The sequence below is a fragment of the Vigna radiata genome, unplaced genomic scaffold, assembly GCF_000741045.1.
Source record: "Vigna radiata var. radiata cultivar VC1973A unplaced genomic scaffold, Vradiata_ver6 scaffold_228, whole genome shotgun sequence".
NCBI lineage: Eukaryota > Viridiplantae > Streptophyta > Magnoliopsida > Fabales > Fabaceae > Vigna > Vigna radiata.
Genome location: NW_014543255.1, coordinates 171502 through 243590, shown reverse-complemented (window position 1 = coordinate 243590; position 72089 = coordinate 171502). Strand labels below are relative to the sequence as shown.

General features: G+C 31.0%; 3 protein-coding genes and 1 pseudogene across 3 annotated transcripts; 3 read left to right on the top strand and 1 right to left on the bottom strand.

Annotated features, from left to right (window-relative positions):
- Positions 1-7875: 7875 nt before the first annotated feature.
- LOC106753408 (cytochrome b5) lies at positions 7876-11115 on the bottom strand. The gene is made up of 3 exons (XM_014635208.2): positions 10977-11115; positions 8421-8487; positions 7876-8294 (listed from the first exon to the last, which is right to left on the bottom strand). The coding sequence occupies exons 1-3, from the start codon at positions 11061-11063 to the stop codon at positions 8080-8082; spliced, it is 369 nt and encodes a 122-aa protein (XP_014490694.1). The 5' UTR covers positions 11064-11115; the 3' UTR covers positions 7876-8079.
- Positions 11116-26922: 15807 nt separating this feature from the next.
- Positions 26923-32424, top strand: LOC106753400 (cytochrome P450 85A1-like). The gene is made up of 8 exons (XM_014635201.2): positions 26923-27098; positions 29542-29860; positions 30066-30461; positions 30664-30750; positions 30850-30928; positions 31109-31215; positions 31305-31429; positions 32325-32424. Exons 1-8 carry the CDS (start codon positions 26923-26925, stop codon positions 32413-32415), a joined length of 1380 nt encoding a protein of 459 aa, XP_014490687.1. The 3' UTR covers positions 32416-32424.
- A 17269-nt stretch (positions 32425-49693) lies between these two features.
- On the top strand, positions 49694-53909 carry LOC106753393 (receptor-like protein kinase 2). The gene is made up of 2 exons (XM_014635195.2): positions 49694-52923; positions 53126-53909. The coding sequence occupies exons 1-2, from the start codon at positions 50034-50036 to the stop codon at positions 53638-53640; spliced, it is 3405 nt and encodes a 1134-aa protein (XP_014490681.1). The 5' UTR covers positions 49694-50033; the 3' UTR covers positions 53641-53909.
- A 4519-nt stretch (positions 53910-58428) lies between these two features.
- On the top strand, positions 58429-62917 carry LOC106753399 (annotated as a pseudogene).
- The last annotated feature ends 9172 nt before the right edge of the window (positions 62918-72089 follow it).

The window sequence follows — 72089 nt, the reverse complement described above, 5'->3', positions numbered from 1 at the left end:
GTATTTTTGGAATAAAGAAAATAGTGAGGAGGTGTATAATATTTTTGAAATAAATTAAATTAATGGGGAGGTAGAGGTTCCACTTGGGGAGGTGTAGGGAGCAACACCCCTGAAGCAATGTGTGGTGTTGTTTGGGCCTATGAAGCTTGAAATGGGCTGAAGTATATTTTGGGTTGTGGTTTAATGAAACACAACGTTTCATGTTGCGTTGATGGCAAAGTTGAGGGGTTCAGAGTCGCGCTTCATTTGTGCAGAGAGGCAAGAGCAATTGAAAGTCTTTTTCCCAAATTTCACTCTCGAGTTAGGGTTCCAACGAAGTGAAGCAACAAACCAGAGACGTGAACTCCATGGCTCGTGATGGTTGAAGCGGTTATTTGGCACGTGGTTGGAGCTCAAATTGGCAAAAAGAGATGTTGATGCAAGGAGGTCCAGCAACGAAGTTGTTGCATCAAGAAGTTAGTTGGAAAGTTGACTCGAGAAGCTTCTAAGGTTCGTTTGTAGTTCTTCCCCCTTTGCCTCTTTCTTTCTTTTTCTGTTTTGGATTTTCCCCTATAAAAAGGGAGTCTTGTAATATAGAACATACGTGCACTAGGTGACAAACAATGTACTTAGATTAGATATTCAATTCTCGCTTTAGTTTAGATTTCTTCAAGCTTTGTAGATAGAATCACTGCTCTGGGTTACTGGATTTCGTAGAGGGTTCTCACGTGGGTGACAGGCCGTGAGATTCCTTTGTGATTTTTGGTACATTTCTTGTATTTCAGTTCTTCAATTGCAAATATAATTTTATTCTTTTATGTTTCTTGCTCTTTTAATTTTGATTTTTGCACATTACTTTTACGATTAATGCAAATTAGGTTCTTGCTCTAGTGTTAATTGCTTGTTTAGATATTTTAGTTTTATCCAATTTGAGGTTAATTGCTTAATCTGTTTGAGAGTATGAATGAGAACCTGCATTATTCAGCATCTATATTAGAGTCTGGAAGACCCCAAAGTGGGCTTGTCTAACCAAGATGTCTTCTTGAGACAGGTTGGGATTCACACTCATCAAATAGATCAAGTAATCAATTCTGGGTTATTTTGTTTTGCTTTGAAATGTTGATTTTAAATGTTTTTCCTTAGCTGTCCAGATTTTTTCAAATTGAATGTGTGCATATAGTTTTGATTTCAACTTTGACCCATTGTTCTATAGTCACTTTTCTTCCAATTTTAGTGTATCAGTTCTGTTTTGATTCTTTACGTAGTTGTATACTAATAGGAGCCTGATTCTCTTGTTGTATTGATCTTTGCATTTCCAAATCATATGCATCAATTCATCCTTGGTTTTCATGCATTTAACCTTTAGTTTCTTAGATTTTTAGGTTCTTTTAATACGTCATTTTAGTTTAGGAATTCCATTATTCTTCCTTTAGCATAAATTATAGTTTTATTTTTTTCTCCTTTGCATCATTCTATATTAGGTATCATGCATTCATAAATACAAACATTCATTCGTATTAGCATTTAGTTTCTTTCTTTAGATTTCATTTTTTCTTTTCCCCACCTAGTTTGTAGTAAATAGTAATTAGGTTAAATTCTACAATTTCTAAACTTAATAAGAACCAAGTCCTTGGATTAGACCCTAGGTTGCCCATATACTACATTAGTGAGGAATTTAGGTTTGTTAAGCTTTGATGCGACTAAAAGTTTTTCAACACTTAGCTTACATGTGTTTTAGTAGTAGTTGTTATAGGTTTGGTTTACATTGCTTTTTGCATTTTGGTGCACATCATATGATTACACTGTTCATTCGAGGATTACTATTTTTCTTGCATTCGTTAGGATCAAAGAGTGATTTTGAATTTTAAGTGCACGTGACCTGTTTTGAATGCATTGCTTCATTTTTCTCAAGAATTCAGATTTGTCTCTTACTTTTTATCATGCATTAGTTTGACTTTATTAGTGGATTTGAGAGTTTACAATGCTTTTAAATCATTCATTGCGTTTGAATTTTCATTTCAACATTGTAGTTATACATTAGGTATTGTAATTACATTCTAAACTCGTTTCTCGTGAGGTTTTCTATTGTTGAGGGAGAGTGCATGGTTGTAGCAGAGTTCATTAAGGGATTATTGCTGCCGAAGGTCTATGCTTGTTGCATCTTCTTCGAGGGAGAGTTCATGGTTGTCTAAAAGCCCTAAACTGTTAGCTGCCTCACGGATCATTGAGGTAAGTGATGAGTCCTCCTTTGCCTGTATATGAATTTGTTTGTGTGTCAATGTTTATGGAATTAGATATGCATAATTTCATTTGAGTCCTTCTATTTAAGTGTCAAGGTCTAGGTTTGTATTTAACTAATGACCTGAACTTTTAGCTATTGGGATAGTAGATAGAAATTGAGCAATATCTATTCATAAATATTGGGCTAGTATAGAGAAATGGAGCTTCACATTTTAGTAGAGCGACCTGATGAGCGCAAGCGAGCGACTCGATGACCTGCACATTTTAGTGCAGTTTCACAACCAATTTTATCCCATTGGTCAGCTTTTGTGTCACCAACAAGCAAGGTTCCTAAACGTATGACAAACAAGAGTGGGAGACTGCAATGTTTGATGTTTTATAGGAATGGTGAATGGTGTGACCTTCCTAAGGATGTTGTTGACTTGGTTAAGAAGGATCTTGAAGTCAAAAAGATAATTGTAGAGATAAAGTTAAATGTGCAAGGTGTATCTCACAACAAACATTACAATACTAGGAAATAGGAAAGTGGAAAAAGTCTTGACTCATATACGTCTAACGATATAATACTACATTTAGAAGTTGAAATCAAATGAGTGGATCTGTCCAAATTGAGTGAAGGTAATGAGGAAGTATTGTGAATATGATGTAGAAGTTGAAGATAACATTAAGAAACACTATTTTGTCTTGGTTGTTGAACATATTCAGCACAATTTAGACATAAGTTTATATGCTTATACTGAACCAATAACTGGAAAATTAGATTTGAATTATGTACAAAAGATGTATCTCAATATATTTCTAATTGTCTGGATATGGATAGTTTATTGTTTTCTACAGGTCGGATGATTATGTGAATGTGGGGTAGAAAAAATACAAATTGCATTGATCTCAGCCTGACACCAACTGACGGATATACTAACGGATATATCTTTCGATAATTACCGACGATCTATATCCACCAGTAATGGTTACTGACAACAAAATTACCGACGGATTTGTGACCATTGGTAAACCATAAAAAATTATCCATTATCGACGGATATTGGTTGTTTCTGACGAATTGTGTCTGTCAGTTTTTTTGTAGTTTTTGTAGTGTAGGAAAGGGTTTTGGCACTGGTTATTTTGGACATTGGGTTTCAGTTCTACAGCTAAAGCATATCTAAACGAGGTAAAAAATGGTGGCTTTTTAGTTTTAGTTGTAAACCGAAGCATAAAGGTCCTTATTATGCTTCAATTCCCTCATAATCGAATCACAAAACCATAAATAAATAATAAGAAATATTATAAAAATGTGGATTTTGCAAAATAGGGTATTTGGCTCCTATTTTTAGAATAATCAAGGCTAAATATCCTCAAAAGTAAATAATATTTTAAATCAGGAAGGGAATACATTAGGTTTCGGTTCTTAGAAGAATCAAGGCAAAATACAAAATTTGGCCCCAGTTCTTAGAATAACTAAGGCCAAATACCCTTAAAATTGAAAACATATTTATAAAAAAATAATTTTTTCATGAATCTTGGAGCACAAAATATAGCTGGAACTAGAAGTCTCGTAAATCTTCAGACTACCATACGACAAATTGTGTCTAGTGTGAAGAACTTGAATAAAAATTAGTTGCATTAGGCTTTCAAATAAAAAAAAATCTTGAGTGAACCCTTCTTGCGATTTCAAAATGGAAGGAAAGTGGAGGTTATGGAGTTGTGTACATGGAATGGAAGGAAAGAAAGGAGAATGGAGAACTGGTAGCAACACTAAAGCTACGTTTGACAACAAAATTAGTGGAGGATGGTGGCAAAATGGCATTTTAAGAGAACCAGAACAATGGAGGAAGATAAAAAACAATGACGCCTCCGGACAAATTTCTTTTAAAATAATCCTAGATAACAATTTATGCTTCAGTTGTAACTAAAATTGAAGTCAAATATTCTTGATCAGATAAAATACTTAAAAAAATGGAAACTTTTGAAAAATTAATATTTATCACAAAAATTCATATTTATCACACTTAAAATTAATATTTTTTAAACCTGCAAAAAATACCACAAACAATACATTATATTTATCACACTCAGAATAATCTAGAACGTGCTAAATACCTATGCAACAAATATCAAACATAAAAAAAATATGCATTAAACATAAAAAAATACTTTAACATAAATATACAAAAAAAAACAATTAAAAACCTATTTATAAAAAATTAAAATTTTTCATGAATCTGGGAGCACAAAACTATTGGAATTGGAAGCCTCGTGAATATTTGGAGAACCAAGTGACCAATTACGTCTAGCGTGATGAACTAGAACAAAAGATAGGTTGTATTAGCCTTTCAAATGAAATATAAAAAGCTTGAGCGAACCTCTCTCGCAATTTCAAAATGGAAGCAAAGTTGAGGTTGTGGAGTTGGGGACGTGGGAGGGAGGGAAAGAGAGGAGAATGGAAAAGTGATAGTAGTGTCGAAGTGAAATTTAACAACAAAAATAATGGAGAATGGTGGGGCAAAACGGTGTTTGTAGAGAACCAGAACAATGGAGAAAAATAAAAAAACAACGACCTCTTCATAAAAATTTATTTTAAAATTACCCTAAGCAACACCTTATGCTTCAATTATAATAAAAATCAAAGCGAAATCCTCTCTTTCAGATAAAATAATTAAAACAAATTTTGAAAACTTTTTATGCACCTTTCAACCTTGGTTTTTTAACAACCAAAGCAGAAAATTATGTGTATCTTTGTTCTTACAAAAATCAAGAAAAAATAGGTTATTTGAAGAACTGATGCCAAATGTCCTTAAAATTTTGAAAATTTTCATGCATATTTTGGCCTAGGTTCTTTAGCAATCGAATCAGAAAAGGGTGTATGGCTTCGATTCTTACAATAACCAAGGCTAAATAGGGTATTTGGTTAGGGCTTTTAGAAGAATCGAGGCCAAATAACCAAAGTAGAAAATGATTTATGGCTTCAATTCTTATATAAGATTCGAGGCTAAATAGGATATTTGACCTTAGTATTTATATAAACTTAAACCAAATAACCTTAAAATAAAATGACATCTTAAATAAAAAAAGGTTATTAGACTTCAGTTCTTAAAAGAATCGAGGCAAAATACAACAAAATAGGAATACCAAGTGACAAATTGCGTCTAGTGTGAAGAACCTGAACAAAAGATAGTTGCATTAGCCTTTCAAATAATAATAATAAAAAAAAAACACTTGAACGAACCTCTCTCACAATTTCATAATGGAAGCAAAGCGAAGGCTATGAAGTTAGGGATATGGAATGGAAAGAAAGAACGAAGAGTGGAGGATTGGTAGCAGTGGCAAATCGATGTTTGACAACAAAAATAATGGAGGATGGTGACAAGAAAATGTTTGTAGAGAAATGAACAATGGAGGAAAATAGAAAATTGTGACACATTCGTAAAAGTTTCTTTTAAAATAACCCTAGACATCACTTTATTTCTTAATTATAATAAAAATCGAAACAAAATCCTCTCGTTCAAATAGAATAATTACAAAAAATCAAAAATTGTGAAATTTTTAAAAAAATTTGTGCACCTTTTGACATTCTTTCTTTAACAATTGAAGTAGAAAATGATGTATTGCTTCAATTCTTAAAAGAACTTAGACAAAATATGGTATTTGAAGAATTAAGACCAAATACTCTTAAAATTTAAAAAAATTTAGTGTACCTTTTAGTCACATTCTTTAACAATTAAAGCAAAAAGATGTATGACTTTGATTCTTAGAAGAATCAAGACAACTTAATGTATTTGGCATCAGTTATTAGAAGAATTGAGATCAAACATCCTTGAAATTTTGAAAAACTTTGAAAATTTTCATGCACCTTTCTACTCTTGAGAACTGAAGTCAAATTTTTCTCTCGGACAAAATAATTAAAAAAATAGTGATAACTTTGAAAGCTTTTGAAAGTTTCATTCACTTTCATTCATGATTACTGGACCAAAACTGAAAGAGATGTATGACTTCATTTTGTTTGAGAACAAAATTCAAATCTCTTCCATCTTATAAAATAATAAAAAAAAAAGCGGTTTTTTAATAAGCGAAATTAAAATAGATATGACTTTGATTACATAGGAATCAAAAGAAAAAGAACTGGTAAAATTTTCAAAATTATCATTACGTTTTTATATGTTTAGTTTTCTTGCATATAAAACGAATTAAAAAGACAAAGCTACACTAATGCAATAAGGTGAATTCGGTACCAATTCCTCCCCTTGCCCTCAAGATTCGATTGTCAATCTTACTTTTTAAGAAAGTTCTACTAAAAATACTCGTGGAGGTTTTTCTAACACTAAGTATTGTGACCATTGTCACAAGACCAACCACACTTCTGATAACTGTTGGATTAAACATGGTTATCAACAAAATCCTAAAGCTAAATTTGCTTCATCCAAACCTTCTGTCAGTATGACTGAGATTGATCCCTCTGCTGTTGATCTTCCTGCCATCAAGAACGAGAAAGCTTATGCTTAATTTGGTTTTTCTCTAGAGCAGTATGAAGCTCTTCTAGCCTTACTCAAGCAATCAGAGTGCTCCCTCTCCCACTGCTATTGTCCATCAATGCACCACTACACTCTCAAGTTCTATCCTTCCTTTTTCCTCTTGAATATTAGATAGTGGTGCAACTAACCATATCTGCCCTTTTCAGTCTTTTTTTCAACACCTAAATCCTATTTCTCGAATTTCTATACAATTGCCTAACAATCACTCTGTCACTGCTAATTTTTAGGGAACTATTGTCTTGGGCAACTTAATTCTGCATAATACACTTTTTGTTCCTGAATTTTTTGTCAGTTAATATCCATTCCTAAATTGCTCACTTCTAACAATTGCATTGTAATTTTTTCTCAGAATACCTGTGTTATTATGCAGGCACCTTCCAGATGATTGGAGCAGCTAAGAAGTGTCAAGGCCTATTTTACCTTTCCAAAAATTGTGACTTGAGTCTATCAAAATCAAATTTTACTTTACCATGTTCTGTTCTTACAAATAACAGTACTCCTACTTTGTGGCATATGAAACTTGGTCAACCATCCAATAAAATTTTACAAATTCTCATATCTCAATATACTGATATTTTTCTCCTTCTATTCTTGCATGTGATGCTTGTGCCTTTGCTAAACAAAAATGGTTGAAATATTCTTCTAGCACCACTAAATCCACTCATTTTTTCCAACTCATTCATGTTGATATATGGGGTCCAATTTCTGTTTCTTCCATTGATGGATACAAGTACTTCTTAACTATAGTTAATTACTATAGTAGATTTACTGGGTTCTTTTTTTTAAAAACAAAACTGATGTCAAACCCTTTTTCCAAAGTTTTATTATTTTAACGGAAAACCAATTTTCTTACAGTTTAAAGCAAATAAGATCAGATAATGGAAGACTTTAATAAGATAATGACTTTTATAACACCAAAGGTATTTTTCATGTCACTTCTTGTGTTGCCACTCCTCAACAAAATGGAATTGTTGAGAGAAAGCATCGAGATCTTCTCAATGTCTGTCGTATCCTCCTTAAAATGTACTATAGTAATCAACTATAGTTAAGAAGTACTTGTATCCATCAATGGAAGAACAAAAGGTTTTGTTTTGCATGACCTTCACTCAGAAAAATAAGACTCCGCAAATTAATCAATAAATCTGAAAATGCGTATGTTTCATCATCTTCTTTGACCAATCGTTTAATGTACTATTATGCATATAATCAATTGTTACCATATTGAAATAAGCCAGTCTTTTCTAATGACATCTATCTTTCAAATGAATACAACAAAATTTGTTGCAATGATTTGCAACATTAATATAAATTGAATTGCAGACTTTGTGTAATGTTACTTCTTACGTAAGTATAAGAAACCAACTACCACTGAGATACCAACAACGGTCACAGGAACAGCCCAATATTGCTTTGTCAGCTGCATGAACTTTTCAGAATAGGTGGAAACTGGAGATGATGGGTCGAGCTCACCAATGCAATACTGCTCCATAAGTTCTCTTGCACTTTTGCTGTGGCCAGCATCTTCAAATTCTTCTGTTGCATCTTTCCCTTCATTAAAGTATAGAATAAAAGGTGCATTTAGATTTGAATACTGACATTGGATGAATTTTTCCATACTAAGATTTGCATGCAGTCCAAAGGGTAATGAAGAATATAGGAAGCTGAGGAAGGTACCTGTTGCAGCAAGGATTACATCGTCTCCACCAGGATGATCATCCAAATATTGTGTCACGTCGTATACCTGCATTGGCAAATGACAAAACAGGTCAACAAATAGAATAACAATTGAGAACATTTGGAAAAGACATTTGTGAAGAGCATTTGGAAGCTTCAAGCAGCTAGAGCAATTATAAGGTTGGATTTTGGATTCAAAAAACTTAACAGAAAAGTATGGATTGAGAATAACAGAGGCTGGTTTCCAAAGAAGCTTGAATAAGTTGGGTCAACAGCTTGTGGCTGGAAAAGAATGTAGCAAACCAGTGGGGACAGATTTAAACTAAAGGAAAAATATATTACGAACCACACTCACTCAAGAATAATGTAAAGATTAGCCATAGGTAAGTTTTCACAATTGTATCCAAATAATTACAAATACATAAATACACAATAAGCTCCATTGGAAGACCGGATAGCAACAAAGCATATAACATTGTGATTATACAACCATAGGATAGAGTTCATTAAAGAGCGGAAAAGACTAAAATGGGAATCTGATATCACACCAACCATTAAATGGGTGTGCAGTAGGAGAAACAGAAATTGTAGTAGGGTTGGTAGTTATTGGCTAGGTTCTTGAAAGCTGTAATTATTGGTGATGTTTTTAACCAGGCTATGAGGTTTGCAAGGTGTAAGGTGGGGTTTAGAAGTGATTGGTTCTTGGTTGCTATAGGTTAAGAGTGGTTTGATCAAGCAAGCTTCAAAGAAGAGAAGAAGAAATAATAGAAATCAATGATGGAAAAGGAAGGGAAACATACATGTAAGTTCAATTTGAACTCTGATCTTGGAGTTCTTAGACATGGAATAGTTGCACACTCTTCCTACTCCGATATGCTCGCCAAGATTAGGCAAACAGACAGGAGTGTAGCCACTTAGGATATAATATGATATACGTAAGATAGAGCTTTTAAGTAGAAGAAGATTCACACACTTCTCAAACCAACATCAATGTCATTTTTTTCCAAGTTGTGAAGATCACTTGATTCCTATTTATAGAATTGTGGTTGAGAGCTTTAGCCTAATTGTAAAGCATATGGCACACATATCAATCCTATTCTAACTTAGGTTTTGTTAATCTAAAACCAAACAAGTTGCCTAGAATATAACCTATAAAGAATTAACCCCAAATGATACTATGAGATGAACACAGGGTAGGATTAACTCTTTCTAAACTATCTTTTTTATTTCTAATAGTCCTTATTAATTTGTTGGTGTTAGAATCATTACATATAAGTATCATCATTTAGGCTAGTCTGCAAAATATTTAATGAGTTGCACCTAGTTCTGTACCTAATTCTGTACTTAGTAGTCTAGTGCAGACTCTTAGTGTTCCATGTACTCTTGTGATTTCCATTATAAATAGAAGATAATGAGAGGGATCATTAAGCCCTCAAGAATATATTTCTATCAGTCTTAAATCTTAAGTTGGTATCAGGTTCATCCTCCTCTGGTTTCGTCCTGAGTTGTCTACCAGCCCTGTCACTGTAAAGCTTCATGTTATCACGAAGCTCGTGAAAATCTGTGTGAAAAGTAGGTAGATTATTTTCTTTCAGTTCAAAATACCCTCTTTGAGAAGAGACACTTTTAGCATAATGTTTTAATACAGAGAAAAAATAATTTCCAAGAGATACAGTTGCCAGCAAGAAGCCTCTGAAACTACATAAACATAAGAATGACGTAACACATCAAGGAAGAATAGGATGACCACGTTAGTATCTGGCAAACCCATGGTCTGGTAGTTATATCAGGCTCTCAATCAGAAGATTCAGGAACAAAATTTCAATCATTTATTTCCAGTTGAATCATGCAAGATAAAAATTGAAAGCAAACAATGCCTTATACAAGAACAATAAAGATTAAAAGTATGAGAAATATTGCCTAATATATGAAAAAATAGTAAGCTAAAAAGCTTATCTGAGTTTTAGTGTGTCACGAATTAATATCAAAGTTCATTACAAGCCAACCACAGCTTTTAATCCTTTCTTTCTTCAAACAAAAAGGGTAACAGATTTAGTCATTTGTCACAGTAATGGACACTCCTACGCTGTTTTAGCTTATAAAATGTTTGGCAAATAGCATACTAAAGTAGTAGAATTAACAAAATGTCACAGATTTCAAAAGTGTGGGAGAAAAACTAAAACATAAGATATACGAGGTATTCCACAACCAAAGCTATGTAAAGTTCCACTAAGAACAAGATGATAGAGAAGTATCTTAGTTAGTTAGTTAGTTAGGAGATCATGCATTTACTAGTTCAGTTATGTAGGAAAAACAACGAAAATGTTCAAAACCTTAAACTACATATTCCAAACAACATCATAGAAAATAAATCAAATCAAGAGCAACAAAAAATCCGAGAGGGCAAGCAATACTAAAGAAAATAGAACAGAAATTATCAGAGGGATAAGCACAAATACAGAGATTTAATACAAAATAAAAGGTATGAAAGCAAGAAGAGAAAACCCACATAGGGAATTGGAGAGAAAAGGGTGTTAATAGTTGAAAAGGTGATACCTTTCCACCGACGAGAATCCAGCAATCGTCTTTTGTTTTGTGGTGGGATAAATCTTGAATGGCGTAGAAATTGGTGAGGGTTGGCATGTTAAATTTTGTTGGGAGGGAATCCAGGATGTTAGGAAATGGGGAGAAAGAGAGAGCGATTGAGCATATAAAAGGGAAGACTAGCGTACCCAACACGACAAAAGTAAACCTTCCAATTTTAGCCTTCAGTAACTACTTTACATTTAAACAATTACTCGTTACTATTTTCCAATTTTCTAATGTAAAAAAGTTTTACAATAAAAAAAAAAGTGAACATATAATTATTTTAATTTGAATATGCTACTAATATATAAAAAAAATCATATACATGTTTACACTATTATTATCTATACTATTTAATATTCTATATGTAAGATTTATTTTCAATTTTATTTTTTAACTATTTTTTTAATTGATTTAATTATTTTATCAATTTTCTCTGTTAAGTGACTCATTTTCTTTAAATTTAATCAATTTTTTTTAAAAAAAAAAATTAATAGTAATGTATACACCGAAACCGAACACTTATGAAAACCAATTTCCTTTAAATAGTTATACACATTCTTATAGATATAAGGTTTAATACCTATTTTGGTCTTTCTTTTCGGGGGATTTGTTCAAAGTAGTTCTTTCTTATTTGAAAAGTTCACTAAAGTCCTACTTTTTGCTAAAACTGTGCAAGTTAGTCCTTTTTGCTAACAGCTAAGGATGGCAACGGGTCGGGTCGGACACGGATAGTGTCTACCCGCAACCCGACCCGCCGGATAAAAGTGTACCCGCCACCCGACCCGCTACCCGCCGGGTACCCGCTTAAAAAATACTCGCGGGTATTTTAGAAATTCGCGGGTATCCGCGGGTACCCACGGATATTTGCAAAAAATAAAAAAATATATATGTTTTATATTTTTTAAAATAAAATTTAAATAAAATAACAAAAATTTATATATAATATAATATAAATTAAATTAAATATAAATTAAAATTTAATTTTAATTAATTTTAATCTAATAAAATATAATTTTATTTTATTTTTAATTAAATTTAATTAAAAAATATATAAATTAATTTTTTTATTTATTTTTTGTGGGTAGCGGGTACCCGCGGGTCGGATAGTATACTACCCGTACCCTACCCGTTTAGAAGCGGGTATTAAAATACCTGCTACCCGTTACCCGCGGGTAGTAAACATCCGCGGTAGTAACTACCCGCCGCGGGTTTTACCCGCGGATACCCGTGCCCGCGGATTTTTTTGTCATCCCTACTAACGGCGTTAATTCTGCTAACGGCAAAACTGCCAGCTGGCAAATATTTGATGACTTGTACAAATAAAATTCGTTGTAGTCTTCATATTGGTTTAAAAATGTTTATTGTGGTCCTCGTGTTGGTTTTAAAATGTTTATTGTAGTCCCCCTTTAAAAATGTTTATTATGGGTGTTTTAGCAGCATGCAGCCATGCTGGAATGCTCGATCAAGCCCTCAACTACTTAGAGACAGGAAGCGGCTTCACAAATTTATCAATGAAAAATGATCTTGTGGAAATTTTTGTGGTTTTCTCTAAAAGCAGTAGCTAAAATTTCATGTGTTGCAATCCAAAACTGATGTGTTCTTTTTTCAAATCTCCACACTTACTAATATAACACGTGAAACTACACTGATAAACTTCAAATTATTGTGATTATAGTTTCCGAAAAGGTTAGCGCATGGATTACTGGATCACACATGAAATCTTTAACATGTATTAAATAATGTACAAATGGCTTACCCTTCTAAGATGACATGATGATCTTGGCTCTGCATAACATGTGAGACATCAAATTTCTTTAGTTTACTGACACATTTTTTTTAGTAAAAGGGGACCACAATAAACATTTTTAAACCAACACAAGGACCACAATAAACATTTTTAAACCAATACGAAGACTACAACGAATTTTATTTGTACAAGTCATCAAATATTTCCCAGCTAGCAGTTTTGCCATTAGTAAAATTAACGCCGTTAGCAAAAAGGACTAACTTGCACAGTTTTTGCAAAAAGTAAAACTTTAGTAGTGAACTTTTTTAAAAAGGAATGACCACTTTGAACAAACCCCCTGAAAAGAGGGACCAAAATAGGTATTAAACTTATATATAACTTCTTACCACTTTATTATATAGATAATTGTCATTTCAAACTCAATTAACTATTCACAGTAGAAACCTAAACAATGAAATAAATATCTATAATAAAATTATTAAATTGTTTTCAAAATATATTTTTTATTTTAATAATTATTTTATTTTTATTAATCATAAAAAAATAGACATACATAAACTTATCTATATGTGTCTCTTCGGTTATAAATAGTTTTTATTCATCTAAAAATTTGTTTGATATCAAAATGATGTGGCATGCAGAAGTAGTTAAATCAGTTTACTTAGTTATAAATATGGAATAAACTATGTGTTTAAGAGATTGACATATATAAAGTAGAATATGTTTAAATATTATTTCTGTATTTATTTTAATTTAATTATATTTTGTGATTTTATTATTTATTTTTGGATTAATTTGATCTTTTGGAATTTTCATTTATACATGACACTTTTTATTATTATTTTTAATTTAGTTACTATATTTTTTCATATCATGTATTCTATTATATATATTTTTAATTTAATTATAATTACTGAATAAAAAAAATTTAGAAATATAAGATAAAGTTTAACATATAGAGGAAAACGAATAATAATGGGTTGAACTTGATCTTTAACATCCTTGATCAAACATATTGTTGAAATAAATGTTAGGTCTTTTTTATTGTTATATTTAGTGCGTTTAAAAAATTTGGAGAATACTAATGAAACATATTTAATACATTAACAAAATGTTAACGTCATTAAATTAAAAGTATATTTATTTTTAAAAATTTAAGAATCAAATATACCAAAGTTTTAAATATAAATAAATTCTAATTTTATTTACGGAATATACCAAAGTTTTAAATACAAATAAATTCTAATTTTGTTTAAGGTTAAAAAATTAAAAACATATTTAACATTTTTTTTATATTAATAATTTGAAGCATGAAGTATTATATATCAATCATTTGATATAAAAATGGGAATGAGAAATATTTTCATACATAAATGCTTATAAGAATGGTAGATAGAGAAATAATTTCTTAATCCCAAATAACATTATATACCTTTTATTGATAAATTTAGATAATATGTAACAAGAGAACTCATAAATATACAACATTCAATTTTAATAGCAAGAAACTACTAAAAGAAATATCATATATTTAATATATATATATATATATATATATATAATATGGTTTGAAAGATAATATTATACTTATCAAAATTATAATAAATTTTTTTTTTAAAAATAAAACTTATACAAACAAAATCATCTTAACACCACTATATTGTATCTCCACCATCATCCTGAACTAGATTAACAACTGTTTTATCATCTATTCACGTAATTAAAGTGATCATGGTAAACAGAAAAAAAAAGCACAAACAAAAACAACACAAAAGAATGGGTAAGCTAATGTGCAAAAAGAGTAATAAGAAAACCTGTATATATTATCACATATATTATTCATAACCATAACCATATCACATACAAAGACTCATATTAGACTCAATTATCTAGATACATGTATTGATGCTAGACTCTAGTGAGTTATGCACTTGAAGTGGTGGAACAGCTCACCCATCCAAGTTGTCACACACAAGGTTAGTCCATCAATCATCTTTGGCTAAGGTAAAACCCCTAAACTAGGACCTCCTGCAACTCTCAACACATACCCCACCATTCTCTACTTCAGATTGAATAGTTATTAGAGTGATCGGATAACTCCCGATACTGAATCATTATATCAATACATACACTAGTGCAATCACCACTAGGAATTTCTCCTTGAAATTCCTTTAACAACACTTACCACACATGTTCACAACAATATTGTTACTTAATAGCACACCACAATACTCTTAAACATATGTAAAAACCATGAATATTCTATCTCAAACAAGTCAAAGGAGAAGAAAATTCCAACATACACATTGGCACTCAATGCCAAAACTTTTGCAAAGGGTGGCATTCAACCCCACTCTTCTTACAAATCATCAACATCTTAATCAAGCTAGAGGTTGGAGTAGATACCATAAGTGGAGTTTGAAGAGTAAAGAGATGTGAAAAGGAGAGTGCAAATAGGTTGTAGGAGAATGAGAGAAAAGAGCTTGAAAGATCTTAGTTTGGGCAGAGTTTGGGTGCAAATTTGGGTTTTAATCGATTAATGGGTAGTATTTATAGAGGAAAAGGGGAACTAGCCGTTTTGGACAATTACAACGACTAATATTTAAAATGTCATGTGATAATTGATTATTGATAATCGATTATCATTTTAAAAATTTTCTAGAAAAGTGCAGATAATCGATTATTGTTGTAAATAATTGATCAACAATAATCGATTATCACCGTATGAAAACCCAATTACGCAAAAAGTCTTGAGATAATCGATTATTTGCGAATCAAAAGAATATTCTTAGTGTAGAGATAATCGATTATGACCTGTAAATAATTGATTATTGAGCGGTGATTTACGAAAAATACAAAATTAACTCAAATTTCAATCCTAAGACCAATCTAATTCTCCTAAATTTCTTTTAATGTCATAAAATCTATCTTTGGGTAATGCCTTAGTGAAAATATCAGCCAATTGATGCATAGTGTCAATGTATTATATGATGTAATCACCTTTTTGTATGTGATCGCTTAAGAAGTTATGTCTAATTTCAATATGTTTGTATCTAGAATGCATTATGGGGTTCTTAGTTAAGTTTATGGCACTAGTGTTGTCACATTTTAAAGGAATGTGATCAAGGAAGATATCAAAATCTTCAAGTTGTTATTCCATCCAAAGTATTTGGGTAGAACAATTCTCAGCAGCTATGTATTTTGCTTCTATGGTAGACAAAACTACACAAACTTATTTCTTTCAGTGTCAGGAAACTAAGGAACAACCTAGAAAATGGCAGGTTCCACTAATGCTTTTCCTATCAATTTTACAACCCCCATAATCCGCATCTGAATAACCTATTAAACTAGGTGTTGCATCTGAAGGATACCATAACCTACATGCGGTAGTGCCTTTAAGATATATTTCAGAATTCTCTTAACAACTACAAGGTGAGATTCTTTTATATTGGCTTGATATCTAACACATACACAAACACTTTGCATTATGTCTGGTCTACTAGCTGTAAGATAAAGCAAAGATCCTATCATACCTCTAAACATAGTTTGATTTACCTCTACCCCAGATTCATCTTTGTCTAAATAGCAAGCGGTGCCCATGAGAGTGTTTTCTTCTTTGGAAGTATCCATTCCAAATTTCTTAAGGACTTCTCTACAATATTTTGTTTGGGAAATAAAGGTTCTCCCATCATATACAGTTCAAACTCTCCTTGCATTATACTAGCAAAACCTTCACACAGGGAATTATCAGTTGACCCAAAGATTATATCATCTACATAGACCTATACAAGCAAGATATTACTTCCTAATTTCTTTATGAATAAGGTTGAATCAACCTTTCCTCTAAAAAAGTCACTTTCAATCAAAAAGTTACTAAGTCTTTCATACCATGACCTAGGTGCCTGTTGAAGACCATACAAATGTTTCTTTAATTTGTAAACATGATTTGGAAATTTAAAATCTTCAAAATCAGGAGGTTGATCAACATGCACTTTCTCCTTAATGAAACCATTAAAAAATGCCCTTTTCACATCCATTTGATACAAATTGAATTTCATCAATGAAGCATAAGCAAGTAATAATTTAATTACTTCTACCCTGGCTACCGGTGCATAAGTTCATCGTAGTCAATACCTTCTTCTTGACAGTAGCCTTCAGCAACTAACCTTGCTTTGTTCTTTGTGATATGTCCTTCTTCATCCAATTTATTTCTGAACACCCATTTGGTACCAATTACTTGGTAGTGTTCTTCTCTAGGAATGAGTTTCCAAACTTCATTCCTTTCAAATTGATTCAGCTCTTCTTGTATAGTTATACACCATTTGTCATCTTGAAGAGCTTCACCAATGTTCTTGGGTTTATGGTTGTTGATAGATTCTATGGTCATCTTCTTGTTGCACATGGGGAACTTTAGAGGGAGTATTTTCATTTAAATACATTTCTTCATGAGCTTCCCTTAGATAATCTTCATCACCTGCAATTGGTTTATTTGACTCAAGAGGGTTCACCTCAAGGTCCATTATCTCATCCTAAACAACATGCATGGATTCTTGAATTATCAAGTTCTTCTATTGATTACCCTATATGCACTGCTAGTTAATGAGTAGATTAAAAAAATTGCTTCATCAAATTTAGCATCAAATTTTCTTAAGTTATCTTTACCATTATTCAATACAAAGCATTTACATCCAAAGATTTTTAAATGGGATACATTTGGCTTTCTACCTTTAAACAACTCATAGGGTGTTATCTTTAAGATTGGCCTAATTAGCATCCTATTTAAAACATAACAAGCAATACTAACTGATCAACCCAAAAGTATTTTGGTACATTTGAATCATTTAATAAGGTTCTACCTAACTCTTCCAAAGATCTGTTTTTCCTTTCAACAACCCCATTTTGTTGGGGAGTTCTAGGAGCAGAAAAGTTACGAGTTATTCCATGTTCATCATAGAACTTTTCAAAAGACTCATTTTGAAATTCTCCACCATGATCACTTCTCAAAATCTTAATTTTCATTTTTTTTTTCATTTTGGACTCTTTTTGCAAAGGTTTTAAAAGCTTTAAAAGCTTCACTTTTCAAAGTTAAAAAGAATGTCCAAGTATACCTAGTGTAATCATCCACAATCATAAGTGCATAGTAGTTCCCACCAAAACTTTTGATTCTAGAAGGACCAAACAAGTCCATGTGTATTAATTCTAAAGGTTTTAAGGTAGAAATCATGCTTTTGGATAAAAAACAAGATTTTGTTTGCTTTTCTTTTTAACAACCTGAACATAGTTTATCTTTTTCAAATGTCAATTTAGGCAAACCAATCACAAGATCTTTTAAAATCAATTTATTAAACTGTTGCATATGCATGTGTGCAGCTTTTTTATGCCATAACCAAGGATTTTCTTCCTTTGCAAATAAATATGTTATACTATGACTAGATGCACTTTCAATGTCAATAAAATAGAAATTATTATGCCTAACACCTTGTAATTCAATGTCAGAAGAATCCTTATAATAAACTATGCATTTATCACTTTCAAAAGTTACCTTGAGACCTTTGTTGCATAATTGACTTATGCTTAGGAGGTTGTTCTTTAGTCCTTCAACATATAGCACATCTTTGATTGTCAAGGTACTTCCTCCTCCAATGTCTCTGGTTCCAATGATTATTCCTTTGTTGTTATCCCCATAAGTAACAAACCCTTACTTCTTTTTCTCAAAGTTTATGAATCTTCTCTTGTCACCTGTCATGTGTCTTGAGCATCCACTATCAAGATACCACAATGACTTCTTTGACGTTGAAAGTTCCTACAAAATAAGTTAAGCAAGAATTTAGGTCCCCAATCTCATTGTGGGTCATTGAGGTTAATATAATTAAAGAAAGATCATTTCACAAGTTTGACCCAAGCATATTTTCCATTTGGTACACCAAATTGCTTAATATTACACTTATTAGAAGTGTGACCATGTTTCATACAATAGAAGCAACAAACATTATGTTGTTTGGTTTTCACAGTTGTACATTTTTCAACCCAAACTCTACATGTTCTACAATTTTGGTTCTCCTATTATTATGCATATTTTTGTTTTTAAAAGTGTTCTTTCTAACATCATTTTTCACATAGGATGTAGACTTAGTTGCTTTAGCAAGCAAGTTTCCAATAATGTCAATATCAAACATATGACTCTTACAAAACAAGCATTCAACAAGACTTACAACAACATTAGACTACTTCAATTCAAGATTACAAATTCTATTTCTTAGAATCACTTCTTCATTTAATGCCTTTTCATACTTAGAGTTGTAAATCATGAAATTCATTTTTCAAATTCTCATTGCATCATCTAATTTTTCATATTCATTCAATAATTCAAGAAATGTCTTTTGTAAGTCAATTTCACTAGTTTCAAAGCTAGAACAACTTACTTGGCTTGTAGTGTCATCAAGATCAGTCATTAAACACAATTTTGCTTCCTCATTCGAGACACTTGAACTGTATGAGCTAGAGGCATCCTCTTTCCAAGCAATATATGCTTTCTTCTTCTTTGGAAATCTGTTTTCTTTCTTTTTTTCACTTCTTTTGATTTTGAGACAATTTGCCTTGACATGTCCTCTTTCTCCGCATCCGTAACACTTGAAGCTAGAGGAAGACCCTTGATTATCCTTCTTTTCACTTTTAAACTTGTCCTTACTCTTTGCTCTCATGAACTTGGCTAACCTCTTGATCATGAGACTCATGTGCTCATCATCATCAAAATCATCTTCCGTTCTTGAGCTCTTGCCTTTGGAGACTTCGGTTTTGAATGCCAAGGTCTTTTCCTTGTCTTGGTCTTCTTCCGCAGTCAATCTGTTGAGCTCAAGCTCATGCTCACGGAGCTTTCCAAACAATACTGCCATGGACATTGAAGATAAGTTTTGTGACTCTGAGATAACAGTCACCTTTGGCTGCCAAGACCTATCCAAAGACTTTAAGATTTTAATATTCAATTAATCATTATCAAAGGTCAATCTAGTGAGATGGTTGACGATATGAGTGAAACGTTTTTGCACATCTGTTATCGTCTTTCTAGGTTGCATTCTAAATATTTCGTACTCCTGGACTAATGTGTTCTTTCTAGCTCGTTTCACATCATTTATACCTTCATGAGTGACTCTAAGGACTTCCTACATTTCTTGTGTTGTCTTACAAACTGAAATTCTATAAACTCATCAAGCACAACAACAGAAGATATTATATTACGAGATCTTGTTCAACACCAATTTAAATAAGGTTTTTCTTGTCCAACACCATCAAAAGTTCTCATTGGAACAAAATGACCATTTTTGACTACTTCCTAGATACCTCTGTCAACAAACCACATAAATATTTGCATTCTGACTTTCCAGAAAGCATAATTATCACCAATGAAAAGTGGTGGTTTGTTGATGGAAGCGCCTTCAGCATAGACTTGGTTATGACCAGCCATTTTTGTAAAGTTTGAAAAATTATCAAAGTGAGCTCTGATACCAATTATTGTGATTGGTATCGCGCAACAGAACGTTTTAAAGAGCGTGATAAATAGTCAATAACCAAGAGGGGAGGGGTGAATTAGTTCTTTTAAAAATTTTGGTTTTCTTTCATGAATTTTATCGAACAATTTGTAAAGAAAAGCTGTAGGGATAGAGAAAATAACACAACTAATTTTATCCTAGTTCGAGTCAACAGATTATACGTCCAATCATTAATCACTATAAAGAGTGATTAACTGTTTTCATTAGAAACCAATATCAGATCACAAAGAGAATAATAAAACAAGAATAGATTGCACATTCCTTCGAAACACGATGGAATGAGTACCGGCTCAATCAACTTGAAGAGAATTGTTTGCACCTTTAGACACACTAACCACAAGCTTCTCCTTTCACAAGACTTGATTGAACTCGTGTTTAAACTTAGAGAACTTCCTCAGAACTATTCTGTGTTCTCTAGTAGTTTAGGTGATTTGTTAAAGGTTTAGGAAGGGTGTATATATAGGCTAGGGGTCAGGAAATAAAAATAATAACTCCCAACTACCAGTGATAATCAATTACCATAAGTGATAATCGATTATTTCAGGTCGTTATGGGTTTTTAAAAAACGTGATAATCGATTATCTTTAGTGGTAATTAATTATTGTCAAACCCTGGACAATATCAAAACTTGTAGTGATATCCCCTATGATAATCGATTATTGCCGTAATGAATCACTAAGTTATGAAACTTGTAAGTGCTTTACAATTGAAAAAATTATTGTTATACAATAATTTATACAATGAATGTTTTTAACATTTACAATATAGGTTTTTCAAGTCTTCAAGTATATCGTAATAAAAATCACTTCAAAGCATCAATGCTTTATTGCTAACAAATATTATATTGTATAATATTACATAAAGTTAAGTTATGTCAATACTAGAAAAAAATATTTTACTTTATAATATTTTGTAAAATTTTAATATTTTTTAATTAAAAAAAATAAGTATTATTTATATATTATTAAAAATTAAATTGTTTATTTATTTTTATATAATTTTGAACAATAAAATTATGTAAAAATATATTATTTAATAAAATAATTACAATATATATATATATTATATATATATTATATATATATATATATATATATTATATATATATATATATATATATTATATATATATATATATATATATAAAATTATAATTTTCTAAAATTTAAAAAAAAAATTGAATTGTACAAAGTTTTAAATGTTTAAATTGTGTAAATAAGTTATATTTATTTAATCCAAAACTTATTTTAGCATTGATTATGAAGAGAGGGATGTAACGACTATCATTATGTGGTTAAAGCCTACAAAATTTTGACAAATCAATCTAAAATCTTATTTTTATATTTATTAATTTAATAATTCATCCTGTAAATTGAAATATTTCTAAAATAAAATATATCACTTTTAATTATTATGTAACATTTTATACTTTAATTATTGAGTATTACTTTATACTTTTATTTTACATACATATAATTAAAGAATTATTTCTACATGTCTAGGATGAAAATGTTCCTTGTCCTTCAAGTTGGCAAAAAAATGTTGAATCTTTAGTCAACTCCATACTAATAGACGTCCAGTCTTGGTCAATATTGGGCCTTGACCCTTTGTTGACTTGGTTGGTCAAAACCATATTCTACTTTGTCTAAAGTACAAGATCCAAATTCAAATCCTACACTACTAGGCCAATAATACAAAGCCCAAATAAAATTTGGACTACTTGGCCCATAATATAAAGCCCAAATAAAATCTAGACTACCTAACCCAAAATTATTCTTACTCTACTAAGTTTTCATGATGGTTTAAGATGGCCCAAGAGAAAGAGTCTAGGCTCATCTTTCATAGATGACTCCAACTCTTCATGAAAACATTATGCCATAGCTAAGGTATGTCATCACAAGAAGCTTCCTCTCATAATTAGTTTCTCTCTCTCTTCAATTATTAGCTTCTTACACATGTAGCTTTTCTCTTCCCTCTTTAATTCCTCTCACAATCAATTTCTCTCTATATATTTATTAGCTTCTTAAACATGCAAAAGGAAACCACCTCATCAATAAGAAAAAGAATAAAAGCTCATAAACAACCTTCCTTGGGTTTAAACTCAGGCCAACACAACACATCATTACCACTAGACCAATTTCCTTTTGTTGATATACACGAGTGCAAAAAGATCGTATAACGTTACGCGTTCAAAGTCCAACCACTGAATAGCCAACGTTAAAAATGACCGGTGACATTTTTGTAAATAAATGCAATTGTAGAACTTTGAATTGTATGGAATTTGACATTATATTATGGTAATTATTTAAACCACCAATAGTACGTCGAGTTTTGTAGGAGCTTCGACATATTATTTGTCAGCCAGAAGCCAAAAAGTAACCTCTTCTAATTCTTTTTTTCTTTTAAACCACATATAATACATCAAATTCTGTAGGGGCTTCGACGTATTATTTTTCAGCCAGAAGCCAAAGAGTTACCCTTTTTTAATTCTTTTTTTTCTTTTAAACCACCAATTATACGTCGAATATGTAGGGGTTTTAACGTATTATTTGTCAACCAAAAGTTTTCCCTTTTTAATTTGAGCGGGAGATTGAAAATTCATTCACTTTATCTTAGCATGCAAGACCTTCTTCTCTTCTTAAACTTTTCTCGAATGAAGTTTGACGACCATCACATGTAATCTTTCTTTCATTTGATACAAATGCATGTTAATTAATTACTTTATGTATGATTTTCGTTTGATTTGACCAATTATTTTCGTGTTCTTGTCCTTCATAGGCGCATTTTGTTTTCTCTCTCACTGGTGAAAACACTTTATTTTGACAAACCCACTGAAGGTTAGTTTTCGTTTTCATTTTAAAGGACTTATTTGTTCAACTTGTTTGTTGTTTTTTAACTTGTTTGTTGTTGTTATTTTGGTTGAATTTGTTTGTTGTTGTTTGATTGAACTTGTTTGTGATTGAACTTGTTCATGCTTTATAAAATGCCAAAAACTGAAATTGGTTATTTTTTATGCTTTTCAGGTCCCGTAGAGTTATAAAAAAGGATCACAATTAATTAAAAAAATGAAATTGATTAATGTCGTATATTGATAAAATTTGACGTCAATTTAACATCTTCCGATATGATATTGTTTTCGAATTCGACGTAAAAGGTCCAAAATATTCGTTGTTATACCCTGCTTTTGTACTAGTGATATAAACAAAAATACTAATATTTAATATATATTTCACACATTAGATATAACATATAAAACACACCAAGAATTAATTCTATGCACCACACTAACACTCTTAACACCAAAAACTCATACAAATAAATAATTAATATTTATTACTATGAAAATAAATATTTAATTTTATTTCATTCTCTTTAGGTGTTACCACACACGTACACACACATGCACAAACACATACGCACGTGCACACACATAAACAAGCACACACATAAACAAACACACACACGCACAAACACACACACAAACACACATACGCATGCACAAACACACAGACACATACGCACACTCACACACACATTCACACACATACACACACATGGACACACACACATATACTAAATAAAGTATTTTATCTGTTAAATTTAATAGTTATTATAATATATATATATATATATATATATATATATTATATGTAATATCTAATATCATACTGCATTTATTTCTATTATGGTTAAATATATTTTTAGTTCTTCGAGTTGGCATTTGAGCCTGACGATGTCAAAACAATCAAACTACTCAAACATTATCCTAAATTGCATTTGACATGAAAAACTTTACATTAGAAGGACTGTATTCATTCATTTTTAATGTTTTGAGACCAATGTATATCAAAGTTTAAGACATACACATGAATATCAATATCACGTTGAAGTTTAAGATCTAAAAACATATTTTACTATTTATATTAATTACATCAAATCAATAATATAATAACTAAATTGTATAAAAAAATAAAAATACAAAACTATTTATATATTTATGTAATTAGTGATTAAGTTTTTTTAAAGACCATTTAAGAATTAATATATTCTTTTTTTGCTTTTCTGATAATTAATTATCATTGAATAACTATTTAATAACATATGTGTTTTGCATGTAAAATCATTCATACCGTATTAATATATTAATGTGTATTTATTAAATATAATAATGGTTCAATTATGTTTAAGTATTTAATAAATTTAAATATTTTTAATTGCATATTTTTTAAAAATATTTTCGTTTTATTAAATTGTACAAATTTATTTATTTATATATTATATTTTGCCATCAACGATATGATATTGACTGTTACTTATAATTTGACTCATCAATAAAATATTCCCTTAGTCTCCTTTTAACACCCTCACAAAATTATATAACATTTAAAAATATAAATTAAACATACGTAAATTATACGTATACAAACAAATATTTATAAATAAAATCACAAATAAACTTTTAAGGATATTTATAAATTGCTTTTGAATTTGTACATGTTTGTTTGTGTACATAGTATAATCATTACACGTCACAACACGACGGCCCATATAAGTAAGTATAATCAATTTTCATCTTAATAAAATGTATATAAAAGGACAATTTTAATTAATAAATTATAATAATTCAACTGTGGATATTGAACTAATGAAATATCATTTGAAACTTTCTAGAAGACTCAGTATTATGTTGTATCATAGTTTAATACATGATCCAAACCAATACTTACACAAAATAAACAAATTTATATTATTATTATTATTATTATATATTTTATTTTATTATTTTTCTTCAGGTTTTACACCAAGAATGAAGTCTGGATCTCTTTTCTATTTTCACTTGAGTAAAAATATTTCGTTTGATTAAAAGTATCATGAAATCCACCTAATGTAGCAAGACAAATCTATTTTCAATGTGTTTTTTTTCCAAAATCAGTTAATAAATACAGCTAGTAAACATATTCAAAATGATAAACACAATTTAACCCAAATATCATTCTTTTAATTTTGTAACTTTGTAATTTTATAATTCTATAATAATTTTACGAAGATTGAGACTAACAAAATTATAAAATTATATATGACGAAAGTTAAGTAAGTTGATGAGACAAGATATTAAACATATCATCCAATTGTAGTGATATCACCTAGTTAAGACATCATTCTAATAGGAATGACTTGATTGAAAAATTTTAGAAAAAATTATGACTCAATAGACAAAAATATTAATAAGGACTTAATTTAAAGATTCCAAAGTTATCACAGAATCAAAACTTAATTAAGACTTTACATAATTATATTTTGAATTTGTATTTTGAAAGTGTTTTTAACGCAATTTAACATAGTGTTTCCGATGTAAAGTATAAGATATCTCAAAATCTTGAAGTTCCAAGTAAGAGAATAAAAATATGTATAATGATAATAAATATAAAGAGTGTGAATTATGTTTCATAATTGAATATCGATCAATTAAATATTGAATAAGTATTTGGTTGTGTTATTTATAGGTTTTCTATGTCATCAGTAAATAAATATATATATATATATATATATATATATATATATATATATATATATATTCAAAAAGATTTTATTAGATATATTTAAACCGCTATATTACTTGAATATAATCAAGTATAATAATATATTGTAAATATCATATAATCAATTATTATATTATAATATTTTAATATATAATAAAATATGATAATAAATTATTGTATTATAAAATATTAAGTCTTTCTATATACATTTCACAGTATCTTAAAAATATCAAAATTTGATAAGAAATTATTTGTAAATATCTCGAAAACATTTCATAACATCTTAAAAATATAACATAACGTAATAATAAATTATCATATCATAAAATATTATTTATAAAAATATTGTGGAAATACTTTAAATTCAAAATACGATAAAATAGTCTTCGGATGGAGAACTACTTCTTTGATTGGTATTACAATTATTTTATCTGCGATATTTCTATTTATTATATTATTTTGAATATTTATAATTTATTTATTTGATTGAAATTTCTATTAATTAGATTTACAAGTAATTAGTTTATACAAATTGAAACATTTAGGTTTGAAGATATGTAGGTAAAGGTTATATAGTTTTGTGATTGTGTTATAATAAAGATTTGTTTTTCTTTCTTCAAGAATGTAAGAAACAAGTTTACAAGCGAACTGGGAAAAAATTGAAAATAGTGACTGTGTTATTACAGTTATGCTAAAAAAAAATCCAAAATTTATAATATAATTAAGATTTAATTAAATGTAACAATTAATACTAAATAGAATACACATATTAATGATTAAAAACCTGGCTCTTGTAATAAATACTATATTAATATGCATGTGAAAGTTTATTTCCGATTCCATAATTTGGTACGTATTTTTGTTTTATGTTTCTCTTTCATTATTAGAATTTTATTATTTTATTTAATGTTATCTGTAAATTGGTGTCATAATTGTATTTTTGTTTCATTATGGAAGTCTATGCCACCTCAAATGTAGTAATTAATTAACCATAATAGCTAGCATTATATATATGATGAATCCTCCTTTGTAACATGCAGCATTGCAGCATTGAGAAGAGAAAAGATAATGATGTTGACAATGTTTTATTATGGTCTGGCTTTCACCATTGTTGCATTCTTTGCAGTGCTGAAATGGAACAGCATAAGGTACTCAAGAAAAGGAATGCCTCCAGGCTCATTGGGATGGCCTTTGGTTGGGGAGACTGTCAAATTTCTCACACAAGGACCAGATTTCATGAAAGGAGGCACATTAAGGTGATCTTCTACAAACAACTTTACATTATTCTTTAACTTTTATATTTCTAATTTATTGATGTAGTAGATGGATCGAACGGTGTTGAGTGTTAACAGTTCGGTCTATATTATATATCATACAAATTTAAATATTTTTTTTTACTTCATATTGATTTTTTTATATTGATTACTTTTTCTATCTTGTTTTTAAGATTTTTTTTTTAATTCTTATAGTTGTATATAAATTTTATAAAAGAATTTCTCCTGTTTGGATATATTTTTTACATTTACAAAACATCATCCTTGTCTTCTAATTGAGAAAGATCTAGAGAAAATTTATAAAAACAGTTTTCTTTTAGACAGAAATAAACAGTTAAGAATTAAGAGTTTTTTTTTAATACTTTAAAAACTAAGTTACTATTTTAATATATTAAACTAGTATATTTATTTGTGAAACGCCCAAGATTTTAATAATTATTAATATATTTATTAATTAGTATTAATAGAAGCATTTCAAGATAATTATTCATCATAAGTTGAATTAATATTTTTATCTTGCAACGCACAAGATTTTAATAACCTGATATATTAATTGGTATTAAAAAATAATACGTTATATATTAAAACGTTAAATATAATTTTAGTTTCTTAATTTTAAGTAAAAATTAAAATTAATTTTTTTTTAAAACTTTGGATTAATTTAATCTTTCATTTTTATAACGATGTGAATTTAAATTATTTTAATCTTTATTAAGTTTATTTAAAATTTTAAATATATTTTATTGAAATTTTAAATAAATTTAACAAAATTTGATTAAGAAAATTAAATTCACTTATTTTTTAAATTAAAAAATTAAATTGAATTAAAATTTAAAAGTAATTAATTCTAATTTTAAGTGAAAATTTAAAAATCAAAAATATATATATTTTTTTAAAACATATTTAATCCTTTGTATTTTTGTTTGTGCAGCTTATAAGAGAATAAACCTTATATTTACTAACTAGTAATATAATCAAAGTTTTAAAGGATGACTCGTTATATATTAAACTATCATATTTTATCTTTGCGATAAAAGTTACGAGTGCTTTATAAATATTTCGAACGTTTAGAAAAATTACATCAATTAAATTAACCATCATATAAAAGTGTTTTTCAGGAAATTTTTTTACAGAACATAACCCATATACCATTTATTTTTTCTTTTAAGAAAATATTTTCTGATGATTTTCATTTGGTACACGTCCATTAATTGGACAAATCTAATTAAAAATAAAGCTGAAAATGAAAAACAAAAACAAAATAGAACTGATAGTTTAAACTTCAAATAAATAATTTTAAAATATAACTTATCTAAGAAAATTTCGAAAACATAAAACCATAAATTAGACACATACATGAAAAAAACCAAAAGAAATATTTATGATATTAAAAAAGCTTTTTTTTTTAGATAAATACAAAAAACCGACTTGTTTAGTACATGCATATTTTTTGCTAAGAATAAATAAAAGTTGCTAAAATATGTAAGCATTTCTACATATTTTCTAAAATTTATGTTAGAGATTCCGAATAGATATAAATTTCTATCTTATAAACTAGTTTTTGTAAAATTGAGTGTTTAATTATTAAGATTATATGATTTATTATAATAGTATTTGTTGGTGTTTAAGTTTATTATGTTATCTCCTATCGATTTTTTATTAAAACATCCTTTAATATTTAATCATATATTAATATGTATATGTTTTGGAATAATAAAATAAATATTTTAGGGAGTATAAATTAATGTATTAAAATGAACCACTTGGTCTTCTTTTTCTTTAATTTGGCTATGAGTGAATCTAATCCGGTTTATTTATCAGTAAGCTGAAAAATTTATATCCAGTGGAACAACCACAAATTTGTGGATTAAATGAGTTGACTTACTAACTTCCTTAATTATAAATTTTTTTCTTTCAATTCGAAACAAAAATATAACATTTTTTTTCTAATTCAAATCTAAATAAAATTGAATTCAAAGTTATCTTATGCTTTAGAAACAATTCAAAATTAAAAAAATACAATATAGTCAAAAATCATCGTAAACTCCACATACAATCCTTAAAAGTAAGTATATAAAACAAAATTAGGTGGGTTGACGAGACAATGTGGCTCACCATGGATTTAACCTGAGTGAACCAATCTAACTCACCAGGTGAGTCGGTTTCTTAGTAAATCAGACTCAAAGTTGATCCATATCAATTTTTTTTTTTTTTCAATCCAATTCAATTCAAACTCGTGTCTAAGCGAATTAGCCACCAGATTCCAACCTATTTTGAGAACATATGTATAAATATCAACCAAACATATATTTTAGGTCTAAAGTTATTTTTTAAAAAGTTACGAAAATGCTTTTTCTATCCCCAATTTGTTTCCTTGTACTTGATGTAATGATGAAGCCAAGTTGTCTCCTTTGCATTCATTCAGATATGGAAGTCTCTTCAAAACTCATGCATTGGGATCTCCTACTGTTATTAGCACGGATCCTGAAATCAACAGATACATACTCATGAATGAAGCAAAAGGGTTGGTTCCTGGCTACCCGGACTCCATGAGGAAGATCCTAGGGACTAACATTTCTGAGGTTCATGGTGCAGAACACAAACGAATTAGAGGCTCACTGTTATCTCTCATTGGTCCAATCGCAGTTAAGGATCGTCTTTTGACAGAAGTTGATGACTTCATGAGCTCTTACCTTGACAATTGGGATGGTAAAATAGTTGATATTCAAGAAAAAACTGTTGAGGTATGCATCAATCATATAAGTGTTTGATTAAACCTTCAAAACCATATATGCTGTTGTTTGATTAATCCATTTTTCTGAGACAAGATTGAGTTATTATAGTTCTATTTTGAATCATGTTAAACTATGGAAGGAAGAATCAAAACGGTCAAATCCATGAAACACTCACCATGCATGTCTGTATTCTTTGATTTGTTGTTCTTTTCAGATGTCATTCTTTGTTTCCATGAAAGCTGTGGTGGAAGATGAGCCAAACTCTTTCATCCAGTACTTCAAAGCCTCATTTGATAAAATGGCATTGGGAACAATATCCTTGCCATTTAAAATTCCAGGAACTCAATATTATCGAGGTTTGAAGGCTAGGGAAAAAGTGCTTAAAATGCTAAGAGAGCTGATAGCCAAGAGAAGAGCTTCTTCAGCTACTCATAACGATATTCTTGATCAACTTGTGAGAAATGAGGATGGTAAGTACAAGCTAAATGACGAAGAAATAATGGAGCAAATCACCACAATTTTATACTCAGGCTATGAAACGGTATCAACTACTACAATGATGGCTATCAAATACCTATGTGATAACCCTGACATTCTACAGGCAGTAAGGGTGAGTTATAGGTTTATCATTCTTTCATATTAAAAGCAATAATTCATGGTTTTGGAAATCTCATTAACTAAATATAAAATTAATTTATAATATATAAGTAAATATAAATTTTACTTACGAACCGATTTTTCTAAGTTGAGTTTCATTTCTTATCAAATATATATTTTAGTTTTGTATCTGATTAATAAAAGCCATTATGCAGGATGAGCATTTTGCAATCTTGCAGAAGAAACTGCATGGAGAACGGATCAACTGGGATGACTACAAGAGCATGAGCCAAACTCGTGCGGTAGGCCTTTTCTATATCCATATATGAACTAAAATTACAGAGCAAAGATATGATAATTAACCTAAGAGATTTTGAAGCACTTTTGTTTTGTGTGTGTAGGTTATACTTGAGACAATGAGATTGGCTAGTGTTGTTGCTGGAGTGATGAGGAGGACTACTAAAGATATAGAATTGAATGGTGTGTTTTTCAATTTGAGTCAAATGCTTTGATACATGTGTTGAAAGTTTAACCGATTAATGATAAAACTAATTTATAATACATAAGTGAAATGTAAACTTCATCTTACACATCGATATTTTAGGGTTGAGTTAAGTTTCAAGTTCACGTAACATTTTGTTGATGGCAATCACATTTTAGGTTATATGATTCCCAAGGGATGGAGGCTTTATGTTTACACAAGGGATGGTAACTTTGATCCCATTCTCTATGAAGAACCTTTTACTTTTAATCCAAGGAGATGGCTGGTAAGTTGCTTGATAATAAAGAATTACAATGTTGTTATGTGAATAATTGCAACACATGATATAAAGATAAAATGATGCATGCAATGTAGGAGAAAGGGTTGGAGACTCATAGTCACAACATGCTATTTGGAGCAGGAGGCAGGGTTTGTCCTGGGAAGGAATGGGGCATGTTCAAAATCAGTATTTTTATTCACTATCTTGTCACTAGATACAGGTATATTATGATTAATTCTTCTCATGTTCTAATTTACAATGTTAGCAAATTTTAAGAAAATATATATGTAGTTAAAAAATTTGTAATTAATATTAAAAATCAACTTAAATTCTAATTCACAAAATTAATTATAACTTTTTATGTATAATAAAGATTAATTTAGATATCAATAATTTGTAAAATTTTTAACTAGATGTTTTTAATTTTTAAAATTGATTGTTGTTTAATTTTTTTAGTGTTTTCTGGTATCTAAATAAAGTTTGTAAATAGGTTGGATTTCCTAAAAATCCTCATTTTATATATTCTTTCTAGTGATAAAAAATTTAGATTATTATTTATTAAAGATATAGGTAGTTTACTCTTTTCCATCCTAACGTTCTTTTTCTTTTTCTTTTTTTCTCTTTAGTTTTAAACAATGATACAATTGTAATGTTAAATTTGTTAGAGTTATTATATAAGAAAAATCAAAAGATTGATTAAGTGGTTATTAAGTAGGTGTATTTTTTATCAACAAAATTAAATATATTAAATAAGAATAATTAGATTGTTCAAATTTATATAAAGAAATGTATATTCAAGAAAAAAAAAGTGTTTTATTAGCAAGTGTTATTATTAAGAAGATGTATTATTCACTTTGACTAAAATTACAATAAAGGAATACATAAAAAGTTTTTAAAACATTTAAACATTATTATTAGGAGGCCAAACACAATGTTAGATGCTAATGGTGGGCATATTAGTATCTCCTTTTTGGATACTAATGGTATTTTAAGCACTCCTTTAATGGTTGGCATTTTTATGTCTTAGTAAGGACATTAGTGTTCAAATATTTTTATTATTTTAAATTAATTGCTTATTTTCCCTCTTGACTAAAAGTGTATTTTTTTTTTTTCAGATGGGAAGAAGTTGAGGGAAGCAAATCACTTACGAAATTTCCAAGAGTGGTGGCACCACAAGGACTACACATGAAGATCAAAAAATACTAAGATAATCCTCTAATGTTTGATCAAGACATTGTCGTGAACCCCTATGATTATAATTCTAGTAATAAAATCACTGAGTGTTAAAATCTATTACTAGTTATAGACATGACACTCATGTGTTTTCATGAAGAAAAAACCCTTTTAGTTTGTGTATTTATTAAATTATGAATAGACAAACACTATCTATTTAATAAAAAATTCGTAAAAAATATAAATATATAAAATAAATTAATTTCTAATTTAAAATGTCAATTTTTGATCTTTCATTTTTTAAATTTACTATAATGCACTCAAATCCCTTATTTTGAATGAATCACTTGATGAGGTAACTATAAATTAATTTCCTTTATATTGAATGCAAATTTAAAAATGTTTTACATCCGTGTGATTGTCCTCAGAACGATGAGTATTTACTCGGATGTCATTTGTTAATAACTCTCTTATACGAAGCCAGGAAAATAGTAACTTAACTATTTTATCGTAGAACTTGTGATAAGATATATGTTGATAAAATTGAAAAACAAATAGTACTTTTAAACTTAAATAATAAAATAAATGTATAAAATTTTGTAACAGTTTATGTAAAATGTAACCAAAATGTTTTTACTTAACCGTAAAAGTATAACCAGCGTTATTCTGACTTCTAAATTTACTTATAAAAAGCAAATTATTGTTTTGATTGAAGAAATTACCAAGCATCCTTTACGGTAAGGGCCAACGTTAATTGTATTTTTTTTAATAATTTATTCGTTTTTACAATTTTATCAAACTTGAAAAATAGAAAACGAGCACATTTTTTTGTATTGAATGTTTCTAGCACACAATTTCAAGATTAAAAGTATGAACTAATCAAAACTAAAACTAAAAACTAAAGCTATTAAAACTAAAAGTATTAAAACTAAACTAATGAATATTTTAAAAAAAAATACAATTGTTGCTACATTGGGTCCTATGTCCTAACTCTATTGTTTTAGAAGATACGTTGTCCACTCTTATCGTATTTTCTTCATTGTGTCATGAGTTATTAGTGATGGATTCTTGAAGCGTTGCAAAAGTGAGAACTTCGTTATATTTGCATACTAATGTTCAAAGTTGAATGTGATTTGTAATATGTGAAAGATATATATTACTATCTTAGTTCAATCATCTTTAATTCATGTTTGAAAGATGATTTTGATCTAACACATGATATAGTAGCCACATGACTCCTTATTACAGGAAACATGACAAAGAAAGTAATCAGATATCCATGTCATAAATTGACACACGAAAATTAATAACTTAAAGATCAATGAGTTGTAACATTTGGATACAATATTTGAATTTGTTGTACTCTAGACTTACCCACAACTCTAATTAAATTTGAAACATTTGAAACATGGGTTAATATTAATATAACTAAGTAGATGATATGAAAAAATTACGTTTGTAACATGGATTTGAAGTTTTATCTTCTTGTGCATAGAAAAAAATCATACAATAGTACATCATTGGCTTGGTATGATGACCATCAATTATCAATGGACCCTATCATGAATAAAATTAGTCGATTAGTTAAGTAAACTTTCATAAAATTTTACATTTAGTAATACATACCCATTAATGTATGGCACAAAACATATATCTCTTTTTGACTTAGACATCCATGTTTGTAAATATGTTTGCTTCTGATCAACTATGTTTCCAGAAGATTGAATGGTTTGAGGTTCAATAAATTCATACATGGAATCCCGATCTTGATCCATAGTGACTATGTCCATGTATATAACGAGAAAGTTAAGTATATATTAAAAATTAATAATTTGAATATTAAATATGGATAATCATATTTCACAACATTTTAACATTATCTAGTATGTTATTTTGTGATTGGTTTAAAATTATTTTATAATTAATAATAATCATAAGGATAATGATATTTAGACAACTTTTTTTGACAACATTTAAACATTGATTACGTGTCAATATGTGATTGATAAAAAATTACTCCATAATAATGTTTATGATTATTATTATTGACAATATAAACCAATCACAAAATGTAAACAATATTAAAATGTTGTTAAAAAAATGTTGTAAAAATATCGGTTATCCTAATTTAAGAAGGACAGTGAAGCCAGTGAACAGACTAAACGCATATAACCCTATTTTTTTTTTTATGTACGTTCAAACGATTTAAAAGGGATTGTGTACAATATGTGTTAGGTATAGTTTGGGTATTCGATTTGAGTACGTAGAACCAAAAATGTGCATAGATTCCGATTATGAGTTTCCCAATGTGACGACCCTCAAAATAGGGGCCGCAGACCCACAAGGACCACCGCCGTTTAACCTTTATTTTGGCTCTTTATGCTTTTATTTTATGTCTATGCCCTATCATTTCTATGCATACGTTTTGGATATCATTTTAAAATAAACTATACCTAACCCTACCCAATTCAATGGTTGAATATATATCATGACTTCACTTTTTTTTTTTTTATTTATGTTAAACATTTTAAAAGTAAAATCATCTCAAAAGTTTCAAATTTCAAAATTCACAACATGTCAAATGATAATTAATCCTAATAATATAATGTTATATTTTCAAAATAGATAGTCAAATACAATAATTACTATATTGAATAATATTATTTATATGTTAATTAGTAAGGATTAAATTTAAGTCTCATTGTTATGAAATTAACTTTAAAGCTAACTCAACTTCACAAAATCAATTGTTTGTAAGGTGAGATTTATATCCACTTATATATTATAAATTGATCTTATCTCTAATCGATGTGAGACTTCTAACATACTAAATATTAAATATTTCATTGATATATAAGTGTTAAGAGTAAAATCCTTACATAAATTTTAGATTTCAAAATAAATAATATCTGAAATAGAATGATTGAGTCTATAAATATCATTTCAATTAACTTGAAGTCAACATAATCATTTTAAAAACAAAAAAAAAAGGAAATTAAAATTAATCAATTCATTACAATAAAAAATTTATGCCAACCAACTCTACATTCAAATTTGATATTAAAAATGGTAGCATTAACAAAAGAGTTTAGTTGGGCAACGCAGAATGAATAGAAAATTTTGGATTCCCATCCTCACGTGATGTGGCCTCAAAATCTGGGATGTTGTTTTTTCTTTTGTTAAAAGCTTGTTGCTGCCATCCCACTATCTTCTTAAAAAACTAGTTTCCAAAAATGTTAATTATTTTTGCCACCTTATGCTGCATACTTACATCAGAGGGTCATGGTTTCATATTGCTTTTGTTTTGGTTTCTCACTTTTACTTTTTTTTTTTTTTGCTTCTTTTGATGAGTGTGGAATGTGGGAATAACATTGATTTCAATTATGTTCTCTGTGCTGTTGTTTCGAACTCTTTTAGGTCACATGATTGCCATCTTCCTTAGCGAATCATGCATGCATGCATGCTAACTATGAACAAAATCTATGACACTGGCTACTCTTATTACGAATTTGTATAATGGAAACAATGATATCTCTTCAATAAGATCATAAGCTTCATGTAATAAATTACAATCGGCTACTCAATTCAGGAATACCACACACAGTTTTAAAACCTATAACTTTTGAATATGTTAACATGAAAATCAAAATGAAAAACAACATTATTTAATATTTGAAAGTAAATTTAAGCACCTCACTCATTATGTGTATATCTTGTATTGGGAAGATACTATAGATTTAACAAAGTTCTATATGATAGGTTTTGAAAATCATATTAATTTAAAACCAAAATGAGCTTGTAATAAGATTATAAAATCTAGGTCTATTAAGATAATACTATTATATGATCAATCACATTACTGTCTATTTTGAAATTTCAAAGTTATATATATTTAAATAATCTTTCACATATATTTCTACACTATGTGTTACTATTAAATGTACCATGTCAAAGCTTAAGAAGAAGATTATTCATTTTTCAATAAACGGCTAAGAGAATGAGGACTTGTGTTTGAAACATCATTTTCATATCTCTATTGGTGTGAATATTTCAACCTCAATTCAATTAGAATAACATCGAGTATTATCTACTTTGTGGTAATTATGAGATTCCTAATATTTAAACCATTACAATATGTGATATGAATTTCTTTTCACATTTTATTATCTAATTCTTATATATATTAAATTGTTACTTACATTTTACCATCAATGATATTAAGTACTTACACTACAAAAAAAAATGTCTAAATAGTAATTAATTTTAGACCAAATATAATTAATTAGTGACCAATTTAAATACCAATTTATGAACTAAATGTTATTGATATCTAAAATAGTTTCTATTATAAATAAAAGTATTATAAATAAAAGTAATAATTGAATTGTAAATTGGTCATTATTCTCTAACTAGAACTAACAAGATTTTGTCTACCAAAAAATGTTTAAATTGGTCTTTAATTATAATTAATGATCAATTTAAACACTAATTTAGAAAATAATTAATTTTAAAGACCAATTTTGTAATTAATTCATAATTCAAATATAATTTATTTTTTATAATAGAAACTATTTTAAATACTAATAATATTTTGTTTACAAATTGATATTTAATTGGTGATAATATTGACTAATTATTTTTTTATTAGTAAAATCGGTTGTTATTTAAACATTTTATTATATATTTAATATACCATGTAATGTTTGAAATTTATTATAGTTGAATATTGATAATCAATAAAATAACGGAAAAATTATTGATAAATGAATAGTGATAAAATTCGTAAAATATTGATAATTGAACAGTAAAATGGGCAAATGTTAAACTAAAATTTCTGAAAATTTGAATATTTTGGTGTTGAAGTTGGTGTGCATGTGATCTGTATAATACATCAATAAGGCCACTTAAAATAAGTAATGAAAAATAAATCTGCTGAATTTTATGCACATTCGAGCTCGTTTTTACATAAGAAATGAAAAATTCCATTGGATCCATCAATAAAACTGCACATTATATCTCATTTCGATGAACACCCGATACACATATTATACTGTGTATATCTGCAGGATGAAAAAATAACAGAAATAATACGGATAAAGAAAGATAGAATCCTACACGTTAGGGCTTCTTCAGTGTCACGTGCACTAAGCACATGACAAAATCATTTGATTATATAATACTAACACACTATTATGTTTCCATCATCCTTTTACTACTATTATATACCATTCAACATCGTTCAGTACATTATTCTTAGAATTGATTTTTATCGTTGAAAAGTAAATGTTTAAACGTTGGTTATGAATTGATATTGGAAGTTTCAAGATTGATTATGTAGATAACCGATATTAAATTATGGATAATTGATTAGTTATAACTTATATAAAAGAATATTGGTTAAAATTTTATGAGTTACAATTTTAACTGATTTTTATATTTCCGATATGATTTTGATTTTACTTGCCTTCCTAGTTTTCTATTTTGTTCTACTTGTATATTGCATCATTTCCGATATGATTTTGATTTTATATAAATCTAAAACTATATAGATTACCCAAAATCTGTTTCTACTAAATTTAGTAGAAAAAATTGTAAGAAAAAAAGATAATTTGAATGTGTAAGTTATTATTTATTGAAGATAAGTATATATTCAAAACAATATAATTTAAATTAAGTATGTAATTAAGTATAGCATAATTGTAAGAAATTTAATAATTTAATTATAGAAATTTGATTAGCTTAATTATAGGAGATTAATTGCTAATTGGCTTAATTTTAAAAGAATAATTTGGATTCTATCACATTCTTATAGTCTAAGTGAGAGGTTTATGAAGGCTTAGACTAGTTCAACAATCATAAAAAAGAACTCAGGTAGGCCTTTAGGGAAGAAGTCAACAATCTAGTGGAGGAAAGGACGTGAAGAACTTGTATCTGACCACATGCTACCTTTTTTCGAACAAAGTGAATATCCATCTCAATATGTTTTGTGTGTTGATGTTGCACATGATTACCAAATAGATAAACGACATTGGCATTATGACAATATACCAAAGTTGCTTGAGGGAGAGAAAATGAACCTGTAAGAGGAGATTGTGGAGCCAACAAGATATAGCAACAATATTTGCAACACCTCTATATTCAGCCTTTGTACTAGAATGAGAAATAGTGTGTTGACACTTCGAAGAAAAGGAGACGAGGTTCCCACAAGAAACACACAGTAATCAAATGTGGAGCATTTATCTCAAGACATCCACCCCAATCAACATCAATATAAGTAAGAAGTGTCTAAATAGAGGTCAAATATTGGTGTAAACCATGTTGTAGGGTACGCTAAACATAACATAGAATGTGTTTCAATGCTAGAATATGTTCGGGTACAAGAAGCAAGCATATGAAGACATACTTGTTGAACAACATATAAAATGTCAAGGAGAGTGAAAGTGAGATACTAAAAGGTGCCAACAAGATTGCGATATATAATGGGATCCTGAAATCGTGTGTTGGATGATGTACTGAGCTTCTGCTTGGTATCAACTGAAGTAGCAAAAGGTTTGGATGAGGCCATGTCGTCGTTTCCAATGATGTCACTCGCATAGGTGCTCTAACTGAGGAACAAACCACCAACATGTCTCGTCATAACAATCCCAAGAAAATAACTCAATGGACCAAGATCCTTCATAGCAAATTTGAAGGCAAGGAGTGTCATGATAAATTTACGAAGTTAATGGGATGAGGTGATAAGAATGATGTTGTCAACAAAGAGGAGGATGTATGTCATGCTAGAACCACGCTTGTAGATGTAGAGAGAGTGATCTGAAACACTATGTTGGAACCCAATGGTAGAAACATAGTCAACAAAGCGTTGGTACCAGGCATAAGGCGTTTGCTTCATACCATAAAGGGATTTCCTCAAACGACAAACGTGATCAGGGTGAAGCGAATCATGAAAATCGAATTGCTGGTACATGGTATCACGAGTCTCTCTCCAATTCAAACCTCGTCTCTTTGTGTTTGACGTCATGCTCTTCTTTTCTTTTCCATACCACCTCATGCTCAAATTCTCTTTTTTGCGTTAACGATACTCCCAATGACCATTGTTCCTTTCATCTCCACCAACAACCTGCTTCCACACCCTCACTTCCTTTCTTCTCTAACTCTTGCGTTGCCCCTCCTCTTCTAGTAGCCATGAGCCACCCCACCCTTCCCTTTCCCACTTGTGTGTCATCCCCTAGTTGCAATGACTGCATGCCACCACCTGCCAGCCTAATTGTTGCCTCTTCTTTCCATCATACACATGTGCCCCACAAAACTCAACAACTTTAATACCATGTTAAAAAATGGACTTTAAACCTAACTCAATGTAGGACTTCCGACACACACCCTCATGTATAGGTATATACATCTCGTGTATGGGACTAGACATTAATGATTGGTTTGATAATGGCTAAATCAGGTATGTAATTATGCACAACATAATTGCAAGAGATTTAATAACTTAATTACAACAATTTGATTAACTTAATTGCAAGAGATTAATTATTAAATAACTTAATTTCAAAAGAATAATTTGGATTCTATGAAAAACATTACAAATAGTAACCGTAATCTATAGAAACTAATACTCAACAAGGTATTATTTAGTTCCACTTGCTTCCTAAAGAGATTTTAGCCTGATTAATTAAGCTTCTTGTAATAATTACGAAACACTTAAGCATGAAAAAGTTCATAAGTAAAATAATTATACATAGTTGGGTCACTTTCATAAAAGAATCATTTAGTAACATTAACTTGAAAACACAAGAGTAAGAATGAAAAAGTACGAGGGAGGATCAGATCTCGATGATGGTACTGGAAGTCCATCTAGATAAAATAATATCCACTTCTTATTATTAATAATGATAATAATTTGGTGCCTTGAAAACTTAATAGGTGGAATAATGCTATGAAGTTAATAAAATATTACATAATTTCTCATATTTTTAAGAAAGCAAGATGTTATAACTTTTGTAGATATTGCAACACCCCAAAACATGTGTTACATTACCCTTATAACATATCTAACCTCTTATATGCTAAAGCATTATTCAATAACTCGTCTAGCTAGGCAAAATTAGATGTATCCTAAAACATTGCATTTAGATATCACAAGGATTGAAATTTTATCATATACATGCAAACCTACATTTTCATTTCCTCCAAATCATATAAAAGATTTTACAAAACATTAAATTTGTGAATATACATTAAGTTGTTTTAAATGATGAAAAACAAAAATACATGTGAACATAAAAGGCAGATGTCCTCCAACATGCTTATGATTGGCTTAGACCTTGTATGCACCATTATACTATTGAAAGCCTTTGAAATGTTGTTTACCAAAGTATCACATTGAGGTGTGCTGCTAAATCTGGATTGTGACCAATACCTATATGTGTGATAAGGATAAACAATATTAGTGTTGAATTGGTTAAGGAACATTTAAAGGTTTACGTATAAAGTCGAACGGTATGTAAGGAGGAATAAGAAGGGAGGAAAGTAGAGGCGAGTCTAAATTTAGTAGAAGTTGAACAATATGTAAGGAGGAATAAGAAGGGAGGAAAGTATAGGTGGGTCTAAATTCAGTAGAAGCCGAACGATATGTAGTCGAATAGTATGTAAGGAGAAATAAGAAGGGAGGAAAGTAGAGGCAGGTCTAAATTCAGTAGAATTCGAACGATATGTAGCCGAACAGTATGTAAGGAGGAATAAGAAGGTAGGAAAGTAGAGGCGAGTCTAAATTCAGTAGAAGCCAAATGGTATGTAGCCAAACGGTATAAAGCCATGGGTAACCATGTTCAACTATTAAACAATACAAGTATAAATACAAACCTGGGAGGGATTTTTAACAAGTATTTGAAAGCCTCATCATTGAGCTCTTTTATATTTCTCATTTCTGATTCCCATGTTTGTGGATGGGTTGTTGTAGTTGCCTTCCACATCAAACGCTTTATATGTTTTCCAAGGAATTTTTTTCTAAAATTTGCGTATAAGTGCCTAACACAGAAACGTTGATCAACTCCAGGAACCACTTATTGTACAACTTGCAGTAGTCTCTGTTGAATCAAATTATGACAGTGTTGTCAGAAACATGATTTCAATATGAATCTTAATGGACATAATGGTAGAAAAGGTCATGTGCATTACCTTTTGCTGGTCGGACATGAATGTAAATGATGAACTAACTGCCTCCCGACCAAGATCTTCAACCATAAATTCAAGGAACCATCTCCAAGTATCCTTGTTCTCTACTTCCACCATGGCATACGCAAGAGGTAACATTTGGTCATTTGTGTCTCTACCAACAACAGTTAACAATTCACCACCTTATTTTCCTTTCAAAAAGGCACCATGTAGCCCAATAATTAACCTGCAAGACACAGAACTATCCTTGCAGGCCTTCAGACAATTATAAAACCTTTTAAAAATGGGTCCATCCTCATTCTCTTCAACTTTGACCTTTACTTGGATCCTGGATTACGAGCTAGGAGCTCATTCGCATAATCATAAATCCTTTTATATTGGTCTTTGAAAGATCCATCAACATGGTCTGAAGCAATGGCCTTTGCTTAATAAGCCATGCATCTAGATACACCTACATTCCATTTTCTATTTCACAAATTTCCACTCCCTTTCCTTTGGGATTTTCTCTAACAGTTTTTTCCAACCTCTTAATGAGGCATTTTGCATTAAGTAATCTTAGTTTGTGCTCTCTACTACAACTGTGGTTGTCAACAATAGTCCTTAGTTGCCAATTTTTAATGGCTTCCATATAAGCACAATATGCCATCCAGGGGCATTCTCCTTTAGCATCCATACATTTTAGCCTAATTCTCTTCTTATCATTTTTAACATATTTAATATTTCTGGCATTTTCTACTGCATACGTTTTTATGGCATTCACAAAGTCTTGCTTGTCAGCAAAATAAGTGCCTAGATCCCATTTATAATCTACCATTGTCTTAGGCATAGAGAATGTTACAAACTTCCCATAACCTTCGTATTCATCGTCTTCACCATCACATTCTGCTCCACTATCTAATTCATTGGATTCCCATTCATCATCAGACAAACCTCTACCATGATCATTATTTATTCCATCATCAACATCACTATCAGACATCTGAGTCCATGATGGTCCATCACATTGCACATCAACTTGAACATTACCAACTCCAGGAACCTCCTCTTCTATATCACATTGAACATTTACATCAACCAGACCTTCCGTAGATTTATAATTAACCTCATCATTTTCATCATCATCATTAACATCCTCACCACTAGAACTCCAACTACGAACATCACCAACATCCCCTTCACACTCAGCCACACCAACCTATGTTTCAATTTCACCTTCAACATTGTCATGCACCTCACATTGTTTTTCACGATCCTGCTGGCATTCACCTATTATCCTGTTGACATGCAACCTCAACAGTTTCTACTTCAGCTGTATTCTGAGGAACATATTCTAACAAATGTATCACCTCAGGTTCAAAAACTATGTGAACAACAAAAAGATGCACCTCACCTTAAGCCTAGCTAAGGTAATCATGTGCGTGGCTCCTATGTCATCCAATAAAGGCTCCAACCTATTTTTTAACACAGAACCACCACCTACGTAGTACCACAACTCCTTAAACCCATCATAACCTAACCCTTTGACTACACTTACTACAAGGAAATAACTCCACATGTCTGGGTCAAACGTCAAAGTTGTACTCTCTCCCTCATAGTTAAGTTTCCCTTCATTTATGAAATTTCCACCGTGGTGGAAAACAACTTGGAAATTTTCCTCCATAACGTACAAAAGAAACTTATATTTAACCTATACAGCAAGCTAAAAATGATGACAACAAAAATTATTAAGAATATATGCAAACCACATCCCACTGAAAAGGACAATCCAACAACACTTTAATATTGGGGGACCACATCGCAATAAAAAACAAAACAGGATAGACCATGCAACATTGTGGGACAACCATAAAAGGACAAAATCATCAAACAATTCAATGAAAAGCGCATTAACTAACCTGAACACGTGATTCACCTCGAACACTTTCGTCACTGCCTTCCACGTGATTCACCGCCAAGAGCTTGTTGATTCCACTGATTTAGCACCGATATATCACTCCAAAATCTTCACATGAAGCCTACTTTGTCACCACCTATACGATTTTTCACACCCACTCAACAATTTGTCGCCTCGATAAAACCCTATTTTTCCAAAAATCTCCAATTTCGCTCCCAATCAATAATGAAATGAAAACTCCCTTTATGCTAATCAGTTTTCAATCCCTTAAACGTTGCGTTTTGATTCATTTAATGTTTTTTATTTAAACGTTGTGTTTTCAATTATTTCATTCAAGTTTTTAAAATATGAAAGTAAAACAAATCCAACTTAGCACACTAAACTCAGTCACGTTAGTAAAAGTTGATAATGTTACCCTGCCATGCACAACATTTTTTAACGTCTTCCACCCAAATTAACAGCGAGGACTTAATTAATTCAATTTTACACAACGAAAGACCTAAATGAGACCATTTAGAATACGAGAACCTATTTAATACAAACCTGTACAAATAGGAATATTCGAAATGATTTAATCTAATAATTTAAAAATAGAGTTATGAATTCAATTTATGGTGTATTGATCATGAGTACACTAAAAACAATCAAACTACACATTAAGAATATTGAGACGTAAAAACATTTAAAGTTCTAGACAATTAAATGAGAACCAATAAACTAAAAATCAAATCAGAAAATTAACTTAGAAAATTAAAATGATGTAAAATAATGTGTAAAAAGTTAAATTGCATAATTAGAAAGTAAAGATAGAAATGAGTGAGCCAATTCAACGTATATAAAAGAAAATTTATTAAATTAAAGTGTCAAAGTAAATCAAAGTTTTATATAAAGAACACGAATGTACAGATAAACTAGATTTTTGATAATCAACGAAAACTAAAAATCCAAAAAATGACTTAAGATTATCTAAAGTGACAATACAACTTCTATATATAGGGTAAATAATTATAAAAATCATTCAAAAGATTTATTCAAGTTAAAAGACTACCACTTCGACTGAAACTCAAACACTCAATAAAAGTTTACCTGTAAGTTAATTTTATTCAAGATTTCTATAAATACAAGTCTTGTCATACATAATCAACTAACTATATTGAATGACCACTACTTCAAGTTATTAAGTATTATATTACATAGAGAATGCACCATATTTTTAAAACATTCACTTTATGAAATTATATCTTAAGAAAGAGTTTTATTATAGCCATTTGATTAATAGTTATTCTTGTATTTAAAATAAATTTTTATGTTGTATTAAATTAGTAAAAAACACTTGGGTTCTTTTATCTTAAGAGACTGAAAAGATACTTAAGAGTGACTTTGTATATTTATTGTAAGTCGGAAGTGACATATAGAATACTTGTGGTCATTATTTAATTTGTGAAATTCATTATAGACACTGAAGGAGATTTAGCAAGTTTAAGATAATGTAAGTTATGTCATATTAAATTTTGTTACATCATTAGGTTTTCCTACATTACAATGTCCTTTTATTTATAGGCTACATGAACTTTTGGTCGTATGTTGAAAATTAATCATGATTTGACGGTCTTTTGGCTGAAACTTTCTCCATTCCACTCATATTTTCTATATTTAAAGCAAGTTTTACCCTAAGTAAATTTAGTATATATTTTGAGAAAAGTCTAGTTAGAATTTTCACTGAAATTTAGTCAACTTCTTGATGCTTTAAACTATCTTAAAAGTTTGAAAATAAATCTATGTCTAGGATAATGTCAATGTGTCTTGAGAATTACACATTGACATGTTTGATCTTCTTCTGTTGCATTGTCTTGGTCACTTACACAGAACAAACATTCTTACGTTAAAGTATGATGAATAAAATATAGTCTTATATAATTTTTATCACACTCAAAGCAAAACATTAGTTCATAAAAAATTAATATGATTTGTTATAGGATGAAAACATATAAGGTGTCTTCTTAAGATCATGATAGATGGTTAAAACTAGTAGTGCATTAAGATTAGACTATCCATGTCTAACATATCATCCAAGACTAACATGAAAAACTCTATCAAGAAAAGCGTCAAGAATATCATCCAAACTTGCAAGACGAACAAGAAAAGAAAATGAAAAAGGAGTTGTTACAAAATTATAGATGAAAATTACATTAGTGAAAAGTTTAAATCTTGTTTTCAAAATTCGAAAATGAACACGTAAAAGAAGAAATGTTCTAGGGTTTTTAGTTGGTGTTTCATTTAAGCATTTAAGACTCCTATATAAGGAGATTTCATGCTTTTGCAAAATGAATTTTGAATGAATGTGAATTTCTTTGTAAATTTATGAGACAATATGTGAATTGTCTTGAGGTTCTAAAGCTCCCTTTCTTAGATTATCATACATTCTAAGGAGTTTAAGTATGATTCCTCTTCTACTATTAATATTTGGAGTAGCAATTTAATTAGGGTAATTCATCATTGTTTTTTTATTATTCTCTTCTCTACATTTCGATTTTCTTTTGTTACTTAAGTGTCTTTCCATTTATGTCCATATCTTAAATTTCTAAGTCATGCTTGCACTAGTTTTATGTTCAATTTTATGATTCATATCATAAACAAGAGTAAATTAATTTTTGTTATTATAATCTGTTAAAGAGTGTTGCTTCCTTTTTAGCCACTACTTTATGTACCTTAGATTTAATGAATTGTAAATAAGAAAATATTTTTTTTTTCGTACCATGATTGATTTTTTTATCACATTTTCTAATAAGAAATCGTGTCATCTTAATTAAAAGTTGATAACAATGTTAGAAAAAATTATAGAGAAATTAATAATGTTAGGTGGAAAGAGCTGTATTCCAATTGTAGAAAATAATGGCCTAGAATGAAGAGTGACTATTTTTTATTTCTTTTGTTTACATAAAAAAAGAAGTCAATGAAAAAAAATTGAAGAGATACAAAAGATTAAAAAGATATCAGTCCTTTGCAAGAAATGTACAACGACCACCATTTTCCTAGGTCACCTTTATTATTTATGTTATTATATATTTAATGAACAAGATTTACAATATAATTGAATTAATCACTTCATTTCATATATCTGTTTTAAAACAGCTAGTAGTTTTTCCTTTTAATTCAAAATCTGAAGAGTTTCAGCTTTTTACTAGTGTACTTGTTATATAATTTAATATAACTAATGCATTAATATAATTCAACGTACTATGATTTAGGAAGACGAGCTAAAGAAACATCACTTTCTTATTATTATTATTACTACTCACCAACTTGTACATTATTTTTTAATATGGTAATCATATGAACACGTATATATTATCTTCATACACTTTCTTACACACAAGGAATCCAAAGTTCGTGATTCTGTGTAGTTTCTTGAATATTTTGTTGCTATTATTGACGTTCCAAAAAAAATTACGTGCATGCAGTTGTTATTATAATTTTTACATCGTATGTGATAAATTTTAAGTTGATTCGATTCGCATAAAATAATTCATTATATATGTATGAATTACTTAATATTATAATATGAAGAAAAGTATATATAATACATCTATATATAGAATAAAAGTAAACTATTTTGGTATGCTTCGAAGATGTTATCTATTACACTTTTCCACCTTTTGAACGAAACTATATAATGCGAAGAAAAAAAAAATAATGCCACTAAATTAGTATTTAATCATATAATATTTTTAATTTTATTATTTTTGAAAAAATAAAGTCACAGCACCCTACACTTCCAAAGATTATCGAAAACATTTTCTTCCGAAAAACAAAATTGTCAATATTAAGTCATACTGTTATGTTTCATTATTTAAAAAGAAATGCCTTACTATTTCACAATACCACTTCTCTTTACTTTTATCATATTAGAAAATATTGTATAGTTTGGTAAAAAAATGTATAATATATATTTAAAATACCTGTATATTTATAATATATTAATACATTTTTTATATTAGGATGATTTATTAATACAAAAATTATTTTTTATATCGGTGGTGTAGAGTATATAAGTTTTATACTTGATCTAAAAACTACGATCTAACAAGTTAGATACTTTGTTTTACAACCAATATAATATATAAAGTAAAAAAAAGAAATCTTTATTTACTTTTTTCACACAATATTTTTCATAGAACACAACACAAAACACACACATAAAATAAAAAAAAATGTTTTTCAGAGAACAATAATATCATAAATTTTCAAACATTTATACAGCACAAATATTTTCTAAAGAATGAAATTCTTACACGTCTTCCTATCACTGGAACCCTAAACCTTAAGATTAAGGAAAGAAGAAACCAAAGATCTATCTTTCTACCATTGGTGATGATTACCAGAACAAAAAGAACCATCTTCCTACCATGGACGTCAGAGATAATGTGAACGAAGGTGCTAGTAATGACACAAACATCGACACAACAAGGAGTATATTTTTGCATATGTTTAAGTGTGACAATGTTTGAAATTAACGTGGATGGATTATAGAGTGTGATGGTAAATGATGTGATAATATATAACTATTAAATATTTATTAACAATTAAGTAATAAATATATATCATCATGCAAAATTAAATTAAGTAATAAATATCATCATATATATCTAACTTCTTTAGAGAGTAGAAAACAATTAAGGAAATTAAGACCTAATAAATATCATCACGGCTTGTCAAGTTTGACAATAAAAGAGAAGCTCGACAAACTTTTTTTTAGCTTGGCAAGCTAAGTTTCAGCGTGACAAACTTGTTTTCAATGGTCATTTCATCAAATACATAATAACTCTCTTGCAAACATAATCAATTCCATGATTCCCATGTGAAAGAATAGTTGATTTCGTTGTATGTTATGAGACCACGGAATCGATTCTAGTATCATGATCATTTCATCAAATACACATAATTGATTCTATATTCTATCATACCAATGAACGAACACAATTGATTTTGTCATACCCTATGAACGAACATAATTGATTCCATTTGCATTTATAACACTATGGAATCAATTACATGTTATTTCATGATTAGAACCACATGTACCATAATCAATTCCATCATCGTCCTTAACACATAATCAATTTAGCCAAACACAAAATCAATAAGGAAGAATTGTTTTTGCCAACACCCACAATATTTACATCAACTTATAAATAAGGAAGAATGGATTCTGGAAAGTTTTCTCAGTTCAAAAACCTTGCGTTTGAATTGAGAACATCATGTCTTCTCTTTTATGAACGTGAGTCTAAGTATCATGTTAAGTAAAAATGAGAAAGTGTGTATTTTTTAATAAACTCCTCCTTAATAAATTTAACACTATTTTCATAGCTTTGCATATTTCACGGAAGTACTGAAACTAAATTTGAAGTAAAAGATAAGGTTATTTTGCTCTAAAATATGTGCAATGTATCATAAGAAATCTCAATAATGCGCTTTCCTACAAATTCGCCCTTACAAATAACTGGAAAAAATATGCAACAATTAATCACAAATCTATTCTTTACGGAAACAATGGACTTGCAAAGACAACCTAATAACAATTAATAGGAAACCATTAAGATATTTGGATAAATGATTTTTCATAATAACATTAGAAACTGGAATATAAAATAATTTCCAACTAAATAGTTAGACCTTTAATAATATTTACAAGCTTGCCCACATTCTCTAAATACTGCTCAGTAAATTACCTCAGCAATATAATCAACCTAAGTTCACTCAGTTTTCACTAAGATTTTGAATGGTTATGAACTTATTTATATCATCTTTAAGTTCATTCAAAATGATATTATTATAAACATTATGATAAAAAGTTTAACAAAGAATAAAGTCTTTTCAATATGTAACTAGAATTTAATTGACACTTTTACTGGTTTGAGTGTATAAAATATGTGTGAAAAGAACATTCAACAGTAGAGATAATTTCTTAAACAGTAAATTTTCTAGTTTCTTACTGTAGGCCAAAATAGCTTGAATGCCCAGAAAGATATGTGTGATGGAGACAATAATTTATTAAGAATTTGGGCAACTTTTCTTTAAAACTTTTTCACTAAAAATGAGAGAGGGTTTAAGAAAACCAGTGGCTAAGAAAGTAGCATGACTCAATAACTGAGCAATAGAAAAAAAAAGACATAAATCAGATGTATGTGCAGTGCAGGTAAGCTCCAGAGGTATATAATAAGATGCCTATGTTCATTGCAAGAAACACCACCTGGCACAGCCCCATTATTCTAATGCTTTTTGCTTAGACACAAAGAAGCATCTTTAGTGTGGTGGGGTGGTGCTACTTCTGCAGCTGCTGCAGATTTTCTGATCTCTAGGCATTCAGTTTTATGTTATTTTATTCTCTTCTGGCTTGTGTGAACTGCTCCTTTTAGCTTTGTTTTGGAAAGAGAAGTGCTATTGTGAGTTTGAGTTCAAAGCAAGAAATCCACAGCATACACATTCTCACAAGGTTGAGTGAAGAGTGCAAAACCCAATGACTCAAACCCAAGGAGAAGAAAAGTTTGGAATTTGAGGCAAATGTTTCATTGTTTCAATGCTCAGCTCGAGGCAATCCTTGTACATCTCTTCCTCTTCTTCTCCTTCTTCTTCTTCATTGTTTTGTATCATTCTCCTCCAACTTACTTTTCTCTATGGCATTGCCTTCTCTGCAAATCACGAAGCCTCAACTCTCTTCTCTTGGCTCCATGCTTCTGCATCACCACCTCCTCCTTCTTTCTCCAACTGGAACATTCTTCATTCCAATCCATGCAACTGGACATTCATAACATGCTCCTCACTAGGCTTTGTCACTGAAATCAACATACAATCCATCCCTCTAGAGCTTCCTATACCTTCCAACCTCTCTTCATTTCACTCTCTTCAAAAGCTTGTCTTATCTGATTCCAATCTAACTGGAACCATCCCTTCAGACATTGGTGATTGCTCTTCCCTCACTGTTATTGACCTCAGCTCCAACAATCTTGTTGGTTCAATTCCTGCAAGCATTGGAAAGCTCCAGAAACTTCAGAACTTGTCTTTGAACTCTAACCAGCTTACTGGAAGGATCCCTGTGGAGTTAAGCAACTGCATTGTTTTAAAAAATCTACTCCTTTTTGACAATCAGATAAGTGGGACTATCCCACCTGAGCTGGGGAAGTTGTCACAACTTGAGTCCCTAAGAGCAGGAGGGAACAAAGACATAGTTGGGAAGATTCCTGAAGAGTTAGGAGAATGCAGCAATTTGACAGTTTTGGGGCTGGCTGATACCAGAATATCTGGTTCTTTGCCTGCTTCTTTGGGTAAGCTCACAAAGCTTCAGACTTTGTCCATCTATACCACCATGCTGTCCGGTGAAATTCCACCGGAGTTAGGTAACTGTTCCGAGCTTGTTAATTTGTTCTTGTATGAAAATAGCTTATCAGGGTCTATTCCGTCTGAGCTTGGCAAGCTCAAGAAGCTGGAACAGTTGTTTTTCTGGCAGAATGGTCTTTTGGGGGCTATCCCAGAAGAGATTGGTAACTGTACAAGCTTGAGAAAATTTGATTTCTCCTTAAATTCTCTATCTGGGACCATTCCTGTATCTTTGGGGGGTCTCTTGAATCTAGAGGAGTTTATGATTAGTGATAACAATGTGTCTGGTTCAATACCTTCCAGTCTTTCAAATGCTAAAAATCTTCAACAGTTGCAAGTTGACACAAACCAGCTCTCAGGCTTAATTCCTCCAGAGCTTGGTCAGCTGTCAAACCTCATGGTGTTCTTAGCTTGGCAGAACCAGCTTGAGGGAAGCATTCCCTCCACTTTGGGGAACTGCAGTAATCTCCAAGCACTGGACTTGTCACGCAATGCACTCACTGGTAGTATTCCCGTTGGCCTATTCCAGCTCCAAAACCTCACAAAACTGCTTCTGATTTCCAATGACATATCAGGTTTCGTACCAAATGAAATAGGCAGTTGCAGCTCCCTTATAAGGTTGAGGCTTGGAAACAACAGGATTACTGGTAGCATTCCCAAGACAATAGGCAACCTGAAGAGCTTGAACTTTTTAGACCTCTCTGGGAACCGCCTCTCCGGTCCAGTGCCTGATGAGATTGGAAGCTGCTCTGAACTGCAAATGATAGACTTAAGCAGCAACAACTTAGAAGGTCCTCTGCCTAATTATTTATCTTCACTATCAGCAGTTCAGGTTTTGGATGCATCTTCCAACAGGTTTTCAGGTCCTTTACCAGCAAGTTTGGGCCGTCTTGTTTCTCTGAGTAAACTAATCCTAAGCAATAACTTGTTTTCTGGACCTATTCCTGCATCATTGAGCCTATGTTCAAATCTCCAGCTGCTTGATCTTAGCAGCAACAACCTCAGTGGAAACATACCAGCTGAGCTTGGCCGGATTGAGACTCTAGAAATTGCTCTTAATCTTAGTTGCAATTCACTCCGTGGAATAATCCCAGCTCAGATATCTTCTCTTAACAAGCTTTCCATATTGGACCTCTCACACAACCAGTTGGAAGGAGATCTGAAACCTCTTGCTGAGTTAGACAACCTTGTCTCACTCAATGTTTCTTACAACAAATTTTCTGGCTGTCTTCCAGATAACAAGCTTTTCAGGCAGTTGACATCAAAAGACTTCACTGAAAATCAAGGGCTCGCATGCTTTGTGAAGGATTCCAGCAAGACTGATATGTCACTGAACGGAAATGAAGTAAGGAAATCCCAAAGGCTTAAGCTAGCCATTGGATTGCTGATAGCCTTGACAGTGATAATGATCGTTATGGGGATAACTGCTGTCATCAAAGCAAGGAGAGTTATTAGAGATGATGATTCAGAACTGGGAGACTCATGGCCATGGCAGTTCATACCATTTCAGAAGCTAAACTTTTCAGTGGAACAAATACTGAGATGCTTAGTTGATAGAAATATTATTGGAAAGGGATGTTCTGGTGTTGTATATAGAGCTGAAATGGACAATGGTGAAGTGATTGCTGTGAAGAAATTGTGGCCAACAACTATTGACGCAGAAGAAGCATTTAAGGAAGAAAAAAGTGGAGTTCGTGATTCATTCTCAGCTGAGGTCAAGACCCTTGGCTCAATCCGTCATAAGAACATTGTCAGATTCTTGGGGTGCTGCTGGAACAGACAAACAAGATTGCTTATTTTCGATTACATGCCGAATGGAAGTTTGAGTAGTCTACTTCATGAGAGAAGTGGAAACTCTCTGGAATGGGAACTTAGGTACAGAATCTTGTTAGGTGCTGCAGAAGGCCTTGCATATCTACATCATGACTGTGTCCCTCCTATAGTCCACAGAGATATTAAAGCCAATAATATCCTCATTGGCCTTGAATTTGAACCTTACATTGCTGACTTTGGCTTGGCTAAACTTGTTGATGATGGTGATTTTGGTCGTTCTTCCAATACAGTTGCTGGTTCCTACGGATATATTGCTCCAGGTTAGTGAACCTTCCACACCTACTTGATTACATTCTTACTTAGTGTGAAGAAACTGCAGGCAATAGTTTGTTTTAGGAAGCCTTACACAGTTGCTTGGACTTAATGAAATCACTGGCTTCATTTTCTATCATATTTTACATCTTTTGACAGATTTTAGACAATTTGTTTACCTTACTGAGTCTGACTTTGAAACTGTTTCAGAATATGGCTATATGATGAAGATCACAGAGAAGAGTGATGTTTACAGCTATGGAGTAGTTTTGTTAGAAGTGTTGACAGGTAAGCAACCAATTGATCCAACCATACCAGATGGTGTACATGTTGTTGATTGGGTGAGACAGAAAAAGGGTCTTGAAGTGCTTGATCCTAGCTTACTCTCTAGACCAGAATCAGAGATAGAGGAAATGATGCAGGCATTGGGAATAGCATTATTGTGTGTGAACTCATCTCCTGATGAAAGGCCAACAATGAGAGATATCGCGGCTATGCTGAAGGAGATAAAGCATGAAAGGGAGGAGTATGCAAAATTTGATGTGCTTCTAAAAGGGTCTCCTGCAAATGGTACATCTGGGAATAAAAACTCTGCTGGAGTTCTGCCAGCAGCTTCTTCATCAGTACCAATCATGCAAACTTTGAAAACAAAAAGCAATAACTCAAGCTTCTCTGTGTCTTCTCTGCTGCATTTATCTTCAAGTGTCAAGATGGGTTCCAAATGATGAATCTAAGGAAAGCATAAGCATTCTGTTCTAATCACTTTCTTTGTCAATGATCCTTGTGTTCTTGTTCTTTATATGCTTGTAAATTATGTTATAGCTGAATTAAAATCAACAAATAGATCCAGAAACTGCATGTGTGGCTTCTGGAGTATCATTGAAGTGTATCCAAATCAAAATAGCTTGTACTTACTGATATCTATTTTCAAATTCAGATCATGTCAGCACAACAATAAAATCCAGCCAGTGTTAGAGCTGATGAATTTCATGTTTCCAAGTTCCAACCTTGTCTTGCTGCTGTGGTGATCTTGGTCCCTTTTCTTTTCTTTTCAGACTTCGTTCGATTTTCTGGCTTTTCCTTCATGCTCCTCCAGAATTTCTAAGTGCACCCCCATAATTTTTAAAAGCATCAAATATGTTATTTATCCACAACCTATTAACTAAAATTATATTTTATATCTACTTCAATGTATATACCAATTTTATTCCTATACTTTATAAAAAAAATATAAAATGTCATGGTTAGAGTTTCTTTCTCTTTACTACAACTCTTTTAATTCTATCTTACTCCTTAGTACAACTCAGTATAATTCTTTTATAAAATGTATAGATGAAAATCGTATATGTTTTGAATTAGAAACAAAATACAATTTTAGTAAATAGTATAAAAAGGAAAAACATATAATCAACTTAAATTCATTACTTTCAACATATTACTAGTCTATATAATCTTCAACACTAATAGAAATATTGGAAACCGCCAACATTGATGAGTAGTTAATAGAACATAATGTTAGATAAAATGGACCGTGGCACAAGCTACCCGAGGGATGACTTAAAAAAAAAAAGAAAAAAAGAAACTTATAATGAAAAACTAAAAAGCGACTAATGGGTGGCAGAAAGAAAAAACTACCACAAAATTGATCTTATACCCGTTTCATATTATTTGTGATTTCCTACATTAAGACAAAAAAAAAAAATCATCATTAATTCTATGTCATGAAAACTTCCACATAACAAATATACGATATAATATTTTTCTAAATATTTCGTTTAAATTTATGTCGAACCTAGATCTAATAGACAAAATTATGTCGATTAGTTTTAAGTCTGGCATAATTTTTTAAATCATATGTACTAAAATTGAGTTTGACATAAATTTGGCATTATGTGATAAAAAGTTTAACCTCCTAAAACAAAAGCGGTACATAATTTTACAAATACCACAACATCATTATGGGAGATCCACATTGAATATACAAGATAGTTTTTATTTAGGAGATGTTCAATTCCTTTAATGTTGGTGTAGATTTTGAAGATGGAATTTTTTTTTTTGTAATTTTTCAAATGGAATTATTATCTGTTATATGCTACGGATTACTAAAAGTCATTTGTTGGGACCATGAGAGTCAGGGTTAAGTCATTTGTGATATCGTATCTCTTTTCAATTTGTTAAAGAGCTTTTGACTTTGTTTTCTTAAGGAATGATGAAAATGTTCAACATGTGATTCATTAATATTCATTAACGATCTCAATGGAGACAATGTCTTTTTATTGAATTTTATGAAGGTTAAAAAGTCTAACTATGTTTATAGTTGATCATCCACTTATGATGGTGGAGTTTCTGACGTTATTTTTAGAATATTTTGTAAGTGAACTAATATAATACTTTTAGAATGTTTTGTAAGTAAACTAATATAATGTTATTTTCTTTATATATTTGTGTTTTATGACAAACTTTTTTAAGAGAATAATTTGAATGTTATAAACATTTTATGTTAATTATTTATTTAAAAATGTTATAAGCTTGAATTATTTTATAACAAAATCTCATGCCATAATATTAAAAAAATTTCTTACCATTCTTTTTTCATAATAATAAAACACTACTTATTTCTTACACTAGTGCAGAAAAGGCCTTTAACGTCACCTTTTAGACGTCTGATCCTCGAATATCCAACGTAAAAAATTATCTGTGACATTTTTCGTAAATAAAACAACTATTTAGACGTCGGCTACTGGGCCCGACTTCTAAAGCCATTTAGAAGTCTATTGTGGGAAGAACCGACGTCTATAGACGTCTGTTATGGTGGGAACCGACTTCTAAATACTCAGCCCAGAAATCTAAAAAGTCATTTTTTGACTCCATTTAGACATCTGATCCCACCACTCCGACTTCTAAAGTCATTTAGACGTCTGTTGTGGGGGGAACTAACGTCTATAGACATCTTTTATGGCGAGAATCGACTTCTAAATACTCAGCCCAGAAATTTAAAAAGTCACTTTTTGACTCCATTTAGACATCTGATCTTGCCACTCCGACATCTAAAGTCATTTAGACGTCTGTTGTGGGGGGAATCGATGTCTATAGACGTCTGTTATGGCAGGAACCGACTTCTATAGACGTCTGTTACGGGGGAATCGACTTCTAAATATCTGCATTAAAACACTGCAAACGCGAGGCAGCAGTAACACACACTCATTGTTCATCATCTTCCTTGCGTTTTCTCTCCATGGGCTACGTTTTTCAGGTTCGTTTTCTCACTTTTGCACCGTTTAAAATTAATTTTGCTCCAATTACATTACTCTTTGATTAATTATCTTTCATTTGAACCGGTTAAAATGTGTTTTCGTTGGGTTTGGTGCAGTTTTGCTCGTGTCCTTGGGCGGCGTTCTTGGGCAGCGATTTCTTGCGTTTTGCACCCCTCCAATTCCCTCCTTTACATTTTTATAACCATCCAATACAACAAAAAAAAATGTACAATCCATTCTCTTCAACTAAAATATAAAGTTGTAAACTCGAATCACTATGAGCTAGGAGCAACTCGAGAGGCCTCAAGTGGAGAAAAATCCAAATAAATACGACGACGTTTTAGTTGTCTGACCTATAGAGTCCAACTTCTATATAGACGTCTGACCTATATAGTCCGATGTCTATATAACGTTTGACCTATAGAGTTCGACGTCCTATTAACGTCACCCATAAAGACGCCGGATTCGGATCTGATGTTAAAAGTCCAAAATATCATACATCTAAAGCACTTTCTGCACTAGTGTTGACATTTAATTTATAATTTCATAATTTTTACTTACATTTCATAATTTTTTATTTTTTGTTTTTGTATAATTTCTATATTTTTACTCGTTATTCAAATTTTATTAAATATACTTATACATTTCTTTTTTATTGCTTTCATATTTGAGTTATATTAAATATACTTATACATTTATTTTTTTTATTTCTTTCCTATTTGAATTATACGAAATATACGTACACATTTATTTATTTTTATTTCTTTAATATTTGAATTTTTATTTGTTTAATGTATATATACAGTTTTTACTTCTTAATTGTTATTCTACCTCCTATGATTTAATAAATAAAAATAATTAATTATTAAAAAAAGTATATTTTAAAAAAATTCAAATTTAAATAAATATTTTCACATAATTTTTTTTTCTTTTTTATTTTAACAAAATTCATAAAAAAATAAAAAACTATTGCAATATCCAGTTTCCCAAAAATCAAATTTTTCAGTAAAATATTGTTTTGAGCTAAAAACTCACAAATTTGCTTTTGGTACCATTCTAAAACCCTTTTATATTCTGTGTATATAAATTCATGTCCATCTCTTATTTTATTTGATATGAGACTTTGTTTATACTTTAAGAAATATTTCGACCAGAAAAAATCAAATTAAAAGTCATGACCTTCCGAAAATCCAATTCTGACCTAAAGTAAATCTGTGTTATGTAGGTAGATATAAGTAAGCTACGAAAATAAAAAATATAAATGAAAAATCTTTCTTTTTGAAACACAATTAAACACGCACCGATGGATACCAGGGTTTTGATTCGATCAATGTTGCAGACTTCAATCAAACCGCTAGATTGAATAATGTTAAATTAGAGTCATAATATCATACAAACTTTTATATCTATTTGACATATAGGATAAAATGGTTTAAAAAATGTAAAGTTTTATAGTTTTTAAAAGGTTTAATAGGTTCAGAGGTTCTTATATTTGGAGGTTTGTTTCAATTGGATCCTCCAATTTTTGAAGTGATCAATTAGGTCCTTAATTTTGTCAATTTGAATCAATAAAAGCCTTTCTGTTAAATGCAGTTAACGCCGTGAAGTTTTTGAACATGTGGTACGCTGACGCTTCCACGTGGCATCGTTTCAAGTGCATAGGTGGATTATAAAAGGGTGAAATCCCTAAATTAAAAGGGTGTATTTGAAGGTGAAATCCCTAAATTAAAAGGGATTTCACCCTTTTATGCACTTGAAACGGTGCCACCTGGAAGCGTCAGCATGCCACATGTTCAAAAACTTCACGGCGTTAACTGCATTTAATGGAAAAACTTTTATTGATTCAAATTAACAAAATTAGGGACCTAATTGATCACTTTCAAAATTGGAGGACCCAATTGAAACAAACCTCCAAATATAAGGACCTTTGAACCTATTAAACCTTTTTAAAAAAATAAGTGAGTAAAAAGTAAATAAAAATAATGTCAAATTAATATAAAAAATCAATGTATGTGAAAAAATCATTTCTCTTTAAATTAATCTACAACTTATTCGATTTAGGAAAGTAAACGCGCGGTGGCAAAAGATAAGGATTTATTTTCCAGGAATAAAAATGAATCCATATCTTGACCGAGGAAGCAAATAAGATGTCATGAATATGACTGATGATTATTATAAGCACAATTATATGAAAAAACGCAAAACTTGTAGACAGATCATTCACATAATAAATATGACCTTCTTAGAAGAGGCTGAAAAAATGAAATGCGATTCACGTCAGGGATGGATCTATATTTTTATATTTATTCCATTAAAAAAAATAGAATTGGCGTTTACTTTTGCAATGGTGGATCTATATTTCTTCTATGTTTGCTTTCCACTTTCACAGGGTTTCACTAATGCCTTCGAACGCCATCGTCCAATACAGCTCTTCTTCATCTCATGCAATTAACACATACGACGTATTTTTGAGCTTCCGTGGTGAAGACACGCGGAACAACTTTACTGGTTTTCTCTTTCAAGCTCTCCGTACAAAAGGCATTCATGCCTTCAAAGATGATCAAGATCTCCAAAAAGGTGAATCCATTGCACCCGAGCTGCTGCAAGCCATTCAAGCATCTCGACTTTTCATTATTGTCTTCTCAAACAACTATGCTTCCTCCATTTGGTGCTTGCGTGAACTCGCACAGATCCGTAACTGCGTTCAAACTTCGCCAAGACGTGTTATACCTATATTTTATGATGTTGATCCTTCGGTGGTTCGCAAACAGAGTGGATGTTATGAAAAAACATTTGCAGAACACGAAAACAGATTCAGAGAAAATAAAGCCAAGATGGAGGAAGCTAAGAGATGGAGAGAAGCTCTCACAGAAGTGGCCAATCTCTCTGGTTGGGATATCCGAAATAAGTGAGTAATCCTCTCTCGTTTCAAGATCGATCACACACACACACACATATATATATATATATATATATATATATATATATATATATAATTATGCAGTTAGTTATATACCTATGAATTTATTTAATACTTTCTAGTTCCTGCTGTTTTCTGAAATTCACTCTCCCTTTCTAAACTAGAGTTGAGAGATGTTAAGAATTTAGGAAAAGTTTAACAGAGTGGTTGATGTGTTGTTATTGGTATGACTTTTATATATATATATATATATATAAGCATGCCATTACAAAATCTGTTAATATTAAATTATTTACTGTGTTCTGCATCTTGACAGTTATTTTGCTTTAGAGTAATCACGATACATTTTCTTACCTTTCTAGGACTTTCCTAGTAGTCATGATTACACACAGGTTTGGGAGGAAACATGCAAACTAAGTCCAAAATGTATACTTGTTTGATGAAAATAGTTTGAAAGTTAAAAAAGTTTTACGTTTACTTTGTCCTGTAAATACATATACTCTATTTTGTTGTGTTGTGTGACGTTTTGCATTCATTTCATTTAAATTTTCAGGCCACAATATGTGCAGATAGAAGAAATTTTCAAAACATAACAAATATTTTGGGTCCCAAAATTTCTAGTATTCCAAAGGATGAACTAGTTGGAATAGAGTCTCGGGTTCAAGAATTAAAAGATCTTCTGTGTTATGGATCTCTTAATGATGTTCGAGTCGTTGGAGTTAGTGGGATGGGTGGCATAGGAAAGACAAGTCTTGCTTGGACTTTATATGAAAGAATTTGTCATCAATATGATTTTCATTGTTTTATTGATGATTTAAGCAAAATTTATCGAGATTCTAGTTCATTAGGTCTACAAAAACAGTTGATTTCACAGTCTCTAAACGAAAAAAGTCTGGAGATTTACAATGGTTTTGAAGGAACATGTTTGGTGTGGTCTAAGCTACACAATGCCAGGGCACTCATAGTTCTTGACAATGTTGATCAAGTTGAATAACTAAGGATGTTTCCAGGAAATAGAGACATTATGTTGCGTGAATGCTTAGGTGGAGGGAGCAAAATTATCATAATTTCTAGAGATGAACATATATTAAGAATGCATGGAGTGGATGATGTTTATCAAGTCCAGCCGTTGAGTTGGGAAAATGCTGCCCAACTATTCTGTAGAAATGCTTTCAAAGTTAATTATATTTTGAGCGATTATGAAAAGTTGGCTCGTGATGTACTATCACATGCTCAAGGACATCCTTTGGCAATTGAAGTAATTGGTTCATCTTTGTTTGGCCGAAGTGTATCTCAATGGAAAAGTGCATTGGCTAGGCTAAAAGAGAATAAAAGTAAAAGTATTATGGATGTTTTACGTATAAGTTTTGATGAGCTGGACGAAGGAGACAAAGAAACATTTTTGGATATTGCTTGCTTCTACAATGGGTATGAAGAAATATACGTGAAGGAAATTCTAAGTTTCCGAGGATTTCATCCTGAATTTGGCATGCAAGTTCTTATTGATAAATCACTCATAACCAATAACTATGGAAGGATATATATGCATAGCTTGCTAATGGATATGGGAAGGAGTATTGTTCGAGAAAAATCACCTAAGGAGCCCAGGAAGTGGAGCAGGTTGTGGGACTACCAAGATTTCCACAATGTTATGGCACACAATCAGGTTAAATTGATAGTTTGATTATAAAATCTTAGGATGCAACTTTTAGTATTTGTATATACTTGAAAAAAAAAATCTCAAAATTTGATCCTTTTGTGCAATGGTGTAGGAAATTGACAATCTTGAAGCCATAGTTGTAAAAAATGAAGAATGGATGTTTGGTAAAACAACAATGAGGGCAGATGGTCTGTCGAACATTGGACAGCTAAAGTTGCTTAAACTTGAGAACGTGAACTTTTCAGGAAGTCTCAATCATCTTTCTAATGAACTAGGATATCTTACTTGGAACAAGTATCCTTTTAAATGTTTGCCTCCAAGTTTTCGGCCCGACAAACTAATTGAGTTAAAACTGAGATGGAGCAGTATTCAACGACTTTGGGAAGGCACAAAGGTAGTATACATTAATTAATTTTCCATTTCTAATTTTTAAAAACAGTTTCTCTCTTTATATTTTCTTTTTCCTTTAACTAATTTCTGAAAAAGGAAATTAAAGAAAACCCAATTGTGCCATTACTAATTTTGTTTCCTTCTGCAAATTGTTGTAGCTACTGCACAATTTGAAACGTTTGGATCTGTCTTACTGCAAAGATTTAATTGAGATGCCAAATGTTGGAGAGGCCCTAAATCTTGAAAGGGTAGATCTTGAAGGATGCATACGGCTCCAAAAAATCAATCCATCGATAGGTCTTTTGAGAAGGCTTGCTATTTTGAATTTGAAAAACTGTAAAGAGCTAGTGAGCTTACCAAGGAACATATTTGGCCTAAACTCTCTTGAATATCTAAGTATCTCTGGGTGTTCAAAACTTTATAACAATGAGTTATTAGATGAACCAAGGAACACAGAGCATCTGAAGAAGCTTTATTTAGTTAAAGCTCCTATTCACTTCCAGTCAACACCCACTTTCTTAAAAGAAATGCTTTCTTGGCCTTCAGAATTGTTGTATTTGAGATCACAAAGAGACTCAGTTAGCAATTTGTTACCCTCCTCTCCCAGTCACTCTTGTTTGCGTGAACTCGATCTAAGCTTCTGCAACTTGGTTCAAATTCCTGATGCCATTGGAAAGCTACATTGCTTAGAGAAGCTAAATTTGAAGGAAAACAATTTTACTACACTTCCCAACCTCAAGGACCTTTTCAAACTGTATTATTTAAACTTACAACATTGCAAGCGATTGAAATACTTACCTGATCTCCCTTCACGAACCCAATTGCCCTCAAAAGTTTACATGCTACCATTCCCATATTCACCTTCTATCCTTGGACGTTTAGTAGAGGACGATGAAGACAAGGCAGGATTAATCATTTTCAATTGCCCAGAATTACTCGAGAGGGAACGATGCTCAAGCATGAGTATTTCATGGATGATACAACTTGTTAAGGTGTGCACACTCCTCCCTCCCTCTTCCCTTTCTTTTAATCTATTTAATCAATTTAAGTTTTTTAACACTATTAGTTTGTTTTTAACGGAGATGACTTGATTGACACAAATTTTTTCTATATGAAAACGAAATTGACATTTTTCTAAAAAAGGGACGAATTTGACACACTTCAACCAAACTGGAGACAAAAGAACCAATCAAACCATCTATTTATTATGAAAGAAAACAGATATTAACGCATAACTCTGTCGTTGTAAAAGGCGAATCATGAATACGGGAGTCTTACATCCACCACAATTGGTCCAGATGTTGAAAGTATTATTCCTGGAAGTGAAATAACCGAGTGGTTCAACAATCAGTTTGAGAGCCTGTACAATTTTATAGAAATTAATTCCTCTCCCGTCCATAATGACAATGATTGGATTGGTGGTGTGCTGTGTAATATTCTGTAGAGGCAATCAAATGGAAATTAGATATCAAAGACAACACTATCCCACTAAAAAACCTCCACTCGATTTGAGAAGAGATTCAACCATGGACAAGTCAGACCACATGTGGCTATTTTATTTCTCCCGGAAGCAGTTCATTGAACAATGTGTTTGGCTTACCCTGAGATTTAGCATACCGGAGATGAAAAAATTCGGTGATGCTGTGTATATAAAAAATTATGGGTATCGCTGGGTATATGAGCAAGATCTAATTCTGTGATAGGCGCCTCCATTTCTCTTTTCATAAGATACAACATTGTCATTGAAAATTCTTATTGTCTTGCCTTACAAGATACAGTCCAATTCAATCCTGATCATTTCTCTTAATTTCTCTTAGTATATATTAGAATTAGTATATGTCCAAAATTTTATATTTTTTAATTTCTAAATTTTAAAAGTAAAAATAGATAAAAGAAAATTTAATTCAAAAAGGTTAAATTTTATTATGTATTAAAAAATATTTTAGACTCACATTTAAATTGAAATGTATTAAATAATATAAATAATTCAAACCAAAATTATTTAATAAAATTATATTAGAAAGATTATATTTATTTAGAAAATTTAAAAATAGAATTATTAATTTTTTTGGGACAGAGCTTAATTTTAATTTTACTTTAAAAAAACCTTTATTAAGATATTAATTTGTTTGATTTTGATTATAGATAAAAAAAGGATAATTTTTATTATTATAAGGTATAATAGTTTCATGCCTAAGAAGATTTAATATTTATAATAATTAATTATAGGCTTAAATATGTTTTTAGTTCCTATACTTTGAGGCGATTTTGGTTCTCTTTCAAACTAAGGTACAATTTAGTTCTTCAACTTTTTAGAAAACTCTGGTTTTAGTCCTTTTTACCAAATTTTTTAACTTTATTTATTGTTTCAAACGCGTTTCTAAGTTAACATTGAAAAAAAAATGTGTCAAACAGTGTAAACAATCCAAATGCTATAATGAAACATGCTTGAAACAACAAATAAAGTTAAAAAAAAATTGGTAAAAAGGACTAAAACCAGAGTTTTCTAAAGTTGGAGGACTAAATTATACCTTAATTTGAAAGAGACTAAAACCAAAATCGCCCCAAAGTATAGGGATTAAAAACATATTTAATCCTTAATTATATTATTGTTGGTTTAAACTCTGATGTCCTTATATTTGTTGGAAAATATCATATGGATCTTCATATTTGTGTAGATGTCTCAATTAAGTTAATTAAGCTTTATCGATTAAGTTTTCACATACAGTGTAGTACATACTTAATCTACTTATTTAAAACTGTTATATTACATAAAAAAATTTAACTAAATTAACACGTGACACAAAATTAAATTGTTAGAAATTTTTTAGAATTAAATTTTTTTTTTTAAGTAAATAGGATTAGAGAAAAATAATTAGGGATTTAATCAATAAACACAGTTGACGAACACATGAGAGAAGACGAACACATGAACCTGACCCAGCCATCAGAACCTTGTAGCCACCGCGTAGCACCTCTACTGAAACCTGCAAAACAGAAAAATCAAACCAACCTAGTCCGTTCCACATTGCAACACCCAACACCAAGAAGCTAAGCGATGTCGTTTATGCGCGGAGATTTACTTTGTTGAACAATGAAGGTGGTGAAAGGTCTAGCAAAGGCAGATCCTGTATGGCTGAAAGCGATGGAGCAATTAGTCTCCTAATTCAGATTCATCTTTTCCATTTCAGAATCCCTCCTTTCCATTTCCTAATTTCCACATCTTTTCAATCTCTTTCTTTTTCTCTTCATTTTTCCAATTTAATTCTTGATTTTTTCGATTCAATTCATTTTTCCCTTTTATATTAAAGCTTTCAAATTTCTCTAATGTTTTATTTTTCCCTGTTACTAGGGTGCCACCTACAACATTTCCTGCAGTTGTTGGCAAAATTTCGAAATCCAAACACCATGACCCCATTAAGTATTCTCCTTTTTCCTTCTCTCGATTTCCTATGTTCGCCCTATTCTTGTTTCTGTGTTGTTGTTTCAGATGCATGATTCATGTTTGGATAGTTAACCATCATCCACGAATCGATAGTTGTCGCTCACCACCGTTAACTACCATCACAATCACCGTTGGCAGAAGGGTCCTTTCCAGCTGCGACGCGCCATAGCTTCCGGCCTTGAGCTATCCAACCTGATCATCCAATACTCTTTCCTCTGCTTGGGTCGTGTTTGGTGCAAATCAGTGGTTCATGAGTTGAAGAGAATACTCTCTAAAATTCTAATTCATCTTCTCATAGTTGTCGCAACCGAGATCGCGACGGGACGGCGAACCGAAAAACAAACGGGGTTTGGAAAATATTTTGGGAGTCGCCACCATAATTTATTATGGAAACACTATGCAAAAACCTAAAATAAAAGCATGGTCTACGAAAAACAGATTTTTAAGTTCGGGAATCGATTACGCGTAAGGAAGGTATTAACACCCTATTGCGTCTGCCTAGAGGCAGTACCTTTAATTAAATGTATAAAATTAACGTGGTTTTCCAAAATAAATAATTTTCCCCAAAAAAATAAAAATGAAATTAAACTAAAATAAAATTATTAGGAAACAAAAAATATTTTTTTGTTTTATGAACCCGACAAGGATTGACCTTGGTCCTACGTACATCCATTAATGAACAATCAGGGATCACGTAATTCTTTATCTAGAAAAAGGTTTGTGAGTTTGTTTAAAAAAACATGGATTGATTTATATTTTTGAAAATCCCGGAAATAAGGGATCACATAATTTTGATAAAAAGATTTAATTTAACAAAAATTAACCTTTTTTTGGTTTTAAATAGTTTTGTATTTTTTTTATATTTTAAGAAAAAAGAAGAAGAAGAAACTGTCCATAGTCCAACGCGTACTTAAATTNAAGAAAATTATGATTTTTAAGAAAACATTATCTGCGCGTAAAATAAAAAATCTTTGGAACAAAACTTCAAAGCATAATAAAAAGAGAAAAATAAGAGTGTAGAGGCGACATACCTTTTTAGCTTCTNGAACTTCCTTAGTGCTTTCTCAGGTGGTTGTTGTTGACAGAACCCTTAGGTGTGAGAACCTATATATTTTTCTCTATACTCTTTCTTTCAATTTCTATTATCTATAGGTCTTTTTCTCTATTTTTCCAGTCCCTTTTTCCTTCCACAGAGTGTGTATTTATAGGCACATATTGTAATATTATGACAATCTTGTCTTAATTGAGAATTAATTGACAATGGACAAAATAGGGAAAGAAATGGTCTTGATTGCAAGAAAAATAAATCAAATAATATTCAAGACATTGATTGTAATTATTGTCAGACAATATAATTCAAATTATTACCATATTAAACTAATATTTCAAAAACATTCTAAAGTGGCGTGTCCTGCATTAAGAAAGATTATTTTATTATTTTCCTTTTCCTTTTTTTCTTTGCCCAACATTCATTATTATTCTCTTATTCTTTAATTTTGATTATTTATTTCTCTGGACGAAATTGGATGTTGACAATAGTGACCAAATCAATAATTCCCTTTCTTTAACCCTATTTCATTAAAAATCTTATGAAGAAATTCTTAATCTCAACAGTTAAATAATATAACATAACACCTTATATAAAACTTAATAACAAATTAAATAACAATTCTGTTATAATCGGCTGCAACGGAATTGTTAGCGTGGAATAACAAACCAAGAGGGTTTTTAATTCAAACGTATGCCTTTTAATTTCTTCTCAATTTATCTTACTACGCAAATAATAAATATAAATAAAAGAGTAAGGTTGAGAGAAATTTGCACAGATAATTTTATACTGGTTCGGATCTTACCAATCNAAATAATATTCAAGACATTGATTGTAATTATTGTCAGACAATATAATTCAAATTATTACCATATTAAACTAATATTTCAAAAACATTCTAAAGTGATGTGTCCTACATTAAGAAAGATTATTTTATTATTTTCCTTTTCCTTTTTTTCTTTGCCCAACATTCATTATTATACTCTTATTCTTTAATTTTGATTATTTATTTCTCCGGACGAAATTGGGTGTTGACAACTGCCCCTCTTTATTTAGATTTTGCTAGATAACATGAACTTTGGAGTTTTTTGTGTTATCATAGTAAAAGCTAAATAAAGATAAAGACATTAATTTCGTTCGGGTCCAAAGAAATGGAAAAAGATTACCTCGAAGCGTACCTGGTAGAGAGTGTAGCAACCTTGTGGATTCTGCTGAAGAGCTGTGACACTTGGGGAGGGTGTGTCGTACTATATGAACTTTGCTGGATAGGTGTATGAATCTCGTGAATATATTTTTTTCTTGGTGCCAGGATGAAAACTGGGCTTTGGGTGCCAGGATGAGAACTGGGCTTTGGTGCCAGGATGAGAACTGGGCTTTGGTGCCAGGATGAGAATTGGGCTTTGATGCCAAGATGAAAACTGGGCTTTTTGTTTTTTTTAGAGGCGCAAAAACCTTGTAAACCTGGAGAGGTGTAAAGACCTCGTAAACTTGGAGAGGCGAAAAAACCTCGTAAACCTGGAGAAGCGCAAAAACCTCGTAAACCTGGAGAGGCGCAAAAGCCTTGTAAATTTGGAGAGGCGCAAAACCTCGTAAACCTGGTGAACTTGGAGAGGCGCAAAACCCTTGTAAACCCGGAGAGGCGCAAAACCTCGTAAACCTAGAGAGACGCAAAAGCCTTGTAAATTTGGAGAGGCGCAAAACCTCGTAAACCTGGTGAACTTGGAGAGGCGCAAAACCCTTGTAAACCCAGAGAGGCACAAAACCTCGTAAACCTGGTGAACCTGGAGAGGCACAAAAGCCTCGTAAACCTGGGGAACCTGGAGAGGCGCAAAAGCCTTGTAAACCTGGAGAGGCGCAAAACCTCGTAAACCTGGTGAACCTGGAGAGGCGCAAAAGCCTCGTAAACCTGGGGAACCTGGAGAGGCGCAAAAGCCTTNAACCTGGAGAGGCGCAAAACCTCGTAAACCTGGTGAACCTGGAGAGGCGCAAAAGCCTCGTAAACCTGGGGAACCTGGAGAGGCGCAAAAGCCTTATAAACCTGGAGAGACGCAAAACCTCGTAAACCTGGTGAACCTAGAGAGGTGCAAAAGCTTTGTAAACCTAGAGAACCTGGAGAGGCACAAAAAACCTCGTAAACCTGGAGAGGCGCAAAACCTCGTAAACCTGGAGAAGCGCAAAACCTCGTAAACCTGGTGAACCTGGTAAATTTGGAGATGTTGAGATATCATGGCGTTGCAGTATATATTTTGAATTGATCTTCTTATAGCTCTGAACTTTGAATTTTGTTGATACACTGATGTTTGGGTAGGAATTCGCGTGAGACCTTGTTCACACCCTTTTTGAAAATTCTGAATTTTTCCACTGATGTACCTTCCTTGAACTGATTTCACGAATTCTTGTTGAATGGTTGCGATGCATGGTGTGCTATGCTTTTCTTATGGTGATGCATGCATGATGCATGAATATATGGGTGAAAATTCAAGTGAGACCTAAATATTTTATCATATTTCCGGTTTCATTTTAATTAATTCCACGACATCCTTTAAGAACAAACACGCGCCCAGTGAATCTGCTTGTGATGCTCATTATTTTCGGGAGGCATTTTAAAAATTAAGAGATGAAAAAGATTTATAATACAATTCTATCAATTCCAATTTAAGAGCATTCCCTATCATGGAATCATTGTGCATAGGATTTTTTTGACTGTGTCAGAATTAACTGGCAAAGGTAACTTCTCTCCATTCGTTCTTGTGAGAATAAGTGCCCCACCACCAAATGCCTTCTTTACCACATATGGGCCTTCATAATTTGGAGTCCATTTGCCCCTGTGATCCTTTTGTATTGGCAAAATCTTTCTTAGGACCAATTCGCCTTCTCGGAACTCTTTAGAGCGTACCTTCTTGCCAAATGCCCTCTTCATTCTTTGTTGGTATAATTATCCGTGGCATGTCGTGGTCAATCTTCTTCCTCAATGAGATTAGGTTGATCGAATCGGTTTTCAACTCAATATGCTTCTTCTGACTGGGTTTCCATTAATACTCGTAGGGATGAGATTTCTACCTCTAAGGGTAGTACTGCTTTCATTCCATATACCAAAGAAAAATGTGTTGCCTCAGTCGACGTATGTGCCGTTGTGCAGTAACCGTGTAAAATGAAGGTATAATCCTCTTGACATATATTTTTTTATTAGCAGCTTTACCTGCCCCATGCATCTTTGGACGACAATGTGAAGTATGATTGTCAACATGCATTTGTTCATCATCGTCCTTCTTTGGTAGATACTTGCTACCCATTGAGGTATTCTGCCCTAGCTAAGAATCTCACATTGAACTGCTTTCCAACTTCATCTTTGATCCAAAGACATTCTGGCTTGAGTGGTAACTTATGTTGAACTTTTCTTTTGTGCTGGTGCTGACTTTTACCTCTTCTCTCTCGCCCTCCTATATTAAAGATTTCAACCTTTTCCTCAAAATACTTGCTAGGGAGGTGCACGAGTAACTTAATCGAAATTAATTTTCAGCCAAGTTCAAAATCTAAATAGCCAAACCCGTTCGTTGTTGTCTGTAGGTTATTTCCAGCTACTTCAAATTTGCAATATATTCAGCATATTATCTATGCGGACACAAATTCTGCTAATTTTGTCCTTGAACAAATTTCATCCTCATACGAAGATCTTGTTGCTCTTTTCGCATGGCCAACTATGAAAACTTCTAAAAAAAATATTAGAAGGTCTATTATTCATTCATTTTCTCTTCAAACACGAGGTCACTTAATGTTAAAGACTCATTCCGGAAGCTTTAAACAATGCTAACATGCATTTCCCTGCCATCCATTGTAAATATCTCATTCACTTTGAGAACGTTTACGTTTGCTTCTGCAAGCTGTAAAACCTTAGGATTGGGTTGGTTGTCAAATCTTAAAGAGGTAACATCAGACTTCCTATCCCTAAAACTTGGTGGAACTGGTCCATGAGTTACTTCACAGTATAAACTGTAGTCTTTCAAATCTTTGAATTCATCGTCATAAAGCTGAGTTGACCAATGCAATTGCTTTACCTCTGAAGTGTCATAACCAAGTTACAAGTAATTGCTCCAAACACAATTCCAGCCTAAACATCTGAACCAATTCCTCAGCAAATTTCACATGTGAAGTGATTGAATAAAATGTAAATACTGGAATTCCACCACCATCTCCANCATCTCCAAAGTCACTCTGGTCATGTCCTTTGGGAGAGATGGGATCTTCTTGCAGACGAAGAAAAGAACCGCCAATTGTGACCATTGGTTCTTTAAATTTCTTCGCGTTTGAGGCCTCCACAGTCTAAGCGCCGATGATNGTAATGGTAATGGTGTTTGATACTTTGAATCAATGGTTATTGTAGGAGTTGATGATGTTGAGTCTAGGGTTTCATTGCCGAGTAGAAGACCGATATAGAAAGACCTGGCTAACTTGAACCTATATGCATGTTGATCTTTTTGTATTTTTGAAATGAAAGAGGTTTGATAACCATTCATAAAGTATCTTATTGACGAAGATATTCATGATAGTTAATTATGCAGATAATGATTTTTTTTATGATGAAAAATTATGTAAATGAGTATTTTGAAATTCTTTAACCTTTGATTGATTTTGTTTTACTTCATTTTTGAGGAATTATCTTGTTTTCTTTGAAATCATCAAATTCATGTACGACTTACATTTTTGAAAAAACAATGGGTGCCAAAAAAATTCTAAAGTTGGATATTCAAAACAATGCTTGGCATTTTCTTTTGACATTGATATGTGCATGCTTGAATTCACAGAAAAGTTGAAAGTGGTAAAGATTTAAAAGGATTTAAAGGAAACTGGGACAACCACGTTGGCGTGCAATATGTGAATATCAATATGAGATACAATACACCAAAAAGATGTTGGTGTTTGGTAAAATGAGTATGGAGATATGGATCCATGAATGTCAAAGCTGCCCCAATTTTTAAGCATGGGTTTTGTTCAGGATAGGTAACGGATAAGGAAGGAATTTATTGAAAAAGGATTGCCCCAATTGGTTTGATTTTCTTTTGCATGCTTTTGGCTAGTTAGGGAGTTCCTAAATAGCACAAGCAAGAATAACTTTGGNAAGATCAATATGCTCTAGTTCGTGGATAGTATTAGTGTTTGTTAGAGCCAAACTTTTTTTCTTTTGGGGGAAGGCTGGAGGATGAGTGTTTTCAAGCAATGCACACATACATATCTNTTTTTTCTTTTGGGGGAAGGCTGGAGGATGAGTGTTTTCAAGCAATGCACACATACATATCTCAACAAAAAATACTATCAAATAAAAAAAAATGATAAAAAAACGAAAGATAATAATTTACTCAAAATGTAATGATTTCCCTTTCTATGTTTTTTTTTTGCGAAATGAAAATGAAAAAAAAAATTTGAGAAATATTTTATTTTTATATCTTCCTGTTATCGCATTCATTTGTTTTTTTTTTCAAGAAATTGAATTTGAAGAAAACTATTAAATGAGCTAAAAAAAATGCTTGTCACAAAAAATGAAAATCTTCAAAAATTAAGTTTGTCACTTTCATTTTTTCCTTGTGTTTTGAAAAAAAAAAATATGACATGATGTCAACGTGACTTGTTCAAGAACCTCTTACATAAGTTGCCCTTGATTTTTTTTTTTTGTTTTTTTTTTGCTATAAAGATTACTTGCGATCACTTTAAGATTATGCCCCTTGAAAATTGATTTTTTTTTGGATAAAAAGGATGATGGAAAATGATGAAGAAGAAAACTATTTTCACAATTTCCAGTCACAAAAGCTTCAAGTAAAAAGAAAAAAGTTTGTATTAATTCAATTGACAAAAAAAAATGTTTATTTTGCCTTATTTATTTATTCATTAAAGCATGACATTTTTGTTTTTGTTTTTTTATATAAAAAAACATGACACATTTATTGTTATGCATAAAGAAAATTAGGGAAAATGATAAAAATGTTGCTAATGTATATGATGCATGAAAACATATATGCCAAATAATGATTAAAAGCCAACATGTTTTATGCTTTTAAGGTAGGTCCAATGTCCTAAGGTCTAAGCGTCATATATGCAATCTCACTGGGATGACTCCCTAAACCTAAAATTAAGGCCACCAGAGCTATGGTCCTTTTCACAGCTTTTCCACAACAGTTGGACGCAACTAGGTGTGAAATTGCATGTAAAGAGAACAACCACTGGCTAGGGTTTTCACGATAGCCAAACTGGAGATAGTCCAGACGTGACACCGCTACACAGCCCCTCTAATTCTATGTTGCACTCAGACCCGGGTATAGGCCCCACTCATGATATGTGCAATAATAATAATGAGATAAAAGCATATAAATAAATTTTAAAAAATAAATAAAGACAATCATACATATAAATAAAGGGGAAATAAAACAAAATAAAAGAAAAATAAAATAAAGAAAAACCACAACAA

Coding starts and splice junctions, on each gene's coding strand:
- LOC106753408 (XM_014635208.2), bottom strand. CDS start 11,063: ATGCCAACCCTCACCAATTTCTACGCCATTCAAGATTTATCCCACCAC. Junction 8,488..10,976: donor GGATTCTCGTCGGTGGAAAG/GTATCACCTTTT, acceptor TTGCCAATGCAG/GTATACGACGTGACACAATA. Junction 8,295..8,420: donor TGTAATCCTTGCTGCAACAG/GTACCTTCCTCA, acceptor ACTTTAATGAAG/GGAAAGATGCAACAGAAGAA.
- LOC106753393 (XM_014635195.2), top strand. CDS start 50,034: ATGCTCAGCTCGAGGCAATCCTTGTACATCTCTTCCTCTTCTTCTCCT. Junction 52,924..53,125: donor CTACGGATATATTGCTCCAG/GTTAGTGAACCT, acceptor AAACTGTTTCAG/AATATGGCTATATGATGAAG.
- LOC106753400 (XM_014635201.2), top strand. CDS start 26,923: ATGTTTTATTATGGTCTGGCTTTCACCATTGTTGCATTCTTTGCAGTG. Junction 29,861..30,065: donor TTCAAGAAAAAACTGTTGAG/GTATGCATCAAT, acceptor TGTTCTTTTCAG/ATGTCATTCTTTGTTTCCAT. Junction 30,462..30,663: donor ACATTCTACAGGCAGTAAGG/GTGAGTTATAGG, acceptor GCCATTATGCAG/GATGAGCATTTTGCAATCTT.